The sequence below is a fragment of the Hibiscus syriacus genome, unplaced genomic scaffold (assembly GCF_006381635.1).
Source record: "Hibiscus syriacus cultivar Baekdansim isolate YM2019G1 unplaced genomic scaffold, ASM638163v2 tig00110160_pilon, whole genome shotgun sequence".
NCBI lineage: Eukaryota > Viridiplantae > Streptophyta > Magnoliopsida > Malvales > Malvaceae > Hibiscus > Hibiscus syriacus.
In genome coordinates, this window is record NW_024062608.1 from 3,394,418 (window position 1) to 3,466,506 (window position 72,089).

The 72,089-nt window shown below is 32.9% G+C and overlaps 2 protein-coding genes and 1 long non-coding RNA gene across 3 annotated transcripts; 1 reads left to right on the top strand and 2 right to left on the bottom strand.

The window, feature by feature from the left end:
• Positions 1-14,923: 14,923 nt before the first annotated feature.
• Positions 14,924-15,600, bottom strand: LOC120216474. The gene is made up of 4 exons (XR_005525059.1): positions 15,573-15,600; positions 15,457-15,476; positions 15,284-15,378; positions 14,924-14,960 (listed from the first exon to the last, which is right to left on the bottom strand). It is a non-coding gene; the product is annotated as an uncharacterized LOC120216474 (long non-coding RNA).
• Positions 15,601-42,610: 27,010 nt separating this feature from the next.
• On the top strand, positions 42,611-46,317 carry LOC120216529 (probable rhamnogalacturonate lyase B). The gene is made up of 14 exons (XM_039213919.1): positions 42,611-42,816; positions 43,127-43,187; positions 43,266-43,387; positions 43,484-43,522; positions 43,607-43,846; positions 43,964-44,276; positions 44,363-44,521; positions 44,675-44,781; positions 44,873-44,963; positions 45,061-45,202; positions 45,285-45,441; positions 45,527-45,643; positions 45,734-45,860; positions 45,943-46,317. Exons 1-14 carry the CDS (start codon positions 42,611-42,613, stop codon positions 46,177-46,179), a joined length of 2,118 nt encoding a protein of 705 aa, XP_039069850.1. The 3' UTR covers positions 46,180-46,317.
• Positions 46,221-47,822, bottom strand: LOC120216530 (probable mannitol dehydrogenase). Its single transcript, XM_039213920.1, has 3 exons — positions 47,318-47,822; positions 47,079-47,234; positions 46,221-46,631 (listed from the first exon to the last, which is right to left on the bottom strand). Exons 1-3 carry the CDS (start codon positions 47,820-47,822, stop codon positions 46,426-46,428), a joined length of 867 nt encoding a protein of 288 aa, XP_039069851.1. The 3' UTR covers positions 46,221-46,425.
• Between the last annotated feature and the right edge of the window lie 24,267 nt (positions 47,823-72,089).

A 72,089-nucleotide genomic window follows, 5' to 3' on the forward strand; every position in this document is an offset into this window, starting at 1 on the left:
ACTTCGAATCTACAAATTCTGGCTCTACATCATACAAGTACCATGACATTTCGATCCAAGCACCAACTGGAGCAAGTGCCACTTTCTCGTAGTAGAAATAAGGAGGCCCAATAGTATATTCTGGAAGTGTTCTTTGAGTTATCTGTTTCGGTAGGAATCCCAAAACCAATCATTGGATTTGGAAGATGAACCACATGATCATCTTCGTTAAGAAGCTTCTTTTCAAGCTTTATCTGCTTCTTCTTTTCTAAAAAATCATAGCCCGAGTTTCGCCTTTTCTTGTAATTGGGGGCATTGCATAATGGATTCCTATCTTCTACCAGAAGAAGTGTGTCAACAGCCTTAGCCATTTGAGCATCACATATGAAATCTGTCAACTCTGCAATTGATGAATCCGAACCACATATCTCCATGGTTATTGAAGTCTCAGCCTCTGAGTACCTCGTTTTTGTCAAGTATAACAGTTTTTCTCCTCATCAAAATCAGAATTCAGGATTTCCTTGGTATCAGAAAAGCTATCAATATCTGTGAAATCATCCTGAAAGGTCACTTCATAATCAGATGAGTAGTTATCAGAATTAACATGTTGCATGGGTGCGGACTTTTCAATAACCTGTACCACTGTAAATGGTTACCTCACTCAGAAGAGGCACATATCTCGGACGTTTCTGTCAGAATGATTGATTGCTTCTTAATTCTGTGACAACAAGAAGAGAATTCCTCCAGTTACTTGACAACACTGCTATTGAGTGACACTAGAATGAGAGTATTCAAGATCAACAGATTTGGGGCACGAATAAAGCTACAAGTACCTACAACAGTGCATTTTCAAAATTGAACCTCGTGGGGATCATGACACTTCAGTCAAACAGACATTGAGAGTGAATCATCAGTATGAATATTTGGGCATTCTTGGAGGCTCATCTCAGCAAAAAAATAATGTTGAGCACACTGTTAACATCTGTATCAGCAAATGTTGGGCCATTTTAAAGGTTCCTTCAGACAGATCTATGTGGGGTATTTTGAAGGCTCAGATTAACAAGAAGAAGATGTTGGGGCAGGCTGAAAGCCCATTTCAATCAGAATCAGGAATGTTGATGTATTCTGAACGTTTATATTAGCAAAATGTTGGGGCATGCTGAAAGCCTTTTTTATCAGAATCAGGAATGTTGACGCATTTTGCACGCTTGTATTAGCCAATGTTGGGACATGCTGAAGGCCCATATTATCCTGTGTCAAGATCATTGACTTGAACAAATATTTCCAATGAGACATAAAGATATGAAGAATAAAAATAGTGAAACACTGACAGTCGAGCTGACTATACATAATTGCTTCGTTCATCAGGCAGTTACATTATGATCATGTTGTTGAACAAATATATACTCAGCAAGTATGGTTTCCAATACCCAATCTTCTTAAACCATGTGTCACATGACAACGTGTTCTTTATTAAGCTACATCATAGTTGCATGAATAAAGATGGTCCCCAGGCAGACTACTCGATCCAGGGTTCAGTTCTTCAAGATCTCAACTTTGAATATTGTATTATGTGTGTCAGTGACAATTGAAAATATTTCTTTGAGATTCCTGGCAGTTAGTTTCAACCATACTGTTGGGGTTACGAAGTTGTTTTTCACATCAATTTTGTTTACTTGATGACATTGAATAAAAAGGCTCAACTTATGTATATTGCTCTTTCCCGATGTTACTGGGGTTATCATTGCCATCTAGACTGAACTGAGTTTTCATCTATTTTGGTTTTATCATGTGCTTTTCATCCCCAGCGGCAAGAATTCTACAGATATCGTTCTGTACATGGATCCTATATCTGAAGTGTTTTTACTTTCTACAAGGCTCATTACGGAAGAAAGATTGATCAGTATCACACTTGGCCTTACTCGAGATGATATCAAGATCAGTTGGTGTCTCTTATTCAATTCGACACCAGCATATTTTGTGAATTTGACCAAGTTTTGGTCACGAAGCACACCAACATCTCACTTGTATTCCCATTGAGTTTTGTTCTCAAGTGGTCTTGTGACGTCATACAAAAAATTTGAACACTATGCAAAGAGATTCATTGACCAGAAATCTGGGCAAAAGCCACAGGAAAGGATGAATGTGTTATCAAATGTTTTATGAACCAGTGATTATGGTGCTGAACCAATGTTGCGATCATATGGTTTACATTTATTGATCCAAGATGAAGTCTTTCTTCTTCAACCCCAAGATTAGAAGTGAGATATGATGAAGATTTCTTTCCACAGAAGGAAGCGGAAATTTTAACAACAAAAAACTAGTGGAGCCAACTATGGTTGAACGACAGGTTATTGTTAATCATCTCAATATGATATGGTTCAAGTTGCCTTATTCGAGATTTGATTAGATATGGAGACATGAAAGGAATTAGGATAAATCCTCCTTGTGATGTGTTTCAAGAGTCAAATCAGAACAGACATTGCTCTCTTAATTAATCTCTGCTGAGTCAGGCATATCTACAATTACCTTCTTCAAAGATGAGATACACTATTCAAAGATGATAGATTCTCTCTTCAAAGATAATAGATTCTCTTTTTAAAGATGATAGATTCTCTTTTCAAAGATGAATGCTTTATCTGATTTCTACACAAGTCCAAGCAAAGAAAGCTGGTGTTATCCAAGACAAAATGGGGCATCAAAGTCATAGTTCTGACTACGGCAAGAGTTCCATAAATGAAACATTTCTTCTAAGACTTTCATGAAGCAAAGAAGACACAAAGATACAAGCTGATCAGATGGTTCTTCAAAAATGCAAGCTTGATAGCATAAATTGCTACACTCCAGAGGTAACCCTGGAAATAAATAATGAAGTAAAGGAAGACCAAGTTCACAACTTTGAAGACAAATGAAGATTGCATCAACATTCATGCATTTATAAGAACATCATTTGCACAATAGACAATTCATTACATTGATACATTTGATTGCATTCAAACATAAGGTTTTTTCAGATTTTCGTAAGAACAAGAAGATTCATGATGAAAAGTACCTTACAAGAAGAAGGTGGAATTCAAAACCGCAAATGCAGGAATCACGCAAACATCCGAAGAATAGATGGACGTAATCCACAAGAATGAGCATTATCTTGAGATTGGGGCATGTTACCCAATCAACATGTTATTTTGAAAAATAATGAGAAAACGATTTCCATAGTTTCTCATTCAATCTTTTCTAAAAATGAAATTGTTGAACAATAAAGAAAACAATTTTCATAGTTTCTTACTTATTAAACTATTTCCCACATCCATAAGACCTGCAGTGTCGGATGTTCTCGAAACAAAAATTTATCTCACTTGAGATTATTTTTCTTAAAACAAAGATTTGTCTCTCTTGAGACAGTTATTTTGAGTTATTTTGAAATGGGGCATGTTACCAAATCAACAAGTTATTTTGAAGAATGAGAAAACGATTTTCAAAATTTTCTCATTCAATCTTTTCTGAAAATGAAATTGTTGAATAATAAGAAAACGATTTCCATAGTTTCTTACTTAGTAAACTATTTCCAACATCCGTAAGCCCTGCAGTGCAGGATGTTTTCAAAAAGCCTTCGGGAGCTTTTTCAGGGTCATCTGTAAGACCTACAGTGCATGATGTTTTCAAAAAGCCTTCGGGAGTTTTTTGATCTTAAAGCCTCAGGGTCATCTGTAAGACCTACAGTGCATGATGTTTTCAAAAAGCCTTCGGGAGCTTTTTGATCTTAAACTCTCAGGGTCATCTGTAAGACCTACAGTGCATGATTTTTTCAAAAAGCCTTCGGGAGCTTTTTGATCTTAAAGCCTCAGGGTCATCTGTAAGACCTATAGTGCATAATGTTTTCAAAAAGCCTTCGGGAGCTTTTTGATCTTAAAGCCTCAGGGTCATCCATAAGACCTCTGGGCAGAATGTTTTCAACATTTCCATCCTACTTAAAATAAGCCGAATGAAAAATTATTGTCTTTTTCGTCTTTGCTCTATTCTTGTTAACACAAGAATGAGCAAAGAGGGGCAGCTGTAGACACTAATTTTTCACTTTCTTTTAAAATTATTTTTAATTATTATTATTATCAATATTAATATAGTATTATTATTAAAATTATTATTATTAATAATATTATACATTATATCTTATTATTATTATTATTAAATAATTACATTACAAGACCCAACTCAGGCCCGATTTACAAGCCCAAACATGGAGGACCGATCAGCCAACTGGCCTAGCTAAACCCTAAACCTAATTTAGGGTTTATATAATCTCTAGCTGCCTCAGCATCACAGCCGTTGAATCTGAGAGATCCAACGGTCCACAGGAGGTCCAACATGATGCAGCTAGACGTCTCAGCCACCGCTCCAAAGTTCCAGCCGCCCCACTCCTCTAGCTGCTTCCAGAAGCCCAAGCCAGATGTCTCGTCCAGCCGTTGCCGACGCTTCAGTACTGCCACAACGCCTCTGACGAACACTCCAGAAGCTTTGTTTCCATGACACCGACCGTCCACGTCGCCTCTATGGTGAGTCACCATCAAAGCTTTGGTGACTCACCGAGCCTTTCATCCTTTAGACCGGTCCGACGAGAGCCACACCGAGGCTGTAAAGCCTCAGTTCCCCTGCAAACAAAAAAAAAGAAGGGGAGGAGACACCACGAGAGCAAGAACTACACCAACGATCCCAGACAACTATGTATCTAAAGAAAAGAGAAGAAGACGAGAAAACTTACCACCGAGGAAGCTACGTCGTCGTCAGAGCCTCCACACACCGCCAAAGAAACCGAAATATCGTGGGTATTTCTGTAGATCTAGGTAATTTTGGGGCTGTTTAAGGGAAAAAGAGGTCAGATTCGGCTAGGGGAGGTTTAGAGCTTTATTTTGAGTGTATTTTTAATTTTTCGGCCACCATGGGTGGTGGTCGGCGGCGGTGATTGGCGCCAGAGCGCGGAGGCAGACAGCTGCCAGAATTTCCTTCGGCGAGGGAAAACAAGAGAGAAGCGAGAGAGTTTCTAAACTCTCTCAATTAGAGAGAGAAGATAGAAAAAAGAAAATGAGAGAATGGCCCGAAGGGCCGGCCATTTGGGTTCAAATACCCTCCACCAAACGACGTCGTTTTGGTGGAGGGGTATTTGTGTAAATACTCACTTGGTCAAACCATACCCGCAGTCCATTAAGTTTGTATACTTCCATTTTGGTCACTAAAATCAAGTGTTATATGTTTTAATTATATCGTTTAATTTTGTTTTATTATAATTTAGCCACTGCAATAAATTTATATATACTTTAATTTAGTATTCTAATTTTATTTTATTTACAATTTAGTCACAATAATTATATATATTTAGGGTAAATACCAAACTTAGTCCTTTACAGTTTAGTAATTATTATTTTAATCCCAATTAATTAATTAAGGACAAATTACACTTTTAGCACTTAGATTTATGATATTTCAAATTAGACCATTTAATTTTAATAAGTTATATTTTAATCCCTAATTTTAATTAATTTATTTTATTATTTTTTACCCTAGTTTTAATTTTATTTATTTCAGTCATTGTTTATTTATATTTTAATTTTATATGTTTATTTTTAAATATATTTAATTATTATTATTATTATTATTATTATTATTTAGTCATATAAATATATATAATAAATATTTGTTTATTTTATTTGTTTTCTATTAAAATCCTATTTATAAAAAAAATTTATATAAATAATCATATTTTAATATTTATTTTTTTTATTAATATCGAAGAAAAGAGCTATCTTAAAGCACCTAGAAGCCCTTTTCTGATATTCTTAAATAAATAAATGTTCTATTTACAAAACTCTCTCTCTATATATATATATATTTAATATTCTTCCTTAAAATTATCCGATTAAAATACAAAATAACAGAATCATGAATTAAATTTATTTTTGAACTTTTAAATTTCCAATAATAGAGACAATTTATAATTAATGAGTACCAATTTTGGGCATTGTGGGGGCTGCTAATCCTTCCCTAAACGTAACCGACCACGAATCCCTTTTTATTTCTAAAAAATGAATTTTTGGTTAAACGCAGATCAGTTTATCTTTTAACTGATGTTTTCTTAAAAACTCTTTTAAAAGATAATTTTTAGGTATTCGACCTACCTAACCCAAAAGGTCGATGGCGACTCCCAAATCATTTTTTATCCATATTATTTTTCCCGCCAAGTAAAAATTCGTGCCCGGACGAAAACCGGTTACGACAATGTGAGCATAACATTAGTCCAAAGATTAGTCTTTTGTTCGACGTAGTTTATTGTCAATGTTTGATTACTACAACAAGAGTATCATTTTCTGTTAATATTATTGTCCAAAAATTTGATATCGATGTAGTACTTGGTATCTTGAGATGGGGATTATCCATAATTTTGAATTTATTTGTTTACTTAAGATGTGAGCTTCAATTTTATTTATGTTTTGTTCTGCATTAAGTTAATTATTTATTTATTGCTACCATAGTATCTGCTATTATACATTTTCTGCTCATGCTTAAGAAAACGAATCTCAATGAATGAGAAAATGCACTTACATAAGTTTTTGGTTGTATGAACATAAACTTTACACTAAGGAAATAACAATTTCCACCTCTCATGGGGGATAACGTCCTTGATTGGATTTTGAGAGGTGAAATTTGTTCAAATTGCATAAGTTTACTGGTTATGAAACACAACATTTTTAGAAGCCTTTATGGGAACATAATTTGAAAAGATTACTTAGGTCAATGGTTTTCCTCGACGAAATTGAGAAATATTTTCCCAAAACAATAAGGCTTAAATGACATCATTTTTTACTTATTTGATGCCGATAAAGTATAAGGGTCAATGAAATGTGAGAGAGTACATTATGGATATGCTTATATTTCTTCAAGACTTAAGACACTTAAGATCAAGTTTTTCTAAAGAATTACTAATTCATGTGATTTCTGTATCGCTTTTTATAAAGTTTAATCAACTCAAATGGATAAATGAACTCTAAATGAGCTAATTTTTCATTATGTGAAAGAGGAAGACGAATCTCAATGAATGAGAAAATGCACTTACATAAGTTTTTGGTTGTATGAACATAAACTTTACACTAAGGAAATAACAATTTCCACCTCTCATGGGGGATAACATCCTTGATTGGATTTTGAGAGGTGAAATTTGTTCAAATTGCATAAGTTTACTGGTTATGAAACACAACATTTAGAAGCCTTTATGGGAACATAATCTGAAAGATTACTTAGGTCATGGTTTTCTCGACGAAATTGAGAAATATTTTCCCAAAACAATAAGGCTAAATGACATATCTTATTTGATGTCATAAGAAGGGTCTTAGAGACATTATGGATATGCTTAAGATCACTTAAGTTTTTCTAAAGAATTACTAATTCATGTGATTTCTGTATCGCTTTTTATAAAGTTTAATCAACTCAAAGGGAGAAATGAACTCTAAATGAGTTAATTTTTCATTATGTGAAAGAGGAAGAAAAGTTGAAGCATAATAAGTTTAAAAGTACTCACTTGAAAAGTGCATACAAAGATAAGGGCAAAAATAAAACCAGAATGTAGTTGGTAAGAGTCCAACGCAAAAGAGGTAATAATATGTTACAAAGGGTTGTTCTCTTTTGAGATAAGTTAGGACAAATAAGGAGAAATTGAATTCTAAAACATTAAGAAACTACTTTGGATATTTTGAGCAATCCAAGGGTTATAAGTTTTATAATATCAAAATTAGGAATATCGTTAAGGTGAGATCTATAACATTATTTTTTAGGACGTTGAGTTTGGAGGGTGAAATAAGATTTGAGGAATTGATTTTAAGGAGGAATTGAATTATAACTCAATTCCTAGTATCACTTTTAATGATATCTATGTGTTTATACATATCGTTAATTAAAAAGTAAATCTAGAATCTCAATAAGGTTATTTTGAACAAGTCTCCATTTAAGATGAGAAATTATTTCGGAAGAACAAACTCAACAACCTCATAGAGCAAGTGTCATTAAGAAGATCCACGAGATAAGAGAAATAATATTTAGATTATTATGCTATATTTCTCCAAGAAATAAAGATGACAGTGAAATGATGGAGGATATTCTAATCAAATTTTGTCAAGTCATAAAAGTTATGACTCTCATAAGTGGATTAATGTCATGTAAGAATATTATAAGTTCTGTACAAGAAGTAAAGTTTGAGAACTTATCTCATTACCTGAAGGTCAAAGCTTATAGGCTGCAAATGGATATTTACAACTAATATGGATGCAAATGGTGATGTTGATATGTATAAGGTGTGTCTTGTATCTAAAGGATATACTTAGAAAGAAGACATTAATTTCATAGAGACTTTCTCTTTGGTTTCATTGAAAGACCTTTTCAGGATAATTATGATACTTTTTTGCTCATATTTGATTTTGAGTTACATAAGTTGGATTTCAAAATTGTATTTCTCGATGGTAACATTTATGAAATATTTTATACGGTACAATTAGAAAACTCTGTCAAATGATGCAAAACTAATGATATGCAAATTAAGGAAATCCATTTATAAGTTCAAGTATTACTCCCGTTAATTGTATAACAAATTTCACCAAGTGATTATCTCATTTGGTTTTGAGATGAATTTGGTTGACAATTGTATATACTATAAATTCAGTGGGAGTAAACCAAATAATACCCCTTATTGCTAAAGAAAACAAGTTTAGTCTTGGTCAGTGATCTAAGAATGATTTTGAAACTAATGGAATATTAAAAGTTCTCTGTGCTTCAAAATAAATAAGGAGTTTAATGTATACTCAGGTTTATACGCATTCGAAAATAGCGTATGACCTTAGGATACTAAGCATGTATTTAAGCAATTTGGGTATGGATCGTTGAATAGCAATCAAATTGATTCATAAAATGTATTTAAGAACAAAAATACATGTTCAGTTGTTAAAGAAAATTCAGAGTGGTTATGTGTTTATAGAGCATATTGGTACAAACTCATAATTGCACGCTTATTAAGGAACTGACAACCAAGGTCTTTCACGAGCACACTACTTATGTGGGTGTAGTATCATTTAAGGATATTCGGTTTTAGTGGGAGCTTGTATGTAATGCTTATTTATTCTAAACACAATTTCAGTTACTTCAGTTTAAGGACATTTATTCCATATATAATAGAAACATCTTAAGTCTAAGCAAATAGACATTAGGTTTTCTTGTGGTAGAAAATATTGGTTTTGTGTCTGAAAAGACAATGGCGTGACTTTGAATTCATATATTTAGGAAAAGGTAATGAAATTAACACTGTTTGAGAAGGTAAGAGTATGAACTTAGTGCCTCGTAAAAGATAATGGTATGATTTTGAGGTATCAGAGAGAGGCCATGTCCAGATTTGGCCCTTTGGTAGTGACCATAAATTATTTTGGGTAAAAAATCGAGTGATTGTACTTCTGGCTTTGGATGGGATACGAAAGGTCTAATCTTACCCCCATGCTAAAGATCTATAATTCTTGAAGAAATAAAAGAATCTTTAACTCGTTTGATTTTCGAAAAACTACAAGATTAAAAAATGGTTTATTGCTCATAACCTTAGAAGGGAGCATAAATTCAATAATTATAAAATTTTGCAAATATTTAAGTAAATAAAGAAAAAAGGAACAAAAACAAGTTCAAACAAAATGATATGCACTTTCACGAATGTACAATAAAGCTTGGTGATACAATAACTTTTTCTTGATTCTCATTAAAATGCCTCATTATTCATCAAAGATTCATACAATGAATTTATTAAATCCTGGACCTTGTACTTCAATGCACCACAATTCTTAATAGTATTCCCCGAGCTTTCTATGTGGTCGCTACATATGGTGTTACATCATATCCTTCAGGGGATAGTGGCACCTTTGGTTTGGATTGAATTTGAGTCACAAGATTTTTCTCAACAAGTGTTAAGAGCAATTCCTCACATTTCATTGGAACTAGATCAATAGGGGTCTTCTCTTGAATCAGGTTAGGTCCATGATTAACTAAATGAGAACCTGACATATGGATCTTAGCTTATTTCTCCATGTCAGCACTACTAGTGCCCCCTATATTGTCATTCTTAACAGTTATTTCAATCATCTCGTCACACATTATGATGTAATAGAAATTCTTAGTGGAAACCCATAGAATATGGTTAATATATGAGGACTTTTGCATGTCGATGAACATGGTAATAAATTCCCTTTCAGTCATTGGTGGGTACACTTGGGATGCGACATCCCTCCACCGTTGTGTATATTCTCGAAAGTTTTCATTACACTTCATGTCCATATTTTGTAATGTTGTTCGATCAGGGGCCGTATCAATCATGTGCTTGTATTGACTCAAAAAGGCATGAGCCAAATCTTTTCAAGAGTAGATTTCAGTATGACTCATCTGATTATACCACAGGGCAACGAGTCTAGTTAAGTTGTCTTGAAAGTAGTAGATTAACATTTTATCATTGTCGGTGTACCCAATCATCCTTTGAATGAACTTAGTGAGATAAGTGGTAGGGATATTGGATCCACAGTAATACCCCAAAAAAATTGATTAGCGCTAATTTGTAATTTTTTAAAATTAGTGGCTAAAGTAGAAACTTGGAAAAGTTTAAGAACAAAGAGGTAATTTTCTCATAAAAAATCATTCCATAAATAAATAGTTTGTATTTAATAACGAATTCTCTCTGGAATTTAGATTTCGATCCAGAATTTGTGTAAAGAGCTATTAAGTGATAAAGCTCTATAAAGTATTCAGATAATCGAATCAAATCGAAAGTTTAAAAAAAATAGAAGGATGTTAGTATGGAGTTAGAAATATTATATTTGTATTTTTAATCAATAAAATTTAACATGGAACAATAGAATTAAGTGGATTTTCCATGTCAAATTAAAATAGTAAATTTTACTGACTAAATTAAAATTTAGAAAATTGAAAAGGTAAAGATGGAAATTGATAAATAAGATTTTTTATATTATTTAACTGTATTAAAATGGAGATAAAACGACGTCATAGAGGTAAATATCAAGATTCATTTAGGGTATATTTGACTTTTGGGACTAAAATAAATTTAAAATTCATTTTAATTAGAATTTAAGCCATGTGTACATGAGATATTTCTCATTTAAAATACATAAAAAAAAATTGTCTTCTTCCCCCTTTTTCTATATATTGCCATGTGTTTCATGGAGAACAAGCCAAGGTAAGTTTTTTTCTTATTTCTTCATTTTAGTCCTTTTTTCCTTTGATTTTTTTATTAAGTCGTGAAATAGAAAAATTATCTACATCAAATTCTCTTTCATTTGATATGAATATTACATGTTTTCCATGCTTTAATCATTGGTTTAATCGTTAGATTAGATTATGAACAAGTTGAATTTTGATGATCTATGGATAGGTGTTTGTGCTATTAATATTATATAGAGTTGTTTTTAAGTATAAATAATAATCAAAATCATTTAGAAATGTTTAAATATCACTTGGCTATGGCTAATTTTCAAGAGAAATTGTTGAAATTGGATGGTTGTTGATATGGAAATGATTGAAATTATATGGAAATGTTGTTAATGAGATGAAATTATACTTGAATCAATTTGGAAATTAAGCTTAATACACTTTAATCAATTAGGCCTAAGAGAAGAAGATTAAGAAAAATTATGGAAAAATTATACAAGGTTTAATGATGAATGTACAATTCTATATGCTTAGAATGTGATTTAAACCAATTTGGAAAATTGTGAAAGTATAGGAAACTAATCGCATAAATTGAGAAATAAATGTTGGAGTGCTAAATTTGATGTTTGGATGATGATTTAGATCAAGTTGGAAACTTGTGAAATTATAAGGACTTATTCAAAAAAATGATGGAAAATTTAGGGATTGAAGTGTAATTATTCAATAGATGATGTGCTATGCTAGAACTTAAATGTTAAAATGTTGAATTGATGTTATAATTTGAAATTGGACTAATTTGGTAAAGTTTGGAGATTAAATTATAAATATGGAAAAGTTAGGACTTAAGTGAAAATTATGTAATTATTGAGTTTTATGTTTGAATTAAATGCTAGAATTTTTTGTTGTGTTAATTGAAGTTTGAATTACAGTCAAATTGTAAAGTTATTAAGATTGAGGATCTAAGCAGGGATTACGCTTATGTGACCTTCGCAAACGGCGATTAGAGAAGGGGGCCACCACCGGATCGTGGTGGCCAAGTTTGGTTTTGGTCGTGGTTGGCCAAGTTTGGTTTTGGTCTTGGCATTTGTCGCTGTTCGTTGGAGGAGTGAGAGAAAAAACAAACATGGCAACGATATTTTAGGGTTTCACGTTTAATATACTTAAACAGCAAAGAATTAGTCTTAATATCGAAGGTTTTGGGTTAATGTCAATTAGGTTCTCCAACTTTAAGCGGGCCAAGTTTGGTTTTGGTCGTGGTGGCCAAGTTTGGTTTTGGTCTTGGCATTTGTCGCTGTTCGTTGGAGGAGTGAGAGAAAAAACAAACATGGCAACGATATTTTAGGGTTTCACGTTTAATATACTTAAACAGCAAAGAATTAGTCTTAATATCGAAGGTTTTGGGTTAATGTCAATTAGGTTCTCCAACTTTAAGCGCAAATTTGCAGTTTGGTCACTATTCTTCTTCTTTTTCTTATGTCGAATTTGTTGGCCGTATTTTGTAATTTCTCCTTTTTATTCACTGTTTTTGTAGCACTAATATTCGATACGACTTTGTGATGACCTGTACCAGGTATGACCCTTTTATTCTGCTAATTAATGCTCTTAATTTTCTTATTCGAATCAATTTTACGACCTTACGAAGACTCATCCCGGGATACGACTCGTATTATTATGGTCCGAATAAAAGTTTAATTTTTAATCACTAACTACTAACCTTTAAAATTTACTCAAATTAATTTTATGATATTTTAATTTTGTTTGATTCTTTAAATTTCTGTTTTTACGTTTCCACCCTTTAATTTACATTATTTTAATTTATGCCTTTAAATTTTCTGCATTTACATTTCAGTCCTGTTAAATGTGTATGTGTTAATTGCATTTCCAGTACTTATTTTTTTATGTTATTTGTTCTTTAGTCCTTTTACTTTGTTATGTTTGCTGTTGTGGTCTTAAAATTGTTACTTTTATTATTTAATTGTATATTTATTAAGCATGTTTTAGTTTCTGTTATTTGCTTTCCTGCCTACTATGTTTGCATTAATTACATTTTAGCCCTTTATAATTTATATACACGTATATATACTATGTTACATAATTGTTTGTTGGGGCCTTAAAATAGTCTTAGTACTTTATCTTTGTTCATCTACATACTATATTATATATATACATAGTCATATTTTTATATATTATATATTTATTTATGTTGTTTATATGTTTATAAATATTAAGTATTATTTTGTTGTGTTTGATTATATATTTAATATAAAAATGAGGTAATATTATTTTGCAAGAGGTATCTATAGAAACACGTCTTAATTGAGGAATGTGTTTTCGATGATTGTTTAAACAAAATAACGCTCTTTTTGGTATTTGAGTGAGTTTTTAAATATATTAAATATACGTATATTATTACTAAAAATCAGGACAATATGATTTTGTGTGAGAAATCTATGAAAAAATACCTTGACTGGCAAGGAAGGTATTTTCAAGGATTATGTGTATAAAATTATACCACTTAATTGTTTTTTAAAAGGATCATGATTTAAATAAATAATTGAATTTGTAAGTTTTGATATTTGGATGACGTATAATAGCATAGGTACTGATTTGGACGCTATAGGGATGCTCATCCTTCCCCATATGTAACTGACTCTCGAACCTTAAAAAAGAATTTATGGTTAAACATAGACTATTTTTATTTTAACTTATTTTTTCTTAAAAATTATTTAAAAATGTAATTTTAGGTATTCGACCTACCTAACTCAAAGGTCGATGTCGACTTTAAACAAATTTATTTTCCAAAATCTCGATCTATTTTTTTAAGTTAAGTTGTATTACAGCAAAAATAGGTTTTTAGTGGCATTTTTAAGCGGCGCTAAGGACACTATCAGCGCTAATAAGAAGCATTGCTAAAACGAACGCCGCAAAAGTTAGCGGCGTTTGTGAACCTAAAATGCCGCAAAAGGTCGAGTAACATAGCGACATTTTTTCTTTCAATCGTTGTTATGTGTTGTGATTTATAGTGGCATTTTTGTCCACAAACGCCGCTAATTATCCTATCTTTAGTGATGTTTTTTTTGCTACAAACGCTGCTAATTCTCTTGTCTTTAGTGGCGTCTGTAGTACTAAACGCCATTATATATTATGATTTGTAGTGGCATTTTTACCACAAACGCCGCTACTTTCAAAAGGTTGGTATAGGAAGGTTTGATTGGGTTGCTCTTCGTTGAACCCGTAAATTGTTGATCATCACTATCTTAATCCTTAAACTTCCATTAATGCTATTATAATATTATTAAAGAATATGAAGTAAGTAATTTATTAAAGAAAAAACAATTTATCATCATTCATCGTACATGATCTCTTTAAAGAATATTAAGTTCAAAGCTAACAAACTAAACTTTCATAGCTTTAAAGAATATCTTTGCACTCCTAGCGTTTTTCTTTTTCAATTACTTTCAGGACGGCTAAACCTCCAGTGATAGAGACAACACTCCAAGTTTTAAAGACTGAGGAAAGCATGATGAAAGAATACCATGGTTAGTGATTAAAAAATTATAATGCTAAGAAGCTTCATAAAGAAACCAAAAGATGCAAATGCAATACTTACTTGTAAACATCTAATCCGGCATACTTAAAGAGATTCTAGGAGTTAAGGTTTAAAGGTATACAAATAATAGCTTGTAATTTATAGTATCAAACGTGGAATATAAATAGCAAGGATATTAGAGTAGAAACAAATCCAACTCCTACACCTGCAAAGCAACAAGGAAAGTATCTTAGTGCTTGTGATTAAGAGGGAATACATGTATGGAACTGATAGAATATCAATCAATAAGTTATTAAAAATAAAAGCATTAAGAGTAGATCTCCTATTTGTATAGTTCGGTTTCAAACAAAATTTAGAAGACAAAAAAGACAAAAAAGGTGGCAAAAAACAAATATTTACCATCTATTCACTTGAATGATGAAGAATACAAAAACTTGTTTCCTTTATTCTTCCATTAAAAAGATTAATTTGCAAGTAGAATATAATGCAAGAGAAATAGACTCAGTAAGTCCAAAATTTAAGGCAAACCTGCAGACATAGAACCGACAAAGGTCTCAAGAAACCTGACAATCACCATAAAGAAGTTCTGTCCAGATGCATGATTTCTTACAAGGAATGTTGTCCTGCATAGAGAAACAAGACTTTAATTTAAACCGAACTAAAAAATCAAATCAGAGGACAAGTGCAAGTACATTACATACCTGTACAAAGATATTGCCATCTACATAAAGAATCATTCCACCCAGTAAATATTGTGCATGCACGCATAAGATGACAAATACAGGAAACAAGGGACCAACATGCAACAAAAACTTACAACGTCATTTAAGACGGATTCTTCAAAGATTAAAGCATAAAGGTTCCCATCAGTACCAAGTTCCTGCAATTAAGATCATCATACATGGATACAACGTCTAAACTGCAGAAGTGGGATGATTTGTCATGCTAAGATACTACTATATAAATATCCAAAGGAAAAAACCCTTAGATATCTCTATGCCATTATAACTACAAACTGATATCTCGTTAAAACCTTGGATACTGCTGCTATATAAATATTAAAAAGAAAGAAAAAAAACCTTGGATACTACTTTTATTTGTTATGTTGATTGTTTGGATACTACTGCAATTAAGATAATAAATTACAGAACAAGGGCTGTAGGGAATGAAAGTATATATATGCCTTTTCTTTTTTAAGGTAAAAGTCGACGAATTAGCAACTGAAAGAAAGGTTGTGATGCATGAGCATCCAAGGTTAGTTTAATTAGAATTTTCCTCTCAATCAAGTTGGTTCACCACTATATTATTATTAGAATCCAGTTCCATATTTAAGTTTGGAATCAAAAAAGAAAAAAAGCTTAATCCAACAATATAGACAATCTAATATTCTTAATATTTGAAGAATAAGTTTTCAATATTTTTGGAAGAATATAATTCATAATTATTCTTTTACAAGATAATTATTTAGATTTGGTGTTGCATTCACTAATATGCATAATTTACTTTGCTTTCTCTATTCATTTTTTCTTTTTACCAACTTTCTGGGGAGCAAATTCAAATGGCAGAAGAAGAAACCAAATTCCAACAAGCACTCTAGTTCGCTCCTTATCGATCAACAACAAATACAAGAGCTGAAATTTTAAAGCAAAGCTAAAGAACTGAAGTAAATTAAAGATCGTGTAGATAAACTATATCACTTGATGAGAGAAATAATGAGAACAATCAATCCAGTATAAAAAAATAACAAATTAAAAATCGAAAGAATGAAATTAGGGTTTAGAAAAATATGGGAATTTACCATAAGTATGAGCATGAACGATGACAGAGAGTCAAGCGTTGATGGAGTGACGTTGGAGGCCTCGACAGCTTTGAGTGGCGACGAGCAATAGTAGTTTCATGGATATTTCGGTATGTCCCGCAAAGATGGGAAAGGGGATCATGGGAACGTATGGAAATGGGAAAGGGAAAGGGTTTTATTAAAGTTTGCGGCATTTGTAGACACAAATGCCACCATTTATCATTTTATAACGGCGTTTTCTAAAAAAACACCACTAAGGTACAAGTCTGTTTCGACGTTTATTTAAAAAGCCACTATATATGAAACTTATTGCGGTGTTTTCTAAAAAACACCACTAAAGTACAAGTCTGTAGTGGCGTTTGTTCAAAAATACCACTATATATGAAACCTATTGTGGCGTTTGTGTAAAAAACGCCACTAAAGTACCAATTTGTTGTGGCAGTTGTCTAAAAACACCACGATATATGTACCCTATTGCAGCATTTGTAAAATAATGCCTCTAAAGTACTAGGTTTTAGCGGCATTTGTCTAAAAATGCCACGATAAACGCCACTAAAGTACGAGTTTTAGCGGCGTTTGTTGAAAAACGCCATTAATGTTACCATTTAGTGGCGTTTTGGATATAAACGCCGTGATATGTATAAATTTAGTGGCATTTGCTTTGAAAACGCCGCAACAAACGCTGCTATATACCTATTTTGCTGCAGTGTTGGATCGCTCCCTTCCAAGCACTTAAAAACCTTAAGGATCGTTCTGACAGTTATATTACTGATGTGATAATTAAAGGCAATAACTTAATGATCCACATGTAAATAATGATATGTAGATGGTCTAAATCCTATAAAATATTAATTAAATATTTGATATAAATATCATATTTTAATAATTTTCATCTTTTTTATAAAAAATAACATCTTTTTATATTTTTAATAGTTTTTATAATTTATTTCTATTTATAATTTATTTTCATTTTTATGAGTTTATTGATTTTTATCATTTGTAGATGTGAACATTTTAGAGTATGCCATATATATTCATATATTGGTTCATTTATTAATTAACTATTAATATGGATCAATTGACATAAATTGTTAATTGATGGGATCAAATGATTTTTTTTAATAATGGAATGTTTTAATAAGATACATCTTGATTTATGATTACTTAGTTAAGGGTGAATTTTTATAAAACTTAAATTATTTTTAGTTTTGTATTGAGATTTTTTCTCTAATTATTTAATTCAAATTTGGTTAAATTTATAATAGGCTTAATTCTTACTGCTGACTCAAATACATCATTTGTTAGCCCAATATCGTTTTAAAACAACGGTTTGCAGCTTTAATCAGAATACTCCTAAGGTTGAACAAGAAAAACCAATTAATCAAGAATAGATTAGAATTATGGTGTTTGAATAGTTTACAGCCTATAAATTTACAATCTTAATTATTTAAATTAAATTGATCATAGACCCGAATATTAATCATTCTATATTGATTCAACTCCATTTATCTTAGATTAAAACAAAATTTGAATCATTTTTTTATTAAGCTAAAGTGATTACAAAATAGTATCTGTCAAATTTAATCTTACTAAAATTGAACTTAAATCCCAAGCTAAAATATAATCTAACTCGACCATAATCTAAACAAACCGATTACCACGTCCACTTCCTCTCCCACCTTTCGTCCTTGCATAGAATGTTATAATATAAAAGAGTTTAGCCGTTGATATCCCCTAATTAACCACTCAATTGAGAAAATTACTTTCAATTTTTAAAGGAGTTTTTGTATGGTACAGATTAGTGGTGTTTAATGATGAGTTGTTCGAATTCGATTCAGTTAAAACTCTGTAAATATTTGACTCGGGTTGATTCGATTTAAACTCGAACTTGACTCGAGACCTTAACGAATTGAGTCGAGCAAAGTCCGTCGTTAATATGTTAGTTTGACGTATTTCTGGATTGTTACTTTAGTTTTAATATGTTAGTTTGGTGTATTTGTGGATTGTTATCTTGAAATTTTGACTTTGAAATTGCTTCATATTCTCTTTCGATAATTTTTTTTGGTTAATTTTGTTATTTTATGTTTATATTAAGCTCTATATAATATTAGTAGATTTTATCTATATTTTAAAACTAGGTAAAATTTCTATTGAACTTAACGGATAACGAGTTGAGCAACAAATTTTTTTAACGAGTACAAGTCGATCATTACCAAACTCAAGATCGACTCACTCAAGAAGCACCCCTAGTATAAATGCTTCAATACATATAAAACAAAGACATGGGTTTCATTAAAAACCTTCCGTAAATCTAAATGAAGGGGAAAAAGTACACCTTATTTTATAAACATCTTTTGTGAAAAAATAGATAACTAACATTTTAGACCAATAAATCACATTGCAAATGTAAGTATTAAAAAATCTAAAATGTACTTTTTATATAATATACACAAAGATTAATTTCTCAGACTGTCTAATTATATTTAATACATAAATTTAATGAATATATCAAATAGATTTTATAATTTTATTTTATTTTATCAAATAATACTTACATGTAAAAGTTTGTTAAATATAGGAAGAGCTAGCCCAATAAACGATGTTAGACTGATAAAGCATATAGTAATGAAAACGTATGTACAATTAATAAAAGATTAACAAGTTTTTATGACATAATTAAGTTTAAAAAAAAAGGTCCTAGACATGAAAATTAAGAAAGAAATTCTGCATTAAATATATATATTCAATCGAATTTCCAAATGACTGACTTGGAAGACAATACTAATTAACCAAATAGAAAGATCGGCACACTTGATCACTTTGTCAGATACTTTGAATTCAAAAAGTTAATATAACCCAATTTCTTAATGTATATGAATATATTATAGAAGAAAAAGAATTTTCAAGATTTGGTTCAACCATTGAAACAAACCACCACTTTTATCAATTTTTTTTGGAGTATCAACCACTAAATTAACGACTTTTGAAGTCTTTATCAAAAAAACAAAAAAAATCAACCACTTTAACTAACCCTCTTTGACATTGGCACGTACACATAATAGTTTTAAATTTTCATCACATAATTTAACAAAAGTATTTGACAATTTTAACATAAAATATGTGGGTATTGTAGAAACCTAAACCACAATTCATCACTTAACCATCGACTATTACTTGTGAAATTGTATTTCCTGATATTTCAATTTATGTGATTCGATTTTCTTGTTTTTTAAATTTATGTGATTTTATTTCCTTTTCTTTTACAAGATGTGGCTTTCTTCTATATTTTTTTTAATGTTTAGGATTCGTTATTTCCGGTTTACGATTTTGTTCTCGTGCTTAATATGTTAAATTTTAATCTAACCCTAAACCATTTTAACATACCTAAAATCCCTAAACCACCTTCAACCTAAACCATTTTCTTTCATTGTTACAAAAACCCTAAATCGCCTCATCAACGAGCGATATTCAAAAAACAAAGGCGCCTCCTCTGACACACGCCTTCCATTGTGGCACCAAATCATCAAAAACCCAAGTTTCCATCCACCTCAGCAAGGCGAATTTCACACAATGTGTTTTCCCCTTTTCTATCAGAAATGGTGCTACTTTTGTATATATTCGAGAAATAGTACTAAATAGGTGTTTTTTGGGTGATTTTTAGATAAAATTAGGCATGTAAATGAACTGAACGTTCAGCGAACTGTTCATGAATCGTGCGGCGGGAAGTTCGTTTATGTGCGTTTATTTATTAAATGAACGAACATGAACAAGATTTTGTGTTCGTTTAATTAAATGAACGAACATGAACATATGTCTCGTTCGTTCATTTACGTTCGTGAACGTTCGATTATGTTCGTTTATATGCGTTTAGTTATGTTCGTTTATGTGCGTTCATTTATGTTTAACCTAATATTCTTAAATCAATTTTGGTGACCAATTTGTATGTATCTTAAAAATATTAATTAATATGATATTTTGATGACCAACTTCATAATTAACCCAATTTTACAACCTGATTAAGCGGTAATACAAAAAACCCTAAATCTAAAAACAATATTTTCTCAACTCTTCTCCAACCCGTCATTCAGCTGTTCTTGATTCTCAACTCTCCCCACCCTCCACAATTTTCATTTCTGCAATGATTCGACGGAGCTTCAAGTCTTCAACTGCAACGATTCGACAGAGCTTCATCTCTTTCCCTTCTTGAACGTGATTTCATAAGGTAAATAATTTGAATTTTTTTTTGGTCTGTTAATTTTGGGGTGTGAATTTAGGGATTTTTTGTGGCATCTTGAATGATGTGGAACCCCTTGTACGCCGCTATGAATGGTGCATTCGACCAGTCGGTCTTCCCCAGCCCACCCCTCGTTGCCCAGTCATCCGCGTTAGAGTTGCCCTTAGGGAGTCCCAGTCAGATTTGCGCTTATATCCTCTAGTGGGGGAAGAAAGTGGCGAGGTCAGTGGAGCGCTGCTAGATATGGCTGCAATGTTGCGGAGGAATGGAAGGAGGTGAGTCGAGGTATTTGAATTGAAACGAGTCAGACTCAGGCATAAAGAAGATGAGGGACTCGCATGGTAGGAAGGTTCGGGGCTTGGGAAAGATGAAGACTGTGGACTGGGATGGTGGAAGGAGAACAATATTAAATTTAACATTTTTTTCAAAAATGGCTGCTGACATATTGGCAATTCCGGTCACTACTGTTGCTTCTAAATCTGCTTTCAGTGCTGGTGGGAGGGTTATTGATCCGCATCGATCCTCTTTAGGAACTAAGATGGTAGATATGCTTGTTTGTGGAGCTGATTGGTATCGTCAATACTATGGGTTGGAGAAAAATAAAACAAAGTATTTTTATGTTTTAAGTTTTATTGAATTTGGTTTTACAATGACTAATATATTTTTTGTTTTTTGATTTGTTGTAGCAAAACGAAGATATCATACATGTTGAGATTCCTTGAAAATGAGGATGAATGAATTGGTATAACTTTGCTAATTTAGTATATTTTTCATCTTTTGTTATAACTCCTTTAATATAATTTTATTTGTTTGATTTTGATCAGGATGGATGATGAATTAACGACTGATCATGAATGCAAGTTGAATATGTTACGAATATTATTGAAGTTGTTTGGATTTCAAGAAGATTGTTTTGTTGAACAAATTAACTTTAAGACTTTATTATATTCATATAGCTTACTTATGATTTATGTATTTTTTTGTCGTGTTCGAACAAATTAACTCTAAAGTTATGTGAATCATTTAATATCTTTAAAAGATTGATCGAAATATCTGATATCTTCAAACATTTCATCACTGCTAATCAACTCTTACGCTATTATCACTGTAGATTTGGTTGATTTGCATTGTCGACTATTTTTCATGAAAGAACAATGGAAGGTAGGGTCTCCAACGTTTATGTTCGTTTATGTTCGTGTTCATTTATGTTCGTGTTCGTTTATGTTTGTGTTCGTTTATGTTCGTTTATTTATTAAATGAACGAACATGAACAAGCTATATTCCTTAATGAACGAACATGAACAAAAAAAAATTTGTTCGTTTATGTTCGTGTTCGTTTATGTTCGCTTATTTATTAAATGAACGAACATGAACATACATCCGTTCGTGTGCGTTCGGTTCGTTTACAGGCCTAGATAAAATTGTCGAGATTTTCAGAAAGTGATTGTTGTTACTGTGGTCAAGTGGGAAAGGCATAAAACTGTCATGGGAGAAAGACCATAGAGATTGAGGCGGCCCAAACACAGTACCGATATATTCATATTATTTTGAGCGTGTGGGTCACAACCACCTCAACCCATCATAAAGCGTCACACACTACAAGAAATTTCTACTATTATGACAAATTTAATTTTCTCAAAATTAATTTTGTCATTATTAATAGCGTTTTGGTGATAAAATAAATAATCGTCGCATTAGATTAAAAATATATATACAATTATGACAAAAGCCAAAATTGTCATAATAATTTGTCACAATTAACAAACATGTGTAACATATGGTGACAAAATAAATTTTATTACTAATTTTTGTCACAAATGTTTCCCTCCAATTTTTTGGCACCAAATTTAATGCATATAGTGACAACTTTTGTAACTAAAATTTTAGCAACTATAACAAAAAAAAATTGTCACAACAAATAATGAGATTTAGATTTGTTGTGACAAATTTTGTTTGTAATTATATATTTTAATTATAGTGACAAAATGTATAGTCACAAATGATTATCTCCGATTTTTGGTAAAAAAACAAAATCATATAGTGACATGTTTTGTAACTATAAACTATAATTATTGTTACAAAAAAATTGTCACAACAAATAATGAGATTCAAGTTTTTAGTAAAAAACAATGGTTGTCGTTATATGTTTTAATTATAGTGACAAAATATATTGTCACAAAGATTTCCCTCCAAATTTTTTTACGCAAAAAAAAGTCATATAGTGACAAATTTTGTAACTATAAGTGTTGATAATTATTACAAAAACAATTGTCACAAAAAATAGTGATATTCGCGTTTTTGTGACAAATTATATTTGTAGTTATAAATTTTAACTATAGTGATAGCATATATTAATTGTCATAACTATTTTTCTCCACTTATTTTGTTTCAAAAGTTATATTGACAATTTTTATAATTATAATTTATAGTTATTGTTATAGAAAAAAATTATCACATCAAATAATAAAATTCAAGTTTTTTGTAGTAAATTATTTTTGTACTTATATATTTTAATCATTATAAAAAATTATACTATCAAAATCATTTCTCCCTATTTTTAAATGTCAAAAATGTTATATAGTAACAAAATATATTGTGATAAAGATTTTCCTCCATAATTTTTTGCACCAGAAAAATGATATATTAACAATTTTTGTAACTATAGGTGTTTATAATTATTACAAAAAACATTGTCACAAAAAATAATGGTATTCATATTTTTGTGAGAAATTATACTTGTAGTTATAAATTTTAATTATAGTGATAACATATATTGTGATAAATATTTTTCTCTCTTTTTTTGTTTCAAAAAGCTGTATTGATAAGTTTTGTAATTATAATTTATAGTTATTGGTATAGAAAGAATTATCACATCAGATAATAAAATTCAATTTTTTGTAATCAATTATTTTTGTAGTTATATATTTTAATCATTATGAAAATTTATACTATAAAATATTTATTCTTATTTTTTGGTTCTAAAAATGTTATATAGTAAAAGTTTTATAGTTATTGTTATAGAAAAATTATAACAACAAAAAATTTATTTTTTAATTAATAAATGATTTTAGTTTTTTATGAAAAAAAATATGTTTGTAGTTGTACATTTTGATTATAATGAGAAAATATAATAATAATAATTATTATTTATTATAAAAACAAAATGTTCATAAAAATCAAATTTTTGTGATATATATAATTCAATGGCATTTTCAAATAAAAGATAATAACAAAATATATTATCAAAATTGTTTTCATTTAGTTTTTACGAAGCTAGTTTCAAATAAAAGATAATAACAAAATATATTATCAAAATAGTGAAAATGAAAATTAAATTTCTAAAAAAATTGAACAATATATATTAACCAAAGTAGGACAAATTTCCTATTATTTTTTTACATTAAGTTTAGGTGAAGTTTACTTTCGTCAATCATGTTATATTCACTACAAAGCTCTTCTTAGTTGTATAACTATTTTTTAATATTTTTTATTACACAGTTTCATAATGGTTAACGATAGAAACCATTGATTAAAGGGTTACGTTAATTTTTTTTAAATTCGAGGGTCACATTGAATGCAACAATAATTTAATGGCCAAATTGATCTTTTCACAAAAGTACAAGAGCATTATGTATCTTTTTGTTGAAAATTAAACTAAATTAAAGAAATAAAATAAATATTAATCGGGTATCGATGACCTGAAAATAATGGTACCAGGTTTAATGGTTACTCGACTTACGAGTACCCGCATATTACTAGGTAAGACATGGACCAAGTTTTTGGCACTCGAAAATCTCAAATACTTGAAAAAACGAGTACTTAAATATAAACACCCCTAACTAATACAGATGATAAAAATCATGTATTTGATAAAATTATGGAGTTGTTTTTATTAATGAGAAACAAATGTATTTTTATATAAATTTACTTAAATGTTACATTAATTGACTACTAATAGTTAAATTGAAATCAAATTAAATCCTAGTATTTTATTAGACAATTTTATATTTAAAATAGAATTCATCCTAATAATTTAATCACCTAATGTAGTTCACCCTTGATAAAAATAGCTATCCCTATAATCATATTATGATATATAAATTTAGGGATGAGAAAAAATGATTAATTTAAATTTTAAATTAAATCAACTTGATTTATTTAATTATAAAAGTTTGTCGATTAAAGAGTTCTATTTAAATAAACTGGACGATTTTCAATTAATGAGAAATAAATTAAACTCAATTTTCTTTTAAAGAAAATTGAGTTTTAGAGGGAAACTAGTTTTTAGAGAAATTTATTTGTATTTATTATATAAATAATTTTTAAAACCCTCAGTTTAACCGTTTCAGCCATTATCTCAACTTTATTTCTCATCTCTTTCATCGTGAAGGCAAAAAAAAAACAATAAGTTTTTTTTTATTTGATCTAATCTAATATGATGTATAGTTTATGGTTTATACTTGTTGTAAACATCCATTTTGTCTGAATTTTTTTATCATTTTTTATTTTTATTATTATATTTATTAAATATTAAATATTAATATAATTTTATTATTTTGCAGGTCATTACAAAGACCCAACCTGCGTCCAAACCCCATACAATTTCAAGACTCAAATATTGGCCCATACGAACCCTCATCAACCCCGTCCTCATAAACCCTATTTTTTTAATTCTCATTCTCTCTCACGCAGCAGCCATACCAATACCTAAAACTAACAACGCCGATCATCAAAGCTAATAGACATCGTCGATGAAGCTCCAAATGACGACCAAGAAGACTCTGACTCCTCCGTTTTTTCTCCTGTGCCTACTCGCTCCTTCGACTGAACCCCTAGAAACCCAAATCAACCATTAGTCGGTTGTATTTCAAAGCTTCGACCACCCTCTCTTGTCCCCTCCCGATTTTTTTTCATCAACAACGACAGCTTCCTGGACAATGGGGAGATTCATCTCATCAGCCTCGGCCATTTTCATTTTCATTCGACCGGACAAATGGGTCAAAAGGTATTCGATCTTTTCCATTTTAATGGAATAACAAAATCAGTTTTGAATGGCAGCCAGTCGAGTTCTGGGGGTGAGACTCCAATACAAAGACCAAGGCTTACAAAATTGAGGGTTTCAGTACCCCCAAGGCTTACACCGGAGGAATTCATGGCAGAAGTAGTAGTTCCATCTGGTTCTGCTGGGACTGAAGTGGCTAAACCCGTGCCTTCTCAACATGCTCCGTTGGTGGACTGCATTAGAACGCGATGGCCTTGTGCTGTTTGTAACTGGGTGAGGGACACCCTAGTATAGTCTGATATTCTGAATGTCTATTAAATCATATCTGGGATCCTTTGAGGTCCCCTCCGAACTCGGGGTCATCGTTGGCGAAAAGCAAAACTGAGAAGGAAAAGGCCATAAACGATAAACCTGGTTTGTTTTCTCATAACATTTGTTCAAGTTAGAGAAGAGGCTATTTTCTGGGGCTTTTTAGCGGACCAGTGTTCACCATTTCTATGGTGTATTGAGTTGCTGTAGCATTGAAATTCTTATTCAATTTTCATATTTCAAATACCAAAGGTGAAGGATTATATAATAAAAAAACAAATCTGTCCACGCTCTTCTCCAAGGGAAGTCAGAATGGATCACGTCCAACCCCTAACTGTCATGCAGAAAGTAGCAGGCCAGTTCCTTTCTAAGTTTCTTCTAGCCTTTCCGGAGACGGTCAGGGTCAAGGGTGTTATTAGGGATGAAAAAAAAAAACAGAACCCGTCGGTAGAATCGAAAATCGAATTAAACGGGTCGAGTATTCGGGACGGGGATTACCCGAAAAAAATAAAAATTTATTTGATATTTAACAAATTTGATTAATTAATTAACAAATTTGTTTGATATTTAAAAAAATAAAAAATATTATCAAACTAATCATTATTATTAGTAATCATTACTGAATGATTAATATCAAATCTAAATCATTAAATATTTATAATAAATAATTATTAGTAATCATTACTAAATCATATTATTATTAAATCATTAAATATCAAATCACTAAATTAATAATAATTATTAAATCATTATTAGTAATATTAGTAATCAATCAAGTTAAATAACAAATTTTATTTTATCGTTAATATAATATAATATTATATTTATTTATTTATTTATTTATGAAATTATCTTATCTAATTTTTTTAATCTAAATTTATATTTTTTTATTTGTAGAGAAAATGAACAACAATTTTTTCATGATTGTCCATTATAATGGACAGATTATGGAAAATGAGGTCAGAGTTGTTTTTCAGTCTGAAAAACCAATAAATATGATGTTAAACAAAGACACCACATTTATAGAAATGAAACATAAGATAGAAAGAAAAATTCGAGCTGCAATTGATGGTTTGAGGTTGTTGAGTTAATCGATCAACGAATCGACCAAGAGTGGGTAAATTGGTAATAAAAATTTCGGTGGAAGCTTTTGCAGAAAATGGAAAATAATTGCACAACGATTTAGAGTGGTTCGACTTTCTCAACCAAAGTCTACGTCTACTACCTTAGTTGTCCATAATAAGGATTTTCCACAAATTCACTAATTTGTATTTCTTTTGAGGACAAAGAGTAACCTTACAAATCCCTCAAGAATTATATCCCAAATTCTTGAGAACACTCTCTCCCAAAGAGAACAATACAAATTTTGCAAACTTAAAAGAAAATCCTCACAAGGCAAGATGTTTGCACAATTCTAGAACAAAGAAAGAACACTCAAGAATAATACAATTGAGCATAATAAGTGCTCTCGAAAGCAAAAATGAATATTGAATGAAATAGGCTTGAAAATGCTCAAACTTGAGGTTTGATGCTTTCTCTTTGATTCTCTCTTGATTCTTGTTGATTGTTGTTTCTTGTTGTTGATCAATGACTTCTAAGCTTGTTTAAATACTCCTTCAATTGATTCTGAACGTTGGGGAATGATTAGTGGAGTCAATGGAGCCGTTTAAGTGTGAAAACAATTAATAAAACTTCTTGGAGCATGGGGGGAATCGGTACCCCCTCATAGGGAATCGATTCCCTTAGTGTAAAATTCAAATATTTCGACCGTTGAACAGGGGGAATCGGTACCCCCTTGGGGGGAAATCGGTTCCCTCCAAGCATTCTGTTATTTCTCGGAGCCAAACCATTCAGGGGGAATCGGTACCCCCTTGGGGGGAATCGGTTCCCTTTGGGCAATCTGCCCATTTTGGTTTGATTTTAATTAAGAAATGATTTTTGACTCGATTAAGGCTCGAAATACTTTGTAAATTTGTTTAACATATTTTTTTACACTTTAGTAAGAATTAAAAAGAATTTTGAAAGACTTGGAGTAATATTTTGATATTCGAATAATTATATCGAATATACTTTAGAAAACCTTTTGTAAAATCTTAAAATTCATTTAACTTAATTTTCTATATCGAAACATCAAAATGTTTTCAACAATCTCCCCCCTTTTTGATATAACAAACATTTTAGTAATTTTAAGATTTTCTAATAAATTTTGAAATCAGGTTTTGAAATTACTCCCCCTTACTATAACACTTCCAAAACATTTTAGTAATTTTAAGATTTTCTAATAAATTTTGAAATCAGGTTTTGAAATTACTCCCTCTTACTATAACACTTCTCCCCCTTTTTTGTTAAATCAAAAAGACTTTGAACCATTTTTAAACAAGGTTTTGAAAAATTAGCCATTTGATATTTAGAAATTTAAAGCTTAAGCTGTTAAGAACACAATCAAAAGATATATTAGCCATTAGCTTCATAATCAATATTCATAAACGAAAGTGAAATTGTAAAATTGGTCATATATCTAAAATGATGCACAGAATTAAAATTTAAGCAAATCCACATATAAGTTCAAATCATCCATAACATCCAAAACATAAATCCAAGCATATAAGCATCGAAATTGAAACAATCCACAAATTAAAACATCCAAAATGTTAAAACAATAAGGTCGAAGCTAAGTAAGAAAATAGGGCCTAATCGTCCATCGGTGGATCAGGAGGAGATAAGTGTGTCCAAATATTGGCCACATCACGTGAAAGTGTATCGACCCTCTCGTCCAAAGTGTCAAAATGACGGTTCATCATTTTGTTGGTAGCAGTTAGATGTGATTCGATGGATGTAAACCTCATATCAAGATTATCCATAAATGATCAGAAGTATGGAGGCACTTGATCTTCTTGATGTGCTTGCTCCTCGTGCTGCTCCGGCTCATCGTCGACTGCTTCAGCTTCTGGAGGTTGCTCATTAGTACGAACCCATAGACCCGTTTCTTCATTGATCTTCCATCCCGATTTAGTTAAAGAAAAGAGATTGATTTGGTTTTTGAGTGGAAAAGCGGCATCAAGGCCAACCCTAACCTCAGCTTTAGAGAACAGATTACTCAGAATACAAGCGTAAACTAGAGATGAACAGAGTTTCTTGTTAGGAACAAGGTTTACGGTTTCGACAATTTCGGCAAAGATGATCTGAGGTAGGTTTATTTTAATATTATTTTGGATGCAATGTAGCCAAAAGAGATCCAAAGCTCGAAGAGTGGAGTATCTGCCTCCTGATGGTCGAAACCACCAAGAGATCATAAGATGAAGGAAACAGTTATGAAGATCTAAAACACTCGCAATATCCCTTTGTTTATACTGAGAACCTACCATTTGTTTTTCATTGTCTAAGCTTGCATTATCTAATCCTAATGCGTTGGCTATACAATCTGGGTCAATGTAAAAGAATTTTCCTAGAACATAGGATCGTATTCCTATGGTTGCGGTTTTAGCCCGATTTTGAATGCAAACGACATTAGAATAAATGATACAAATGAGTTGATGATAAACTATTGGTTCAAGTTCGAAGAGTTTATCAAATTTCCACTCTTGTAGGGTAGGAAGATATTGAAAATTTATGTCTATCATGGCTTGAAGAGATGAGATTCGTTCTTCTCAGATTTTGTAAGACTCAAAGTATTGAGAATACCGAAAGAGAAGATTTTGTCTACGACCTGGTTAATTGAAGCACGGATTAAGAATGGTCATATTAGTATCATCGGGATTGAGATTAGGAATTTGTTGGATAGGAGGTGGATTTTGAGGTTGGTTTGGTGGTTGGCTAGATCGACTAGAAGAAGGTCTAGAACGTTTGTGAGACATGACGTAAGATAATCGGAATGGAAAGAGTAACCTGCAATTTTAAAACACATGTATACAACAAATATCAATCCCAAAACTCATATAAGTCCTCAATATTTCAAGGTTCTCTAAATCAATTCTAATGGGCAAAGTTTTGAAAACTATTGAAAAATAATGTTCGAAAGTCTTAATATGTATAGTTTTCATGAAAGACAACATAATTGAATAAAAAACATCATTAATTTTTGAAAATAGTAATTTTTTTATTTCGAAATTCTCAGAAAATTTTGAAAAATTGTTCGTTATTGATGAAATTTGTTGTAAAATCTAGTTTCTAAACACTAAATTATCAATGTCCGATATAATGTTCAACCTAGAACTAATTAAAACTAGTCCTAAAATCAAAAATTGATAAAATAGAAGTTTTAGAAAAAATACCTTGAATATTTTTGGATTTGAGTGAGATTGGATGAAGTTTGCACGATTTTAATGATTCTAGCAGGTTTGGGAGATGAAATATGAAGTGATTCCGACTAGAAATCGATGTTTTGAAGCAAATTGGAGATTTGGGGAGATAGAGAGGTTGAAACGATGTGAAGAGAGAAGAGAGGGTTTGAGAGAATTGGATTTTATGGTGTTTAAAAACCAGAACCCGTGGGGGGTATCGATTCCCTCCAAAGGGGGAATCGGTTCCCCTTCAAAGAGGGAATCGGTTCCCCTTCAAGGGGGTATCGATTCCTACTACACCAAAATGCTAAAAATCTATTTTTAAACACTTGAAATGCTAAATTAATTTGCTCTAGTGGTATTGGCAACTTATATATTGAAAATTAATCATGTTCAATCAATCAATTTTATCATTAACTACATTTGAACATAAAATTAATTTTCACTAAGAATCATAAACTCCCCCTAACTAATAGCAAAGAATGCAATCAAAATTATTATTATTATAAGCATTTTTCATTTATTCTTAAAAATACTAATATTAATTTAAACACTAAGTGAAGATAGGTCAGTTAAACCTAATTCTCTCCTAAGTGTCCAAAATCTTTCTTTGTCTAAAGGTTTTGTAAAGATATTCGCTAATTGATGCAAAGTATCAACAAATTCTAGAACTACATCTTCCTTAGTGACATGGTCTCTAATGAAGTGATGTCTAATTTCAATATGCTTAGTTCTAGAGTGTTGGATGGGATTTTTAGTGAGACAAATAGCACTAGTATTGTCACACTTGATAGAAATGGTACCTACTTCAATTCCATAATCAAAAAGTTGTTGTTTCATCCATAAAACTTGTGCACAACAACTATCGGCTGATATGTATTCCACTTCAGTGGTAGATAATGCAACACAATTTTGTTTCTTTGAAAATCAAGAAATCAACATATTTCCAAGGAATTGACAAGTACCAGAGGTGTTTTTCCTATCTAATTTGCATCCTCCATAATCCGCATAAAAAAAGGCATGCAAGCTAAAGCTATAGTCTCTAGGATACCAAAGTCCTAAACTAGGAGTGTCCTTAAGGTATCTAAAGATTCTCTTAACAGCTAGTAAATATGATTCCTTAAGACATGATTGAAATCTTGCACATAAGCAAAAACTAAACATAATGTCCGGTCTACTTGCGGTTAAATAAAGCAAAGAGCCAATCATTGACCTATATAATTTAACATCCACACATTTACCTCCTTCATCTTTGTCAAGCTTTGTAGATGAGCTCATTGGAGTGTCATGAGGTTTCCCATTTTCTAGTCCAAACTTTTTGAGCAAATCCTTGACGTACTTAGCTTGATTGATGAAGATGCCATCTTTTCTTTTCTTGATTTAGAGTCCCAATAAAAATGAGAGCTCCCCCATCATGCTCATCTTGAATTCACTTTGCATTAGCTTAGAAAATTCTTGGCAAAGAACATCATTAGTAGAACCAAATATTATATCATCAACATAAATTTGAACTACTAATAAATATTTACCTTTATGATTTAAAAACAATGCAATGTCAACCTTCCCTTTTGAAAAAACCTTTTTCAATTAAAAAATTTGACAATCTTTCATACCAAGCTCTAGGAGCTTGTTTTAAACCATAAAGAGCTTTTGTCAATTTAAAAACATGATCTGTAAATTTTGAATCTTCAAAACTAGGAGGTTGTTCCACATACACTTATTCTTTTATAAAACCATTTAAAATGCACTTTTAACATCCATTTGATATAATTTAAATTCATTGAAACATGCAAATGCTAATAACATTCTAATTGCTTCCATCCTAGCTACGAGAGCGTATGTTTCATCATTGTCTATGCCCACTTCTTGAGTATACCCTTGAGCAACAAGTCTAGCCTTGTTTCTCACTATATTACCACTTTCATCAAGCTTATTCCTAAAAATTCATTGAAACATGCAAATGCTAATAACATTCTAATTGCCATCTAGTACCTACTGTAGATTTATTACTAGGCCTTTCAACTAATGTCCATACTTTACTTCTCTCAAATTGATTTAACTCTTCTTGCATAGCCATAATCCAATGTTCATCATTTAATGCTTCTTTAATATTCTTAGGCTCTATGCATGAGATAAATGCAACAATTACAATATTTCTAAGAGAATATCGAGTTGTTACCCCTTTGGATGGATCACCTATTATTTCACCATCCTTGACATAGTTGTATTCCCTTGGGTAAGAGACTTCCCTTTCTTCAATGGTTGGATTCTTGAGAGGATCTTGAGTTTCCTCATCTTTCGTTTCTTCCTTTGATGATGGTTCTCCAACGTCATGTCCAACATCATTTATGTTTATAATACCTACATCATCATTCACACAAGAATCCTTCCTCGGAAGGGGATTATCATCGAAAACAACATGTATAGACTCTTCTACAACTAAAGTTCTTTTATAAATACTCGATAAGCTTTAGAATTTAAGAAATACCCAGAAAAATTCCTTCATCACTTTTAGCATCAAATTTGCCAAGATTGTCTTTACCGTTGTTTAAAACAAAACATTTACATCCAAAAGGATAAAAATAGCTAATGTTAGGCTTTTTATTTTTAAAAAGTTCTTCAAAATAGGCCTAATCATTACTCGATTAATAACATAACAGGCGGTATTTGTGGCTTCGGCCCAAAAATATTTTGGTAAATTGTTTTCACAAAGCATGGTTCTAGCCATTTCTTCTAAAGTTTGATTTTTCCTCTAAACAACTCCATTTTGTTGAGGGGTTCTAGTTGCTGAAAAATTATGGCTAATACCTTTAGAATTACAAAATTCAGTAAATCCAAGATTTTCAAATTCAGTTCCATGATCACTCCTAACACTAGTTATAGAGTAACCTTTTTTTTGTTTTGGATTACTTTTGAAAACGTGATGAATTTTTCTAATGCTTCATCTTTAGTATTTAAGAATATAACCCAAGTATATCTAGAATAGTCATCTACCAATACAAATGCATATTGTTTTCCACCCAAGCTAGTAGTTCTAGATGGCCCAAAGAGATCTAAATGGATCAATTGTAATACTCTACTAGTGGATACGTCATTAATGGATTTAAAAGAAACTCGCTTTTGTTTTCCTTTAGCACAAGCATCACAGATTTATCATTATCAAATTTTAGCTTTGACAACCTTCTAACTAAGTCTCCTTGAATTAGTCGTTGCAAAACACTCATACTAGCATGTCCTAGTCTCATTTGCCATAACCAACTATCATGCTCATCTTTAGCAACTAGGCATAAATTAGTCATATCTATAGAATCTAAATGCACCATGTAAATGTTTCCTATTCTATGACCAACAAGCATAATCTGATTAGATGCAATGTCAATGACTTTACAACCATTAATATCAAACATGACATTGAATCCCTTATCACACAATTGACTAATACTCAATAGATTATGCTTTAATCCATTCACATATAAAACATTCTTAATTTGTATGGAAGAGGTATTACCTATAATGCCTATACCTTCAATGTGACCTTTTGAGTTATCACCAAAAGTCACCTCTCCTCCATTTTTGGCGTTGAGCTCTATGAACTGTCTTTTATCTCCGGTCATGTGTCTTGAGCATCCACTATCAAGGTACCATGAGTTTGAATTTGTTTCCCGTACCTTTTAGCAATGCTCCTTTTCCTACAAACATATATTAATTTTTTATTTTTGGTACCCAAATTCTTTTGGGTCCATATTCATTAGTTTCCAAAATCTTAGTCCCCTTAGGTATCCATTTGTGTAGGATATCCTTATCTTTAGTAGTAATGAGTTCTTTAGGAACCTATATACTTCTAACTATTTTTCCATTAGAGGTTCTTCTGGGATCTCTATGATTGTAGTTTTTAAAACTTTTTCTAACAAAGTTGGATTTTGAATTTTCTCAATTTTCAAAACGTTTTGTTCCAACTTTATCAAAAGAAGCTTTAAGATCATCAATTTTCTTTTGATGATCATCATTGACCTTTGAAAGTAAATTTTGCAAATCAATATTTTTCTTTTCAAACTCTTCTAGTTTGATTCGCAAATTTTTTATTTTACTTTCAAAATTATTGTTGGTTTTTGACATAAGACTATTTTCATTTTTTTAATTTTGAAATATCATTTTTGTATTTTGAAAATAAAGTCTTATAATCCGAAGCCAACCCATTATAATCCTCTAATAACTCATCATAATTCATCCAAATCGATGAGTTAGAAGTTACCTTAGAATATTCCCTGAATGCCATCAAGCACAAGTTTGCTACTTCTTGTTCCTCTTCATCAGAACCTTCTTCATCGCTCCATGTAGCTACATGAGCCTTGTGCTTCTTCTTTGATTGACCATTTTTCTTCAATTGAGGGCAATTGTATTTGACATGCCCCGACTTTTTGCATTCGTAGCAAATGATTGGGTCTTTCTTCCTCGGTTTGGCCTCATCAATTTTCTGAACCATTTGGCAAATAATGTCATTTCCTCATCATTGTCATCTTCATCCGAATCACTCTCATCTTTTTTGGATTTGATAGCAACTCCAACGTTCTTCTTCTTCTCCTTCTCCTTTGGTGTCTCATCAATCTTATCGAGGTCTAACTCATCTTGAAGCATCATTTCATGAGTGAGGAGTGAGCCGATTAGTTCTTCAAGGGTTAAGGATTTTAAGTTATTAGCCTCGATAATTGCCTTCTTCTTTGATTGTCATGATTTTGGAAGTAAATAAACTAAACTTCCTCACAAGCTTTTCATTTGGAATGATCTCTCCATATGATTTGAGACCATTGATAATCGTTGAAAATCTATCCGTCATAGCTTTGATATCTTCATCCTGTTTCATCCACAAAATTTCATAGCTATGAGTTAGAAGACTAATTTTATATTCTTTTACCTCGTCGGTGCATTCATGAGTGACTTGTAGTTTGTCATATATATCCTTGGCGGTTGTACAAGATGAAACTCTCCCATATTCATCTGGTCTAAGAGCACAAAAGATAATATGGATGGCTTTGGAGTTGAGCTGGAACATTCTTCTATCTCCTTTACTCCACAATCTTGGATGAATAGAAGGTTTGATGTATCATTCTTCTATAATATTCCATGCTCCCATGTCACTTGCTTGAATGAAATACATCATCCTATTCTTGTAATAAGCATAATTAGCTCCATTGAAGAAATGAGGCTTGTTGACGGGCAATGAATCAAGACTGAAGTCGGAGTTTGAAGTGGAGGCCATTGATGACTTAATTATCGATGTAACTCTTCCCAGATCTACTCAAGAGGCGATTAAACCTTCAAATGAGTCAAGCTCTGATGCCAATTGTTGAGTTAATCGATCGATGGGCCAAGAGGGGGTGAATTGGCAATAAAAATTTCGGTGAAAGCTTTTGCAGAAAATTGAAAGTAATTGCACAACGATTTAGAGTGGTTCGACTTTCTCAACCAAAGTCTACGTCCACTACCTTAGCTATCCAAACTAAGGATTTTCCACAAATTCACTAATTTGTCTTTCTTTTGAGGACAAAGAGTAACCTTCAAGAATTATACCCAAATTCTTGAAAACACTCTCTCACAAATAGAACAATACAAATTTTGCAAACTTACAAGAAAATCCTCACAAGTCAAGATGTTTGCACAATTCTAGAACAAATAAAGAACACTCAAGAATAATACAATTGAGCACAATAAGTGTTCTCGAAAGGAAAAATGAATATTGAATGAAATAGGCTTGAAAATGCTCAAACTTGAGGTTTTGATGCTTTCTCTTTGATTCTTTCTTAATTCTTGTTGATTGTTGTTTCTTGTTGTTGATCAATGGCTTCTAAGCTTGTTTAAATACTCCTTCAATTGATTCTGAACGTTGGGGATGATTAGTGGAGTCAATGGAGCCGTTTAAGTGTGAAAACAATTAATAAAACTGCTTGGAGCGTGGGGGAATCGGTACCCCCTCATAGGGAATCGATTCCCTTAGTGTAAAATTCAAATATTTCGACCGTTGAACAGGGGGGAATCGACACCCCCTTGGGGGGAATCGATTCCCTCCGAGCATTCTATTATTTCTCGGAGCCAAACCATTCAGGGGGAATCAGTACCCCCTTGGGGGGGAATCGGTTCCATCTGGGCAATCTGCCCATTTTGGTTTGATTTTAATTAAGAAATGATTTTTGACTTGATTAAGAAATGAAATACTTTGTAAATATGTTTAACATATTTTTTTACACTTTAGTAAGGATTAAAAAGGATTTTGAAAGACTTGAAGTAATATTTTGATATTCGAATAATTATATCGAATATACTTTAGAAAACCTTTTGTAAAATCTTAAAATTCATTTAACTTAATTTGTTATATTGAAACATCAAAATCTTTTAAACAATACCTTTGAAGGATATGCCATGTTCATGCAAAAATGCAATAAGACCAAACAAAAGGAAAACAATGTTAGTAGGAAAAAAAGTCAGTTGAAATGATTAGTTAAAGAAATGTAATCTTAGCAACAATAATTAAAATCAAATCAAAGTTGAGACTGAAAAATAAAGCATACAAAGAAAATTAATAGTCATAACTATATGCGTTCTAGTTCTCCTAGGTTATCCACATATCTCTAGCGGGGTAGGTTTACTAAATTCTCTACATGAGGTTGGGTTCTAGCAAAGGGTTCTCAAGTCATCTTCACAACATGCTAAGGTTGACTCCGATTTTGGCTCATTACAGACTTGCAAATCGGATTCTACACAGGGGATCACACCGCTAAAAGCATACATCGGATTTGATATCCGGATAAGCAACTTAGGATGCTTTCCAAAGATACTTTATCATACCCATACAAGGAAGCCCAATGCTCCTCATGAGGTGTGATGTTTCTCCCTACTTAGGTAAATCGAGTTAGAGGTTGGGTTTAGAGCTATGATATGCAAGTCTTAAATAATTTCACGAAAGTGTAAGCATTAACCAGAGAGAAAATCTTTTTTATTTGAAATAACATAACGAACCGTAAATTAAAATAAGATCGAACTCATAATTTCCCAAAATCCTAAATATGGGGTAAACAACTCGTGGCTCGACTCTCAATTTGTTTTAAAACAAAATGTCCCCAGCGAAGTCGCAAAGCTATCGACACCGTTTTTCGTCCATGCAGTAATAGACTGATACAGACTCGGGGGTTTTCTCTTTGAAAAGTGTTTCGAAATGTGAGAAGTCGCCACCAATCATTTAAGGTGCGATTGGGACACCATAAAAACCGGGTGATTTTAATAAAAAAAATATTTTTATCAAAATACCAAGTTTTAAGGTATGCGAAAATCCAGAAATCAGGTTCAGCAGTCAGTTACACGTGGGGAAGGATTAGCACCCCCATAAGCACCCAAAAATTGGTACCTAGTTGATTACCCAATATTTAAAATCAGAAATTTTGAGTTCGATCTTTATTTAATTTTAAAATCATTATGGATGCAAAGTTGAAAAGGGTATTCGTTTATTGAGACTGATAACATTCGATCCCAAGCGTAAATGCAGGAGATCAGCTATTGTGTCTAATAACCAAATATTGCCTCGTTTTTAGAAAACCATGATGCATTCTTTAAAAATGATGTCGACCTATTTCGGGAATCACCAGTAGTCACCCCCTAAGCATACTTGCGGGAGATATACCATTAATTCACTAATAAGTGAACATTGCCTTAGGTTTTAAAAGAGACAATGCAATCAAACAAATTTTTATTTACCCTAATTAAACTAAGGATATATTAAGGCTTTTTCTATCTTAAAGTGTCAAATTATGAAAATTAAGGAACCTAGAGGCTCAAACCTAAAAACGTAGCCTCTAATATTAATCCTATTTGATTTTAATCAATTATCGAATCGAATAACCGATATAGTCCCTCGAGTATTTACACAAGTAAGAGGATTATATTGAAATCTAGTTAAAAATGGAGGCTCTATTTAACCTATTTAATTATGCCAACATTAAAGTTCTCATCGAAGTTCGGGGACTAAAACGTCAAAGGACTAAAATATCGATTTATAAAAGACTTAAAAGTTTAAGGACCTAAATTGATAAATTCTAAAGTTGAGGATTAATTTAAAAGCTAATTATTATCTAAATTATTAAACTTAGAGTATTTTAGAAAATACTAATTATTAATAAATTTTAAAAGTCGAACAATCGATTCGTGTAATCAGGCATCTTATGCAAAAACTCGACTCGAATTTCTCCCTAATTAAGCTAGAGTGTCATCCTAAATTCTAAGTTTGATTCGAGTGTTAATCTAATTTAAAATTAAATCTAATGATTAAATTATGTAATAATAAACTATTTAAACAATTTAATTTAAAAAATTTAAATATAAAAAAACAGTAAAATAAAAACAACTTAAAATAAAAATAAAATAAGCATAAAATATGAAGACATAATTGCATAAAATAAAATAATAGTGACCTAAAATGCAAGAAAATAAAAGTTAGTAGCCAAATAAGAAATAAATAGTGACCAAAATGCAAAAATTTAAATAATAGTAGAAAAATCAGAAATTAACAGTGATTAAATTAAAATAAAACAAAACATAATGATAAAATTGCAATAAATTAGAAACGAAAAAGTCTAGTGACCAAAATGTAAAAACACGAAAAGTTTGGGGGACTTAAAACGTGATTATACCAAAAATTATAAAGCATAATTAAAAAAAGAAAATTATAAAAATGGTCCCTTCAAGTGACCATTTTATAAAAACACGGTAAAGTTTGGGGGACTTAAAACATTATTTAGCCTGAAATTCTTCTATAAATACAAACATTTTTATAATTTCATTTTTTGGTTTTTTTTTAAAAAGTGGAGAGATCTCCCTCTCTCTAGAATTTCGGCCACTCACCGGTCGTTAGGTTATCGCCATCGCCGGTGGCCGTTGGCCACCAAAATTTTTGGGAGGCTCGTCTCAGGGTCCTCATCACCGATATGAGCTTGGTTTGGTGAAAAACAACCTCCAATGCCATGAAATAAGTCGAGAACCCTTCGATTTCCACCGCCTGGATCTCCACCGTCCGCCGTTGATCGGGCCCAAATTCCATTATGTTGCTCGTCGGCTACCCCTCTCTCTTTTGACAGTTCGAATCTGTGAACCGACTCCCCGAATGCCAACGAGGCTCTGTCCGAACGGTAAAATGCACTCATCCTCTCCCTTTTTTCGATTATACTTGTGTTATACTTTTTGCTTTGTTTCGAAATAGAAAAAAAGATAAAAAAAAATTGCTTGAATCCTTTTTCTCCGAATAGCTAATATATATATATATATATATATATATATATATATATATATATATATATATATATTTGCTGCTGGTATTCGAACTAACACAGAAGAAACGGAAATAACACTACTTGAAAAATATAAAAAAAAAAGTGAGTGCTTTTGAAAAGAACAAAGTTACAGTGTTCTTTTTTCCTTTTTTGAATCGAGAGGAAAGTTTCCTTTGTTTTTTGCATGCGTTCTTTTTATACCCGTTTACATAGCATTTAAATGATTGATTTTTATTTTCTTCTTTGTTGCTTTTGCAGGGGTAGCGTGGAGTGTTGGAGATGATTTTTGCAGGGCATGGAGTATGGCAAGGGAATGGTGAGCTATTGATTGGGGGTGTTCGGGTGGCTACCTAGCTAGGCTAGACTGGGTCGGCTTTTGTTCTTTTGGGTTCCGGGTCGGTTGTAAAATGGGTTTGGGTAGTTAGGCTTAAGGTTTGGGTTTGAAGGGGTTTGCTGGTTTTGGGGTTTGGGCTTGGCCGGTTTTGGTTTATGTAATGGGGTATGTTATGAGAAAAATGGCGATTACACCCTGCAATAACCCATTTTTCGCTACAATCGTCGCTTGAAACATGAGAATTCGATTGTTAGGTGTTCTGGAGGATGCGAGCCGTCGAGTTTTCAGTCGATTAAAGGTGGTTGTGATGGCCGATGACAATGAGGAGATTGAAATTAGGATTTTTCGGGATTTTGAATTTTTTTTTGTAATTTAAAAAAAACTGGGGGTTTTAAATAAAAATTTTAAGTGGTTTTAAAAAATAAAAATAAATAAATTTTTATATGGCTGACACATGTCACTTAACGACCTAATTTAACGTTGGTTACGGTCCAATGACGTAAAAGTGTAACGTTGGAAATATCAGTCACCTGTTTTTATCGAAAAATTCTTTATGTACCTAAAATTAATTTTAGATATAACTTGAGCACTTATTTTTACATTAATCCTTTTGATTTTAAGTTCATAGATTATATTTTGGTTAAGATAAATTTTAAAGTATTATATATAATTATTATAATTTTTTTTTGTTAGAATTATTTTGGCTAATGAAATGTCACATAAAATTATATATTTGTTTTGAAAAAATATAATTTAGAGATTTAAAGTAAAAAACCGTGGTTTAAGAACTTATTTCGACTAAAAATAGTTTAAATATTCAAAATGTGGTTTTATATAATAGTTTACATACTTATTTTGATAAAAAAAAAACTAGTTTAAGAGTTTAAAGAAAAATATGACTTGATTTAAGTTTTTTGTGTTGAATAAAAATATAATATGTAAAATAAACTTTTTGGTCTTCTAACTTTATTAGTGTAATCATTTTAGTCCTTAAACTTTTATCTTTTTCCCCTTTAACCCTGAAACTTTTATTTTATTTTATCAAATTGATCTGAATCTAAGTGTAATGAAACAGTGATTACACCATTAAGTTGACATTAATTATTTTATACATATTTTCAGTCTCTACAGAACACATCTCTTATATAAATATTTATATTTATTATAGATCTTTATAATTTTAGAGGTTAATAACTATCCTATATCTATAGAGTAAATTATTTGATCATCAAGGATTTATATATATATTAACGCTCCAAATCACATTATTGTTATTGCTACTAGTGTGTCATTGAAAAAGTAAACTAAAATTGAAAATCTCAAAAATTTCCAAAATCATCATTGATTAGAAAGATAATCAATTTTTGGGGAAAATGCATGGCCGTAATTAAGAGCAATTTTGGACTCCAGAAGCAAGTAATTCCATACCCAATTATGGCTAATAAAAAGCTGAACGACTAAGAAGGCAATGAAGAGGAAACACAAGTAGTTGTTTTAAGTAATTAGGCCCCTAAATTTAGGTAGCGACCAAGAAAAACTTGGTTAGAAGAAATTGCCTGAAAGCTCACCAAATCAAACTATAGATCATTTAATTGGATTTGAATACTCAAAGTTAGGGTCTGATAATTAAAATTTAAGCGCCTCCTAGTTTCTCGTAGGCGAATTAATGGAGTTATATAGGAATTTGTATATTACAAATTATATAAAAATATAACATGGTACAATATACTTTATAATACATAAAAAAAGACACAAGTGTAATATTGACATTAGATAACAATGATCATCCTACAATCGGTATTGAATTCTTTTCAGCAATGCTTGTTTGATATATGGGCGGACAAGTTTATGGTTCGATAATTGACTTCTTTTCTCTTGGTTTTCCTACTTTCACATCCGGTCCATTCAATTATCTCATTGGTGCAAAACTCCTTCCAAATTTTCAAAGTGATATAGTAGGACTTCAATTCATTTATTATTATTTGCTAGAATTTCGGTGAACAAAAAATGCCACCCGTCAAAGCCGAGAACAGACAACATTGAATTTTCTGGTTTTATACATGTGACGCTTAATTTCCCTAATATACAGTTCTTCATATGACTCATTCTACATTAACGACCCATAATTAAAGGATAAACATATATAATTTGACATTTATTCTTTTTAATAAAAAAAAGTAGTAATATAAAGCTATTGTAGACCAACTCGGTTTTCTACCTGGTTTAGTCCGAAGTTATCCAATCCAGGTCAAACAGCCTAACTAAAGAGAAAAATCATTCATATACAATTTAAAAACGTAGTCATTAGGACTCTTTCTGTTGTTATCATGTATATGTGTATATAAAGGCCGTTTGGCAGTAGCATTAAGCATTGCCTGCTATAGTTTGATTTCTTCTTTCTTTCTCTCTTTTGGCCTCGAAGATTATCAACTTCATTGGTTTGTTCTTTCATTTTCTGGTGAGACTGGTAACTCTTCCTATTTCCTTAACCCTTTTTCAAACAATAAATTATTTTATTATGAGTTACGTTCGTCTCAAGGGTTACCGAATTGCATGTTTTTTGTGTGTCGATTCACAGTTGGATATAATGGAGAGCAGGAGGCTGCTTGTTTTATGGGTGACAATGATGATTGAGTTGTCGCTTTTTGTCTCTGTTCTCTGTGCCGAAATCCCACCCAGGTTCTCTTCCTATTATCACTTACTTCATCTTAATTTCTCAGCCTCAACAGTTCATGGGAAACGGAAAGAGAGAGACAGAGAGAAAGAGATTGCTTTTATGGCTGTTGCTTTAGGGTAGACCTAACATAATCTAAGGCTTAATTGTCTTTGACTTCTTTTTCACCCGTCTCGATTGATCTTGCCTAACATCATAGCTTTTTCACACTTTGGTTAAATTTTGACCTGTAACGGTGACACCATTACTTCTTATTGGACTTGCTATCTCAACAATTCCTCTACCTCTTTTTTACATTTGTTATTCCCAGGTTAAAGGATTGGAATAAGCGTTAGATTTCTGTCAAAAATAACGTTAGATATACATAAATACCCATATGGTTTTATTTTAATATATTCTTTTTTACCATACTGAATGTTTGTAATGCAGAAAACTCCTAAGGGATCATGACAGTGACACTCATGTTCGGTTACAAATAAATCACCGCGAGGTTAATATCACATTCCCCTTCTTGTATTTCTTCTGTATCATTGTATTATTAATTACCTAATCAACTTTTTTTTTTCAGGTGATTATTGACAATGGACTCGTTAGAGTCACCATCGAGAATCCATCTGGTTATTTGGAAGGAATTAAATATAAGGATATACGGAATGTGTTCGAAAGGAGAAACAACAACGACAATAGAGGGTATACGAACTGTCAAAAAAATTCCGGGGTTTTCATTAACTATCGTAACGTAAAAACATTATTTTTAATGGTGATATTTTTCGTAATTAATCATAGGTACTGGGACATTGTGTGGGATGGGGGTGCCTATGACAGGTAAGTTGTTCAACCGTTCAACATCAATGGTTTCATGAAAATGTGTCTTGCATTTGTTTTTGACTGTTTAATGTTCCAAGGCAGACTGGAAACCAAACATGTCGAGGTCATAACACAAACTGATGACCTAGTAGAGATTTCCTTTACTAAAAAATGGCACTCTAGGGACCATGGCAGGACACTTCCCTTAAATATACAGAAAAGGTACATAGTCCAACGCGGCATTCCGGGGGTCTACATGTACGGTGTTTTCGAGCGCGAGGCGGATTTTCCGGAGGCTAACATGTACCAAATAAGGATTGTGTTCAAGCTCAGGGAAGACAAGTAATTTCGAAGATGAACCCTTGATAAGAAAACTATACCTATATGATCTGTATGTTTATTGTTTCCGTTAGAAAAACTAATCGATATGCTAATGTTGCAAGTGATGTTCCGAATCAGGTTTCGGTTCATGGTGGTATCGGACACGATACAAAGGATCATGCCTCGTCCCGAAGATCGGGATGAACATCGAAGCCAGGCTCTTGCCTTCAAAGAAGCTGTTCTACTGACCAATCCATCCAATCCAAGCCTTAAGGGAGAGGTTGATGACAAGTACCAATATTCTACCGAGAACAAAGACAACAAGCTTCACGGTTGGATATCCGATGACGATGCTGTCGGTTTCTGGGTAATAACTCCAAGCAATGAGTTCCGAAACGGTGGCCCGCACAAACAGGACCTCACTTCTCATGTTGGTCCGACTGCTCTTTCGGTAAGTCCTTTTCAAAAGGCAACACAAATATTTTTACAATGTTTATCTTGAAATTTGATTTGATTCAATTTATTTTCATGATTTAGATGTTTGTTAGTACACATTATACCGGAACCGAAATGGATACATTTTATAAGCAAGGAGAGGCCTGGAAAAAGGTTTTTGGTCCGGTTTTAATCTACCTTAATTCCGCGTCTTCAAAAGATGATCACAGCAAGATCCTCTGGAATGATGCTAAGAGACAGGTTTTTAATCTTATCTCAGCGACTCGCCCATGTTTTTTTTTATTATTGACATTTTAAAATGACAAATTATAATTTTAGTCCCTCTGTTATGTTTAAATTTGAGATGTAATCCTTATATTTAAACTAATTTAAAAAAATATTTGGTGCAATTAGTTGAGTGAAGAAATTGGAAGGTGGCCTCATAATTTCACTCGATCAGAAGATTTTCCTCACTCTGAACAACGGGGACAAGTTAATGGGCAATTGCTAGTGCGAGACCGGTATTTGTTTAGCTCTTCTATTTTGGTCATACTTCGTCTAATTCAATTGAGTGTTGCATAAAACTTATCTTTTAATTTTCTGGGCGTTTAGGTACATGGCTAAGGAATTAATGCAGGCGAAATCCGCCTTTGTGGGGCTGGCTGCCCCTGGAGCTGCAGGTTCATGGCAAACAGAAGGAAAGGTTAATATCATGAACAAATTTGCATATAGAATAAAGTTAAAACCATACATCCTCAAACTTATGATCTAAGTTTCATATTGGTCTGCTTTGTCTTCAGGGCTACCAGTTCTGGACTCAAACTGACAATAGTGGCCATTTCAGTATAAAAAATGTCCGACCAGGGGAGTATAATTTGTACGCTTGGGTCCGTGGTTTCATTGGGAACTACAAATTAGACCTGAACATCACTATCCAAACAGGTAAAATCTAGATTATTAGTCTCATTGTTTTGTTTTTCTTTTCCCGTTTGAAATTCTTCCCTTAAAGAATGTCTAAATGCAGGAAGCAAGATCGAATTGGGTACACTTATCTATGATCCTCCAAGAAATGGCCCCACATTGTGGGAAATCGGAGTTCCCGACAGGTCGGCGGCCGAGTTCTTCATTCCCGAACCATCCCCACAATTCATGAACTCAATTACCAAAGATTACACTGACAAGTAACCATGATCAAACACCCTCTTTTGTCTAAGATATCATCACAAACTCCATCAACTTACTGTTAGTGTTGTTTACAATTAACAGGTTCAGACAATACGGATTGTGGGATCGGTACTCAGATATTTATCGTGATGGTGATCTTGTCTACACTGTGGGCACAAGCAGCTACTCGAGGGATTGGTTCTTTGCTCATGTTCCAAGGTATCATTTTCAACATGCCAATCCTTCGACATCCTTGTATGTTTTCCATGGTGTTTCGTTGTTTTAATTGTCTGGTTTTTTCAATTATAGGCAAACAGGGAACAATACTAGCAGGGCAACGACATGGCAAATCAAATACAATCTCCAAGATGTAAACGAGAGAGGAACTTACACTCTCCGATTGGCATTGGCAGCGGCTTCTTATGCTGAAGTACAGGTATGAGTCTCGGATCATTTTTCATCATTTTATCAGAGGAGTCTTTAACTTACTGATGAATTCTTTATGAATGCAATCATAGGTTCGATTCAACAATCCGAATGCCCGCCGACCTTATTTTACTACCAGAAGAATCGGTTACGATAATGTCGTACCAAGGCATGGAATTCATGGACTCTACAGATTGTACAGCATTAATGTACCTGGATACAGATTTCGTGAAGGGGACAATACCATCTATCTAACTCAGACGAGAAGCAGAAACTCTTTTGAAGCGGTTATGTACGACTACATTCGATTAGAAGGGCCTAGCAGTTAGTCAATTAGCTATGATATTCATGTGCAGTTAGGAAGTTCTTTTTATTCTTTTTTAGGTCATAGGCGGTGCTTAGGGAAATGCTGTAATTGAAGCCTGATTCAGGCTAAAATTCATACAATTAAATTAGTTCATTTATTCAATGACTAATTCATTTATTTTATCTGTAATCCATTACATGAAGTCTAAAATGAAATATATGGGGACTGGTGTTTCCAGTTTTTATGTCTAAAAAGAGGGTACGAAGCATTACCAGGTGGCCTTCAATGTGTTACCGATGTCAATGACAAATCGGTACTTGACATCGGCTTTGAGAAGGCGATCCATGGCAGTGTTCACATAATCCATAGATATAACTTCAATGTCTGCTTTTATGTCATGTTTTGCTTTGAAATCAATCATTTCCTGAGTTTCCTTCATCCCTCCGATCATGCTTCCTCCTATTAACTTCCTCCCTGTCGGTTTTCATGTCAAATTATACCGCTTTTCATGTCATCGAGTTATGAATTTATCTAGTTTGGTTTCAAAGCCAGATCTCAAGCCTAATTGGATTGGATTGTCAGATCTTTCGGTTCTAAAAGGGTTGGTTTGACATGAGTCATTTATACCTTGGTGGTAAGTGGTCTTAAGCGCAGGTGCGGTGTGTAGTTGTGATATGTTGAATGTCTGTCTGTTTTAATTCTTTAGTTGGTTTAGAATATGTTTGTTCGTGTATTCAGTTGTGTTGTAGCTTTACCTAGTTGTGTTTTATTCTTTTCCTTCAATTAAGTTTACGGAGGTTTTTAACGAGGCATGCAACTTAGGTTTCGGGATTGATTTTTAATCCTTAATAAAATGATATTGCCTAGAAGAAGAAAAAACACGGGAAGATGATTACAACTCAGAACTTAAAGATATATTACCTTGGATCAAATGAGATGCAGGCAACTTGAAGGGTTTCTCTGCAGCTCCAAGAACCACAAGCTTCCCGTGAGACTTCAACAGCCCAAGCAAAGGCAACAATGGGCGTTGACCGGATACAGTATCGACGAATCCATCAAATGTGCCATTGGCAGCCTAAAACATACATGTAGTGGATTTAAAAACTACTTCACACTAACAAAGAAAATGAGAAAAAGATTGTGATTTAAAGACTTATCCCGAAGCTGATCTTGGTCTCGGCTAACCAAAACTGAATCTGCACCAAGATTCTCCAAAGCTTCCTTTTGCTTACCAGGAGACGTGCTGATGACTACTTTGGTCCCCATTGCCTTAACAAATTTCACAGCTAAATGGCCTAGCCCTCCCAGTCCAACAACACCTACATGCAGGCCAGGCATATCCAGTCCATAAAAGCTCAATGGACTATACACTGTGATTCCGGCACAAAGAAGAGGGGCGGCGGCATCGAGAGGCAGGTTCTTCGGAATTCCGAAGGCAAAGTGTTCATCGACAACCATAGTGTCGGAGAAACCTCCATATGTAACACTCCCGTCATAGTACTTTCCACCATAGGTAAATATCATTTTGGGACAGTAATTCTCAATATCGTCGGCGCAATTATCGCAAGAATTGCATGAACCGACCATGCTGCCGACTCCAACTCTATCTCCAACTTTGAAATTTTGAACTTCACCAACAATCTCATGCCTGCATTTTGAGACCATCTAGCTAAAATATTTGCAACCAAGTAACGAAAATGTGCATGAGATTGAGGGGCAAAATGAGTTAACGGGGACAATTAGAGATACCCAGGGACAAGAGGGTAAATGGAAATGCCCCAATCGTTTTTGATCATATGAAGATCAGAATGACATATTCCACAATATGGCACCTTGAAAGCAATATTTTTTTACAAAATGGGTAATTAGTGAGCGGATGAATACAAGATAGATAAAGTCTTAAACTACCCACTACCTACTATGATTTTTAACATTCACACTCACCCGCTGCCTACTAAATTATACTCATCCTCATCTCAATTGAAACGAATACGGTGTACAATCCATGAAATTATACCCATATGTCATCCTACAATGGCTGCCCATCCAAAGGCCTGTTGGGGTTCGCTTCTTCTGGTACTCTTGTCATTGTTGGACACTTCTGTTAAAGTAAAAAATGCTCACTACATTTTTTTTATTATATACAGTTTTATTAAGGGTAAAGTATAAAAATAGTCTCTGAATTTTTAAGGTGATTGCATTTTAGTTACCCAATTTTTAAAACTTATAATACAGTTACCAAACTTTTTTAATTCATTTTCAGTAAAATCCTTACATTATCTTCAGTTAATTTTATCTGGTGACGTGGAAACTTCTTCTTCTTCTTACTAAGCCACCAACTCATGCTCCTCCACCCAAAATACCACCCAAGTCACCAACTTATCCTCCTCGACCCAACCCAGATAACATCCCTCATCTCCTCTAAAAAAACCTGCAGTTTTCCACATCTAAAGTAAGCACTGAATACAAATAGGAGCTAGAAACCAGAACCCTGAGCCTTAAATTTCATTGAGCCTCAACACAAAAATTGAAAACTACAGCAACATCAAAAACAAAAAAGTCAAAAAGTTAACAATTTTGCAATGCGAAATTACAACTCAAAAGCAACTAAATCAAGCAAACCTCAAGAAGAAATCAGTATCTTTAACTACTCCTCAAGCCTTGATAATACAATAAACTCGATAACAATATAATCAATAGCTAGCAGAGCATTCAAAAAGGAAATCAAAGACCGTAATTTTGCTGGAAAAATCAATAAAAACATGACGATATTTTTTTTGAAACAACAAAACCCGTCAGAGGTCGCATCTTTTTACTAACGTAGTTGGTCGGCCATGGGTTGGGATATCCAGAATGTCTAAAGTTTCACATTTGAGAACTTTAAACAACCATGTTTCAGATATCGCTTAAACCCCATTAATCGTCATAATTCAACTCATGATTCCCACTTTAAAAGTTATAAATTAATAAGAAAAAAAAAAGCTCACCTTCTAAAACAAATTGACCACTTCGGTTTATACTTTGAAAGGAGGATCTGAATCCAGAAAAGGAAAAGGCTTCATGCGAGGTTTAAAACCAGAACCAATAGATCTATGGATCAATCACAACAAAAGAGAGGGGAAAACCAAAAATCTACTTTAGGTTTTGGGTTTTGGTTTCAACTAGTGATGAGATAATTGAAATAGAAGAACAGACGATATAGAAAAATTGAAATGGACGAGTTTTTTGTTTCCCTTTTGTTTTCTTCATTATTCTTCAAAAAGATGGTCTTTTACTCATTTTATATTGTAAGATTTGAGGTTTGGCTCCAAACAACTTATTAAAAAAATCTTTCTTTTTCCCTCTCTATTTGTTTCTATCCCTTCTAATTCTCAACAGACAAGACTCATTAAAAAATGGCAAAGCAGAGGTCCATTTTTGGACTCCACACTCTTATTTATTTATTTATTGAAAATGGTGATTTTCCCCGAAAAACATCCTGACCAATTTATTTACCTATCAAATATCCTTTCATTTTTATTTCTGGATCTAACATTATTTACAAGAAGGGTGACTCATGTACCGCGTCTTAGGCTGATGTGGCGCCACGTGAGGTAAGGCACGATACATGCACCATGCCTTGTGAAACGTGTAAAAAACTCGAGTGTTAATTTTGTGAATATTTTTAAAATGGTGTCTAATATGTAATTAATTTCCATTAGAGTGATATTTGTGTAAAAATATTAACTTTATTAATTATTTTTTTGTGTGAAAAAAAAAATTCTACATTAAAATCTTCAAATATTCTTTTGCAAATTATTTTATACTCGACAAATTTTAATTTTTACATGAAATTACACAATACGTATAATTTAGTATATGAAAAATTTGAGGGTAAGTATTTTAAAATATGAATAATTTTATAAAAGTTTTATAATTAGTATTTCATTTACAAAATAATGATAATAATAAATATTTTATAATTTAAAAAATTATAAATTTCATCTATTTTTAAAAAATTTATTGAATTTTAAAATTAATTGTTTAAAAATATTAAATAAAATTTTAATTAGAATTGAGGGATTAAATAAATTATTATTCACTAATTATTATTTTTTAACAACAGTTGATAATGTTTTTTTATTTTTAATAAAATTATTTTGATTTTTGCTTGAAATTACACAATATGTATAATCTAGTATACGAAAACTTTGAGGGTAAGTATTTTAAAATATGAATAATTTTATAAACGTTTTATAACTAGTAATTTTTTACAAAATGATGATGATGATGATAAATATTTTATAATTTAAAAAATTATAAATTTCATATATTTTTAAAAAAATTATTGACTTTTAAAATTAAATGTTTAAAAATATAAAAAAATATTAAAATAAACTTTTAATTACAATTGAAAGATTAAATGAATTATTATTCATTAATTATTATTTTCTAACAACAGTTAATAATGTTTATTCATTTTTAATAAAATCATAATTTAATATTTATTTTATATTTTAAAGAATATTTTAAATAAATATGTGATATTTTTTATTTTTATATTCTTTTTTTACTGAATTTTATTCACTTTTAATTCTTTTTTATTGTATTTTTATTGATTTTTTAAAAAAAATGAATAATAATTCATTTGATCTCTCAATTGTAATTAAAAGTTTATTTTAGTATTTTTATATTTTTAAACAATTAATTTTAAAAGTAAATAAACATTATTAATTGTATCACACACAAAATAATAAATAAAGTTGGTATTGTTACACAAATATCACTATAATAGAAATTAATTACATATTAGAGACCATTTGAAAATTATTTACAAAACTAGCACCTAATTTTTTACACTTTTTAACGGTCGCGGTGTATAGGCCACGACTCCTGCCTAGGGTTGTAAATAAGACGAGACAGATCGTGAGCTATTTGAGATCGACTCGATCAAAGCTCGATAAATACTCGGATCGAATGGACTCGACTCGAGCTCGAGCTCAACTCGAGTTCTTAACGAGTTGAAACGAGCTACTCAATATTCGACTCGAAAAGCTCGTGAACAGCTCAAAAATATAATATATTAAGATTTTATTTAAAAAAATAAATTAATATTAATATTATGTATTTATTTATTTTTTTAAAAATACAGTAAGATTTCATGTATTTAGGGTTTATGTTCGAGTTCGAGTTTGAGTTTGAGTTTGAGTTTGAGGTTTCAATCGAGTTAAGTTTAAGAAATTTTTTTTCATTTCGAGCCTTTTAGAGCTACTCACGAGCTTCAGTTCAGGATTTCGAGTTCGAGTCGAGCTTGAAAATTTTTAGCTCGCGAGTTTTTCGAGTCGAGTCGAGTCGAGCTCCATTTCAGAGTTTTCGACTCAAGTCGAGCTCAGCAATACTCGAGTTCGACTCGGCTCGTTTACACCCCTACTCCTGCCACGTGTAAGACGCATTGCATGAGCCGAGTCTTTCTGTAAAGGGTGTTAGATCAAAAAATAAAGACGAAAGGATGTCTGACAGAAAAATAAAGTTAATCGTGATTTTTGGGGAAAATTGCCATTGAAAATAGGGCCCTTAATCCGGAAACAGAGAGTGTGGTGCTTGGGTGGAGGAGGATAAGATGGTGACTTGAGTGGTGCTTTGGATGGAGGAGCATAAGTTGACGGTTTAGTAAGAAGGAGAAGGAGAAGGAGTTGCCACGTGAGAGAGTGATCGGAGATAACTATCAGATAAAATAAATATGAGATAATAGTAGAGACTTTTTATTATATTTAATATCCTCATTCTCAATCACTTTCATCACACCAAATCCTCTCAACTTCTCTCAAATACTCTTATATTCTATTTTAACTATTTAAGGTATATTTTATTATATTTAATATTTTGTTTTTAATTTATTTAAGTATTTAAATTTTTAAATATTTTATTTAATTAATTTTTTTGCAGATATAAAATGGAAGGAGATCCACTTCGCTTGGATGAAAATCATATATCGCGACATTTTGCTGATACGGTAATATTTTAATGTTTTAATATAATTTAAATTATTAGTAATAATTTATTTATTTATTTAATGCATGATTATTAGTTTAAAAATTAATTTTTGTAATTATTTAATTTTAGGAGAGAGACCGTGTATTAGATCCTTTTATTAGGAACCTTAAGTTAGTGATATATAGTCTTGTCTTGTCGTATTTAGTAGAGGCTGGATTCAGTCACATAGGTAGATATGAGGTTCACTGTAAGATAGAATCAGACCTTATTGTTACCTTAGTGGAGCGGTAGAGGCCGGAGACCCACACATTCAATCTTCCGTGCGGAGAGTGCACGATTACACTTGAGGATGTTTCTATGCACCTGGGGCTTCCGGTGGATGGAGATGTGATATCGGGGATGGCGCACGGTTCATGGACTGCTTTGTGACGGGACTATCTAGGACGTGTCACAGAAAGTTTTAACGGTGGTCGGATACTGTTAAATTGGTTAGATGTAAATTTTCGGGAGTTGAGCGAGGACGCCTCTGATGATGAAGTTAAAATGTATGCACGGGCATGCATACTGCAGCTGATAGGAGGGTTGCTGATGCCAGACAAATCACGCAACCAAGTTCACTGTATGTGGTTGCAACATCTTGGCGACTTTTGTCTGGCCAGATCACTCAGTTGGGGCTCGGCAGTTTTGGCTTTCCAGTACAGAGAGATGTGTCGAGCCACTGACTGCAGGAAAAATGCTATCGACGGATGTCTCATGCTACTGCAGTCTTGGGCATGGTATCGATTGCCCTTTTTATGTCCCGTTGTCAAGAATCTATTCGTATTTTCGCTACTATTGAGGTAATTATAAAACTGATTTCGTATATTAATCATTTTATACATTGTATAATAAATTTTGTTTTCCTTGAATAGGTGGTCTACTGATAGGAAAAATCATCAGGAGCTACCTGATGATTTAGAAAAAATTAGGGTGCTAATCGATCAGAAGGCTGGCACACATGTATGCATTTTAATGTTTAAAAATTGATTTTAGATTATATTGTATAATTAGATTATTATTTTGATAAAAATTATATATATTTGTTTTAGTTTGAATGGGTGTCATATTCTAATGATTATGTGAGGATGGTGATCCCACCTGAGTTGAGGGGCCCATTAGATGTTTGGATGGCGATGATCCATTTGATTTGTTATGCGATCGTCGAGTGGCACTCCATTGATCGCGTTCTCCGGCAATTTGGTTATTTTCAACCAATTCCGAAAGCACCTCGCTAGCACAGATAGACACGGCAAGACCAATACAGATTGGCTGGTGAGATATCATGAGTGGGTCGTGCTGTAGGAGGATCGACATCGGCGTCTTCCCCGTAGAGAGCCCATTTTTACTGACCTATTGATGGTTGCTGACGGTTATTATGAGTGGTTCAACAGTAACGGGAAACCATTTCTGCTTTCCGAGGATGCACGAGGGCGGACCTTTCAGCGACGTCGACAGAGACGTTCACCGACACAACACCATCGTCCCCCGACTCGTGGACGGATAGCAGGTGCTTCCGGTTCATCCTCAGCTGCACCTACTCAGAGCCCCAGTCAGTCATAAATAATTAATTCTATCTTCATAGGGTCTTCAATCAAAAAATAATTTTACTAGTATAATATAATTAATATTTTTTATCTTGAAAAGTGATTTAGCCACTCCTATTAAAATCAAACAAAAGGTAATGATTAGAAACATCTCATCAATTGAGTGAGACCCTCTAAAAAATAAAATTAAATGAAAAATTAAATCAAATCTAAATACATCTAATTTAAAAATAAATAGTTGTTGTAATATAATTGTTATTTTATGCAAAGAATAATTATTCGTAATTATTTTTCTTAGATTTCATATACACATTTTTAGTATAATGATGTATTCTCAACAGCTATTTTTTTTTCTTTTTGGTCTTTGTACTTGTATATATATGGTGACTAGTGAACATTATGTTAAAAAATCATTCTTGCATTTGGATTATATTTTTTAAAGCTTATATTTCTCTTTTGATATTTCTCGAGATACAAAGGTTATTCATCCATTCATATACAAAGATCATAGGTTACCCTAAACTAAGGTGAAATATATTTTATGAATTTATGATTGTGCTTTGATTTTATTTATGTAGATTATGAATTTTTGTATATTTGTAATTTGTGGTTGTTAATTATGTTTTTATTTTTTTATTTTCATAATTATGATAATGTAGATGAGAGTATATTACACTGTCGATTAATTTATCTAAAAGTAAGTCAAAACTTCAACGAAAAAGACTCAGGTGTTATCATACTATATTTTTTCTTCATATTCTCATAATATAATGTTGTCACGAAAATGTGCTTCTGGTAGTGAAAAAGAGGGAGAAAACGAACACAAGAATTAGTAGAATAAAAAAAGGGAGCTTTAGATAATTTTTTTTTCAAAATGAGTAGAAGAGTTTTTGAAAGATGATGAGTCGGATGTATATGAAGATAATATTGAACATTTTAATGAAAATTTGAATGATGATAATTCTCTCCATGACGATATTAGGAATTTAAATAATTTACTTGATGGGTCAAATATTGATATTGACATTGATGAGCATATAATCGTGGGAATTTATTAGATAATTTGTTGGGTGTAATAACAGTATAGTTTATAAATAAAATAATTTATTTTTGTAGACTCTTAAAAAAATTTAATATTTATTATTAGAGACTTAATTTTTAAATTCGCTCCGGGCCACTAAATCTCAAAAAGGGCCTGATCAGAAACGGGCCTGATGAAGGATCGACAGTGCTGAATCAAAGAACAAAACCTTAGAAACATTTGGAACAGTCAGCTTGGCATACTTGTCGGCAACCATGTTAAATTTACGTTGAAGATACTAATTTTTTTTACCCATTTTGATTTATTTATTATTATTATTATTATTATTATTATTATTACTATAAATATTATTATTATTATTACTATAAATATTATTATTATTATTACTATAAATATTATTATTATAATTATTATTATTATTATAAATATTATTATTATTATTATTATTAAATATATATATATATACATAAATAATATTAAAAAATTACAAGCCCAGTTAACCGGCCCAAACCAAACCGAAACCCTAAATATTTAGGGTTTCAGTTAGGGTTCTCTAACCCTAGCCGCCTCTGCCTCCAGCCGCCTCAGCCTCCAGCCGCCTCAGCCAACAGTCCAGCTTCCAGTCGCCTCTGCTGCCAGTGCCACGCCTCCATCGAAGCCTCCAGAAGACCCAGATGGCCACCCACGTTGCTACTCTAGCAGTGAGTCACCACTGGGAGTCCGGTGACTCACCGAACTCTATTCTTCGGACCGGTCCGAGATGAGCACCGGTGATGGCTATAAAGCCATCACCCAACCTGCAAAGAAAAGAGACCAGAAGAGAGACAGAGAATAACAGACCCCAGAGAGACAAAACCGAGAGCAAAAGATACAAAAATAGATACCAAATCACAACAACCAGCAACCAAAAATAGAAGAAAAGGGAGGAGAGAAGCTTACCGAGGAAGCCACGACCACCGGAACCCTCCAAACGTCACCAACAACCTTCGAAAACCGAAGGTATTTTCCTAGATTTGCTCCGATTGGGAGCTTTTTAGGAGAAAAGAGCACCAGAACCGTCCTTAGGACGGTCCGATCTATTTAATGGTGGAAAAATAAAATTTTCCGGCCACCAGATGCGGTGGCCGGCGGTGACGGTCACGGCGGCAGACGGCTGCCGCCCGGTGACCGGCTTCCCTCCGATGAGGGAAACTAGAGAGAGGCGAGAGAGTTTTAAAACTCTCTCAGTTTAGAGAGAGAGAGTAAACTGAGAAATGAGGAAGACGGCCCGAAGGGCCAGCTGTTTTGGGCATTAAATAGCCTTCCCGAACGACGTCGTTTATGGAAGGATTATGCGTGTAATTAAATAATAGTTAAACCCCGTCAGAAGCCATTCCAACTTGTAAACTTTACATTTTAGTCATTAAATTAAGTTTATAATCTTTTTGATTCAGATCTTTAATTTTAATTTCATTTATTTTAGTCCTTTATATTAAAATAATATATTTAGGATAAATAACAGATTTAATCCCTTAATTTTAATAAATAATATTTTAATCCCTAGTTTATATTTTTAATTTATTTTAATTTTATATTCGAATTTTAAATAAGTTTATTTTAGTCACTAAATTATTAAATAAGAAAATAGCATGTTTAATCCCTGTAATTCTGATTAATTATGAATTAGGTTTTTAATTTTAATTTCACTATAATTTAGTCATTTATTTTAAGTATTTTTTTTATTGCTTTTAAATATATAATTATAATTGTATTTTTTTTAATTTTACTTGTTTATATATTTAAATGTTTTTATAAATATATAATAAATAAATATTTATTTTAAATAAATTATTTTAATATTTATTTTTCAATATCGAAGAAAAGGACAGTCTTAATACAACTGGATGTCCTATTCTGATATTTTAAAATTAAAAATTATAAAAAATATTATTTAATTTAAATTAATATTTATCAATATCAAAGAAAAGAGCTGTCTTAAGGCACCTAGAAGTCCTTTTCCGATATTTTTAAATATTTTTTATAATTTTGAAATAATAGGATTATAAATTAAATATATTTTGAATTTTTAATAATAGAGACAATTTATAATTAAAAAGTACCAATTTTGGGCGTTGTAGGGGTGCTAATCCTTCCCTAAACGTAACCGACCACGAATCTCTTTTTATTATTAAAAAGAAAGAATTTTTGGTTATAAACGCAGATCAGTTCATTTTTTTTAATTGATGTTTTCTTAAAACTCTTTTAAAAAAATAATAATTTTTAGGTATTCGACCTACCTGATCCAAAAGGCCGATGGCGACTCCCAAATTATTTTCAAAACCATTTATTCACATCAATTTTCTTGCCAAATAAAAAATTCGTGCCCGGACGAAAACCGGTTACGACAGCTTGGCGACTCTGCTGGGGACGGGTCAAACTTTTAAAAATCAATTATAAATTGTCTCTATTAATTAAAAATTAAAAGTTCATATATTTAATTTTTAATTCTTTCTTTTCAAAATTTTTATATTTACTTATTATTTTCATAATATTTATATGTTTTATTTGCAAGTATTTTATTTCATTATTTATTTTTCTGTCAAAGGTTTGAACATTTCTCCTCACACACAACACTTGCATTGCATAACATAAAGCTCTATAATTGAGTTGTCCCTTTTAAGTGGAAGTGAAAGCGACGTCTTCGTGAGAATTTATTCTCCGTGTCAGACCTAGCAAGTAACTTTCGGGGTTCATATGCTCTATGTCTTTGTGAGAATTTATTCTCCGTGTCAGGCATAGAGAAATGTATCCCCTCGAATTGAACTCGATCCACTTTAGTCTGTAATGGACTAGGATTGAGGGTTAGCAACCCAAGGGGGCACTAACAAGGACAATTCGGGTACCTTTATTCTTAGATCTGAAACCCTGCATATAATAAACCCTAGAAACTCTTCCGATCTGAAGTCATGCCAAAATTTTGTCCAAAATAGGTACACACAGGAGAAATGAATTCTAACTTTCTTGTTTATTTATTTTCTTTACTGATTAAATTACATGTATATTTAATTTTTTTTAATTTTGAAAAGCATGTTTAAATAAAAATATTTAGATAAATGTTATTATTAAATTTCTTTATTATGTGAACTAATTCATTTCTTTTTGTGTGTTCTTTATTTTTTTTGTTTGCATAGCATCATACAGGATAAAAGGCATTGATCCTTGTGTTAATTGTCTCATTGGAAAGCCTTCATCCATGGATAAAAAGTGTTCAAACCAAGTAATTCTAAACTCAGAAGTAAGACAGTGCAGGATGATTATGTATCTGACTTAGCCAGTTATGCTCCAGTTTCGCTAAAAAGAAATGATATGCAAGATTTGCGAAGTATTTGGGAAAGTTGGGATTCAAACAAAAAATTGCAGTTTTATCAGACTTACGGAGACATCCCATATTTGCTCTATGTCGAAGTTGATGATGAATTACTCAGAGCCCTAGTTCAATTCTGGAATCCAGGGTACAATTGCTTCACTCTCAATAAAGAGGATTTGGTCCCTACTATTGAAGAGTACACAACTTTGCTACATATAGATGGGGCTTTGGAGAATCGAATCTATTCAAAGTCAATTAAAACTCAACCATTTCGAGTTAAATTAGCAAAGATTGCCGGGGTACGAGAAGAATGGGTGGCATCCCGTACAAAACAAAAAGGCGAAAGCGAAGGCATTGCTTGGACCAACATTAAAGAACTTATTCAGAGTCATCCAGATATTAAAGTACGATTCAATTTATTTGCTCTGGGTATGTATGGTATGGTCATCTTCCCAAAAGTATTGGGATATGTTGAAGCTGCAGTGGTAGATTTGTTTGAACAGCTACCGAAAAAGATTAATCCTGCTTCTGCAATTCTAGCAGAGACCTTCAGATCGTTAAATGCTTGTAGAAAAGCTAGGAGGTGGACGATTCTCAGGGTGTACCCAGTTGTTATATGTGTGGATCCGTAGTCATTTCTGGAGGACAGAAAAGGTTTCATACCGACACTTTAATACGGATTACTCACCATTAAAAGAATTTCTGGAGCAGGAATGGCCGAAAGAAATTAAGAAAGATATGTGGATTAATGCCTTTCGAAATCTGCAAAGCAATGACATTGTTTGGCGAGTCCCGTGGCAAATACAAAGGGAATTCATTTACAAATGTGGAGATTACAATTGGATAATGCTGCTCGGATTATGGGGAGGAATTGGATATGCACCACTTCTGGTCATAAGACAGTATGAAAGTCGTCAATTTGTACCTGTCACTGCTGGATTACAGTCATCTGAGTTCGCATTCCACAGCAAAAATTATAAAAGAAATATCATGGAAGCCGTTACAGCTTGGAAAACAACTTTTTTGTATCCGAGCTAAAGCAGCAAAAGAAATGCTAACTCCTGATTATGAAGAATGGAGATCTGCCAGGAAAAATGAAAATATTCCCCTACCAGATCAAAAAGAGGATATCTCTATGGAAGATCGCATTAAGGTGGTTCCATCAGAGATTGAAATCCTGAGAGCTGAGTTTGAAGCAGAAAGAGAAGGCTGGTCGAAAGAATTAGAGCAAATGAGACAAGATAAAGCTATGTTGGGGGTTGATGTTGACTTTCATTCATCACAATGTGCAATGTTGAGAAAAGATAAAGAAAAAGTTGATGATGAATTCAGAGCATTACAGAAAAATTACCAGGAGTTATATAAATCCCGGAAAACATCAGGATCAAGCCAAGCAACAATACAGATGACCAGAGAATTGAACATCGAGAAAAGTCGAGTTGAAGATCTGAAAGGAAAGAATAGCCGTCTACTCAAAAGCCTTGAGAAAGGAAAGCAAAAAATGGAAGATTTTGAGGTCGACAGAAGAGAGCGAATTATAAAACACAAGGTTGAACACCGCGAGATCATGAATGAAATGCAAAGAGAAAGAGATCGAGCCAAAGATTTAGAAGAGATGAAGAATGACATCTTTGATAAATTTGAAGGTGAGAAAAATATCATGTTCAAGGGATTTGAATCTGAAATGAATCAGTTGATTACTGAACTTGAAGTCAGAGGCCGAAAGATGGAAGAATCCAATGTGGAAAAAGAAAAATGGGAGCTGGAAAGAAAAAATTTCAACACCAGACTTGAGGTAGAGCATGAAGTGGCTAGCAATTGGATGTAAAGATGCAGAAACAAGAATGTTCAAATCCAGAAGCTTAATCAAAGAACGCAAGAAGCACGAACAAAACTTGAAGAAGATCTGGATCAGTCTAGAAATAAAAACTCAGAGTTTAATGCTTACATTTTGCAACTTGAAGAATCATTGTTTCAAGAAAAGGTTCGTCTAGGACCTAATGATCTCAAAGAAAGTAATGAGGAAAATGCTTCACTGCGAAGACGCATTAGAGATCTTGAAAAAATTCTGCACAATTGTCAAGTCAGAATCACTGAGTTAGAGCAAACTCTTGAAGGAACAAATGAACAATGGCAAAAGTCAACTGATTTCTATGTGGAAAGAAGTGAAGAAAGAAGTAATATGGTGTTTGAGGCCATGGTACAAATGAGCGAAGTTGCTAGATATGTTGGGGAACTAGCTGTTGAAGCCAAAATAATTGAGCATCACGTTGATCCAGTTTCTAAGTGTGGAAAGAAGGTGTCATGGTTAATGAAAGAAATTATAGAGCTTAATAGGAAAGCTATGCCTTATCTGTAGTTATGGATTATTATAAAGAAACTTTTGTATGCCGATGAAAGTTGTTCTATGACAGTTAACTTTTTGGGATCAATACCTTTTTGCATACATTCATCATTCATTTCATAATTTTCTTTATGAATAAATTTATTATTTAAGATAAAATTCATTAATTAAAATTTGGAAAAAATAATATTAAAAGATTTTTCAATCGCAGTTATTCTGGCCAAAAGAGAAATACAACATCACTACGGTACTAGACAAGCTACTAAGAGAATTATGGAGGATAAAATACAGCGTATTGAGGAACAGCATAATAAAGAACAAGCAGAAATGAGAATGAAGCTGGAGAAAATTGAAGCCAATATTGCAAATTCACAAGACAGTATGATGCAGAAAATAGAGGACATGTTTAAAAGACAGGCTATCATTGGAAAAATGCCTGAAAATCTTGTATCTTTCGACCAAGAACCTATGTATCCTATAGGTTTTCCACCAGAACCAATTTATCATTCTGGTACTACACCTATACAAATCAATGCTCGTACATCTGCATTACAAGAAGCCAAACCACATGAAAATCAACAAGTGGATCCTGCATCTTCAAGCAAAAATCCGCTTATATCAGATGTGAAAATAGGGGATTTTAATACTGAGCATTTAATCCCAGATTTGAATGAGCTGAATGAGAAACAAAAAGTAAATGAAGAATTGACCAGACAGATCAAGAGCTTAGAAGAACGAATGAAATCCGTGGAAATAACTGAATCATTCTATGGATTTGACGCTAGTGAGTTGAGTTTGGTTCCAGACTTAATCCTCCCCATCAAGTTCAAAGCTCCTGAATTTGATAAATATGATGGTACTACATGCCCTTCGTCCCATATTACTATGTTTTGTAGAAGAATGGCAGGATATGTGAAGGACGAGAAATTGTTAATTCACTGCTTTCAGGATAGTTTGACAGGACCGGCTTTAAAATGGTATACTCAATTGACCAAAGCCAACATTAGATCCTGGAAAGATTTGGCTAAAGCATTCTTAGAGCAGTACCACCACGTAACAGACATGGTTCCTGATAGATGGACTCTCCAAAATTTGGAGAAAAAGAATAATGAAACATTCAGACAGTATGCCCAGAGATGGCGTGACACGGCAGCCCAAGTTCAACCACCTTTGTCAGAAAAAGAGGCCACAGTAATGTTTGTTCATACATTTAAGGCTCCTTATTTAAATCATCTAATGAGAAATGCAACCAGAAATTTTGCAGATTTGGTCATTTCTGGAGAACTCATTGAAAATGTCTTGAAAAGTGGCAAAATTGAATCAAATGAGGGGTCTAGTTCCAAAAGACCTATGTACCGGAAAAAAGAGAATGAAATTAACAATGCAAACTCTTACAACAAGGATTCATCGAAAAGTGTTACAATAACCCATCCAAGGGTTAAGAAAGAGGAAATAAACACTAATCGAGCAGATTCCAGAGGATCTCGAAAGGAAAATGAAAGGTTGTCTTTTACACCTTTACCAGTACCATATGCGGAGATCTATGATTCGCTGTTAAAAGCAGATGTCATACGGCCCTATCCTTTGGTTCCCATGCAACCATCATTCCCTCCTTGGTATGATACAAAGGCACACTGTGTTTACCATGAAGGAATCACGGGTCATTCTATTGAAAACTGTTTGGCATTCAAAAGGGTGGTCCAAAATTTAATCAACACTGGAAAGTTGGAATTCAATACACCATCTGCATCAAATCATCCATTGCCAAATCATGGAGATAAAAACGTGAATGCAATTCAGGAAAAGAACAGAAAGAAAGCAAAAACTGACATTTCTGAAATTAAATCTCCTTTTGTTTGGGTATTCCAACAACTCTCTTTAGCCGGTATAATTCCACAACAATTCAGGTCAAAGCAGAATGAAGGCAAGAATTATTGTGAATATCATCAGGAGAAAGGGCATAAAATTCAACTATGTCCTGAGTTTAGGGATTTAGTGCAAAAATTGATGAACAACAGAGAAATAGAATTCTTTGAAGAAAAACCAGGGAAAAAAGAGGATGATGTTTGCTCATCAGAAGATTCTAAACCTAATCAAAGAATAAATGATCATGTGATCATTAATGTGAAATCATCTACGGCGATTCCTGCACCAATAAAGCCGAAAGTAGTTATCACCACTCCTCTACCATTTCCATACAAAGATACCCGCAGGGTACCTTGGAATTATACTACCAATATTTCAATGGTAGGAGGATCTGTTTCTCTAGAAAAAACAGAAGAGAAAAAACAGAGTTTGGGTACAACATCGAAGTCTGAAGCAGTGAGCGAAGTTGGTTTCTTTACGAGAAGTGGGAGATGTTACTCTCCCGAAACATCCAATGCTTCAGAACAAGTGAAAGCAAAAGGAAAAACCATGGCAATACCTCAGAAGGTATTTGAGGATGAATCCCTTCCAGCATTTAATGAGCCTGTGACAGAAAAACAAGCTCAAGAATTTTTGAAATTCTTGAAACATAGTGAGTACAGTGTGGTTGAACAACTACACAAACAACAAGCGAGAATTTCTATTCTTGATCTATTGATGAATTCAGAAGCACATAGAAATGCTTTGATGAAAATTCTCAATCAAACATTCATCCCTGAAGATATATCCCTCAATAAACTTGACAGAATTGTGGGACATATAGCCGCTGACAATTACATAACTTTCACGGATGATGAAATACCGGAAGGCGGAATGGGGTCAGTAAAAGCTTTGAACATCACGACACATTGTCATGGTCATGTGTTGCCAGGAGTATTGATTGACAATGGATCCGCTCTCAACTTGATGCCTCTAGTCACACTTCAAAGAATGCATGTGGATCAATCACACATGAAGAGTTATCAGAATGTAGTGCGAGCATTTGATGGTACTCAAAAAGAAGTGCTTGGGAAAATGGAAATACCGTTGTTAATTGGACCAGTCGTGTACAATATTGACTTTGTGGTGATGGACATCCACCCTACATATAATTGTCTATTAGGGAGGCCATGGATTCATTCAGCAGGAGCCGTTCCTTCTTCATTACATCAGAAATTGAAATTTGTTGTTGAGGGACAACTAATATGCGTAGGAGTTGAAGAAGAAATCATTGCGTCGGTAACAAGTGATGTTCCATATATCGAAACCAATGAGGATGCTCTTGAATGCTCTTTCCGAGCTCTTGAATTTATAAATGAAACCTTTATTGCAGAAGGAAGCAAAATTCCATATCCCAGATTGTCTGATTGCACTAAGATGACGGTACAACAAACTTTAGGCATCGGAGCTAAAGCTGGGAAAGGTTTAGGAAAGAATCTTCAAGGGATTTCGGTTCCTGTAAATATACAGATGAAGAAAGATCGTTTTGGGCTTGGATTTAAGCCCAATTTTCAACAAAGGAACAAAGAGATGAAAAGAAGATATGAAGACAGAAAGGCAAAATTGAAAGGGGGACAAATCCTTTGGGAACACATGTTTTTCCCACAGTTGAAGACCACATTCAGATTAGGGGGAACAATTAATGTAGAACAGCAGCTTGTTGAAGCCTTTAAAGAAGAAAAGTTGACGAAAGATCAAAACATAGTTGAAGAAGCTATGAATGGATTATTTATCAACATGATCATGAATGACAACAAGACTGGCAAATACTTGAATAGGATTCGCCCATGTTTTCCTGGAAAAACACTCAACAATTGGACCACTGAAGATCTTCCTATAGTTTTTAATATAAACGCAGAGTAATATTCAGAACTAATCTTTATGTTTAGTTTAAAAATATGAAAACTTTTTGTTATCTTGTAAAAGAAATTATGTTAAATATAAGAAATTTTATTTAAAATTTTCAGATGGCAATCATTCTTTACATTTTCTTACATTTTTACATTTATTTATTTCATAAATTTACTATATTCTTTCAGAAATATGTCCGACTTAAATTTGCAGGTGTCACCATGTTAATAGCATGTTTATTCCTAAATTTAATCAAGAGATAAATTTAGAGCAACCTATATGTCTGGAAGAAATCAATGGATGTGAGGATGAACCAGAATGTGATGTTCCTACTGAACTATTAAGATTGGTAGAAAAAGAAGACAAACAAATTCTACCCCACAAAGAAGAGGTTGAGACTGTGAATTTGGGAACAGATGAAGAAATAAAAGAGGTGAAAATTGGTACTACTCTGACAATCCAGATAAAACAAGAATTGATAAATCTCCTTCAAGAGTTCAAAGATATCTTTGCCTGGTCTTATCAAGATATGCCTAGTTTAAGCACAGATATAGTGATACACAAGCTTCCAATCAATCCAGAGTATAAACCAGTCCAACAAAAGCTCAGACGAATGAGGCCATAAATGTTGTTGCAGATCAAAGAGGAAGTGATGAAACAGATCAATGCAGGTTTCCTACAGGCAGCTAAATACCCATAATGGGTAGCCAACATTGTTCCCGTGCCAAATAAAAATGGAAAAGTTCGAATGTGTGTGGATTACAGAGATCTCAACAAAGCTAGTCCGAAAGATAGTTTTCCATTACCCCACATAGACACATTGGTGGACAATACTGCAGGGCACGCATGGTTTTCATTTATGGATGGCTTTTCAGGATATAATCAGATAAAAATGAATCCTGAAGACATGGAAAAAACAACATTTGTAACCATGTGGGGCACATTCTGTTATAAAGTGATGCCATTTGGATTGAAAAATGCAGGGGCAACGTATCAAAGAGCTATGGTAACTTTGTTTCATGACATGATGCACAAAGAGATTGAAGTATATGTAGATGACATGATTGCCAAATCCCGAACTGAAGAAGAACATGTTCAAAATCTGAGAAAGCTTTTCCAGAGATTGAGGAAATATCAATTAAAGCTTAACCCCACAAAATGCACTTTTGGGGTAACTTCTGGGAAACTTTTGGGATTTGTGGTCAGCAAAAAAGGAATCGAGATTGATCCAGATAAAGTAAAAGCAATTCAAGATCTTCCACCACCTAATACAAAAAAAGAAGTTCGAGGCTTTTTGGGAAGATTAAATTATATATCTCGGTTCATTTCTCAATTAACTGACAAATGTGATCCAGTGTTCAAATTACTTCGAAAGAACAATCCTGAAGTCTGGAATGAAGAATGTCAAGAAACTTTGGATATTATTAAGAAATATTTATCCAATGCCCCAATTTTAGTATCACCAATGCCTGATAGACCATTAATTCTCTACTTGACGGTCTTCGAAAATTCGATGGGATGTGTACTAGGACAGCATGATGAATCTGGAAGAAAAGAAAAAAACTATTTATTATCTGAGCAAGAAATTTACTGATTGTGAAATTCGATATCCACCAATACAAAAATTATGTTGTGCTTTGGTGTGGGCTACTCGAAGACTCAGACAATATATGTTATACCATACTACTTGGCTGATATCAAAACTTGATCCTTTGAAATTCTTAATGGAATCACCAGCTTTGACAGGCAGAATGGCTAGATGGCAGATGTTATTATCTGAGTTTGATATTGTATATGTCAACCAAAAAGCAATAAAAGGAAGTGTAATAGCTGATTTTCTGGCCAGTAGTGTATCAAATGATTATCAGCCTTTGAGTTTCAATTTTCCTGATGAAGATTTGTTATGTATATCCATGAATGAAGAAGTCAGAACAAATGACACATCTGCATCTTGGAAGCTTTACTTTGACGGAGCATCTAATGCTTTGGGACGAGGAATCGGGGCCGTGTTAATTTCTCCAGAAAATATTTATTATCCCTTTACAAGTAGACTGGAGTTCTTTTGCACCAATAACATGACAGAATATGAAGCTTGTGTCATGGGATTGAAAGCAGCTATAGAAAGAAAAATCAAATGTCTCAAAATATATGGAGATTCATCGTTAGTGGTGTATCAATTGAGAGGAGAATGGGAAACAAAAGATCCCAAATTGTTGGAATACCGAAATTTTACCCTCGAATTGGTGAAAGAATTTGAGAAAGTTACCTTCAATTATCTCCCTCGAGAAGAAAATCAAATGGCAGATGCTTTAGCTACATTAGCTGCTATGTTTCAAGCAACTAAGAAAGTTGATATGATGCCAATCAAAATGCAAGTTTTATGAAATTCCTGCACATTGTTATAGTGTGGAAGAAGAGGTAGATGGTAAACCATGGTATCATGATATTCTGCAATATATCAAAAATCAAAGTTATCCACCAAATGCATCGGAAATTGATAAAAGAACCTTGAGAAGAATGGCTGCTGGATATTTTCTTGATGGCGAGATTATGTATAGAAGAAGCAATGATCAAATGCTATTGAGATGTTTAAATACCAGCGAAGCTCGAAGCATCATTGAAGAAGTACACAGTGGAATATGTGGAACACATGCAAATGGTCTTTCCATGGCCAGAAAAATAATGAGATATGGATACTATTGGGCTACCATGCACACAGATTGCATTGATTATGCAAGGAAATGTCATAAATGCCAGATATATGCAGACAAGATTCATGTACCCCCATCTCCTTTACATGTAATGACAGCACCCTGGCCATTTTCTATATGGGGAATAGATGTCATTGGAGCAATTACACCAAAAGCATCGAATGGACATTGCTTCATCCTTGTGGCAATTGATTATTTTACCAAATGGGTTGAAGCTGCTTGCCAATATTAAGAGGTCCACAGTCTGCAAATTCATAAAGAAAGAGATAGTTTGCCGGTATGGTCTACCAGAAAGGATCATTACAGATAATGCTCTGAACCTGAACAACAAAATGATGACTGAACTTTGTGCACAGTTTAAGATCAAACATGCAAACTCAGTAGCATATCGTCCAAAGATGAATGGGGCAGTTGAAGCAGCAAATAAGAACATCAAGAGAATCATTACAAAGACCACTGAAACTTACAAAGATTGGCACGAAAAGTTACCTTTTGCTCTATATGCATACCGAACTACTGTTCGAACATCTATTGGGGCAACACCGTTTTCTTTAGTCTACGGGATGGAAGCAGTCTTACCAATTGAAGTTGAGATTCCATCGCTTCGAATATTGAGAGAAACAAAATTGGATGAATTTGAATAGATCCAAGCTAGAGTTGATCAATTGAACCTTGTTGAGGAGAAAAGATTGAAAGCTATTTGCCATGGACAGATGTATCAAAAACGGATGATGAAGTCTCATGACAAAAAAGTACATCCAAGAGAATTCCAAGAGGGTGATCTAGTACTAAAAAAGATCTTGCCTATACATAAAGATTTCCGTGGGAAATGGATGCCTAATTGGGAAGGGCCATACGTTGTGAAAAAGGCCTTTTCCGGAGGAGCATTGATCTTGGCAGAAATGGATGGAAAAATTCTGAGAAATCCAATAAATTCGGATTCTGTCAAGAAATATTATGCTTGAAGAAAAGAGAAAAAAGAAAAAAAGAGAAAAAGAAAAAAGAAAAAGGGGAGGTCAAGGTGAAAACCCGCAAAGGGCATCTTGTAACCAAAGGAAGGATTTGAGTTGAAAACCTAAAAAGGCAGCTCAAATGCAAGTTGATATTAGGCATCTGGCAATTGAACTCTCTTAAGATTTTGACAGTTTGGGAGAAACTTCACATCTACAAGCATTTCGACAACGTTTGAGATCTTCCAGACAAAAGCTTACATCATTTCTCTAAATTGTGTCAACTTGATTAATTTAGAAATACTTATGCTAATAATGTTGAGACATTTGAAATCTATGTTTGTATAAATTTGAATACAATTCTATCTATTTCAAGTTCAATTTATTTGAGATTCAATTTATTTTCGAAAATTTAATTTATTCTTCTATGAATTAACATAATTTTGAAATAAGTTGAAGATTTCTGAATATCACTTTATATTAATACCTTTTAAAAGCATGGAATATAAAGTAAGCAAATCATCACCATCTTAAAGCCATGAACATCAAGATTGTTGCACGGGATGCTACCGACAACAAGGTCGAATCCGCCAAATTTACTCATCATTGCTCCAACCATTTTCAGCACTCATTAAGAACATACTTCTGGACACTCGAAGGAAGGCCATCATTTCTTTGTCAATGGAAAAGCATCAGCACATGGAGGAAGCAAAATAAGAGAAAATTTGTTCTCAATTGGAAGAATTATGAATATAGCCCTTTTCAGTGTAGTAGCATGAAAATGCTTCGAATCTACAAATTCTAGCTCTACATCTAATAAGTACTGTGATATCCCAGTCCAAACCTTAACTGGAATAAATGCAATGTGCTCATAGCATCTTCTGGAAGTGTTCTTTGAGTTATCTGATCTAGTTTGGTAAACCAATCATTGAATTTAGAAGATGAATTTGCCAATAGCATCTTCTGGAAGTGTTCTTTGAGTTATTTGATCTGGTTGGACAGAACCAATCATTGAATTTGGAAGATGAATGTACTCATAGCATCTTCTGGAAGTGTTCTTTGAGTTATCTAATCTGGTTGGACAGAATCAATCATTGAATTTAGAAGATGAATTTGACAATAGCATCTTCTGGAAGTGTTCTTTGAGTTATCTGATCTGGTTTGGCAGAACCAATCATTGAATTTAGAAGATGAATTTGCCAATAGCATCTTCTGGATGTGTTCTTTGAGTTATCTGATCTGGTTTGGCAGAACCAATCATTGAATTTGGAAGATGAATTTGCTCATAGTAGAAATAAGGAGACTCAATAGCATCTTCTGGAAATGTTCTTTGAGTTATCTGATCTGGTTTGGTAGGAAATACAGAACCAATCATTGGAATTAAAAGATGAACTGCATGATCGTCTTCATTAAGAAGCTTCTTTTCAAGCTTCTTCTGTTTATTATTTTCCCAAAAATCATAGCACAAGTTTCGTCTTTGCTTGTAATTGGGATCATTGCATAATGGCTTTCCATCTTTTACCGGAAGAAATGCGTCAGCAGCCTTAGTCATTTGAGCAGCATATATAAAATTTGTCAATTCTGCAATTGATGAATCTGAACTACATCTCTCCATAGCTATGGAAGCTTCAGCCTCTGAGAATCCCATTTTTGTCAAGTATAACAGTTTATTCTCCTCATCAGAATCAGAATTCAAAATTTCTTGGTATTAAAAGAACTATCGATATCTGTGAAATCATCTTGAAGAACATTTCATAATCATGAGTTGTTATCAGAATCAACATGTCACATGAAGGCAAGCTTTTCAAGAGCCTATACTATTGAGTTTTATTCTCAAGAGGTTTTGTGACATTATATCTACATCTACATTTGTCAAAGATGATAGATTCTCTGATTTGAATAAGAAAGATTTATTGGGTTTCTACAACTGAAGAAATACTCAATTCACCAATCTGAAATCAAATAACTTAACATTCATGCATCATATTTAGGTGTTTGCAAAAATAGGTGCATTTTCATTCATTTTCATCTATGTTGAATTTTTAACAGGAATTTCAAAGATTTTAGCAAAGATTCAAATCCATAATTTGATGGATCATCTTTTCCAGTTAGAGTTCATAATGAGAAGAACTCATCTGAAGAATGATGAAGAAGTTCATAATGAGAAGAATTTGTTCAACCTTTTGCTCAAATCTATCACTTGATGGATTATCTTTTCCAGTTAGAGTTCATAATGAGAAGAACTCATCTGAAGAAGGATGAAGAAGTTCATAATGAGAAGAATTTGTTCAACCTTTTGCTCAAATCCATCACTTGATGGATTAGCTTTGCCAGAGAAAGTTCATAATGAGAAGAACTCATCTGAAGAAGGAAGAAGAAATTCATAATGAGAAGAATTTGTTCAACCTTTTGTTCAAATCCATCACTTGATGGATTAGCTTCGCCAGAGAGAGTTCATAATGAGAAGAACTCATCTGAAGAAGGATGAAGAAGTTCATAATGAGAAGAATTTGTTCAACCTTTTGCTCAAATCTATCACTTGATGGATTATCTTTTCCATTTAGAGTTCATAATGAGAAGAACTCATCTGAAGAAGGATGAAGAAGTTCATAATGAGAAGAATTTGTTCAACCTTTTGCTCAAATCTATCACTTGATGGATTATCTTTTCCAGTTAGAGTTCATAATGAGAAGAACTCATCTGAAGAAGGATGAAGAAGTTCATAATGAGAAGAATTTGTTCAACCTTTTGTTCAAATCCATCACTTGATGGATTAGCTTTGCCAGAGAAAGTTCATAATGAGAAGAACTCATCTGAAGAAGGAAGAAGAAATTCATAATGAGAAGAATTTGTTCAACCTTTTGTTCAAATCCATCACTTGATGGATTAGCTTCGCCAGAGAAAGTTCATAATGAGAAGAACTCATCTGAAGAAGAAAGAAGAAGTTCATAATAAGACGAATTTGTTCAACCTTTTGCCTGAATTCATCACTTGATGGATCAGCCTTTCCAGAGAAAGTTCATAATGAGAAGAACTCATCTGAAGAAGGAAGAAGAAGTTCATAATGAGAAGAATTTGTTCAACCTTTTGCTCAAATCCATCACTTGATGGAGCAGCTTTTCCAGAGAAGTTCATAATGAGAAGAACTCATCTGAAGAAGGAAGAAGAAGTTCATAATAAGAAGAACTTGTTCAACTTTTTGCATAATTCTATCACAGAAGGAGATAGATTAGCATCAGCCTTTCTAGAGAAAGTTCATAATGAGAAGAACTCATCAAGAGCTTATTCAACCTTTTGAATGACTCTATCACAGAAAGAAAGAGGTCAACATCATCCCCAGCGGAAAGTTCATAATGAGAAGAACTCATTTGAAAGAAAGAGAAGAATTTATTCAACATCTCCATTATGATCAAGTGAAGCCAAATGGATAAAAAAAATTATTATCTTTTCGTCTTTGCCCTATTCTTGTTAACACACGAATGAGCAAAGAGGGGCAGCTGAAGATACTAATTTTTTTTACCCATTTTGATTTATTTATTATTATTATAATTATTATTATTATTACTATAAATATTATTATTATTATTACTATAAATATTATTATTATAATTATTATTATTATTATTATAAATATTATTATTATTATTATTATTAAATATATATATATACATAAATAATATTAAAAAATTACAAGCCCAGTTAACCGGCCCAAACCAAACCGAAACCCTAAACATTTAGGGTTTCAGTTAGGGTTCTCTAACCCTAGCCGCCTCTGCCTCCAGCCGCCTCTGCCTCCAGCCGCCTCAGCCAACGGTCCAGCTTCCAGCCGCCTCTGCTGCCAGTGCCATGCGTCCATCGAAGCCTCTAGAAGACCCAGATGGCCACCCACGTTGCTACTCTAGCAGTGAGTCACCACTGGGAGTCCGGTGACTCACCGAACTCTATTCTTCGGACCGGTCCGAGATGAGCACCGGTGATGGCTATAAAGCCATCACCCAACCTGCAAAGAAAAGAGACCAGAAGAGAGACAGAGAACAACAGACCCCAGAGAGACAAAACCGAGAGCAAAAGATACAAAAATAGATACTAAATCACAACAACCAGTAACTAAAAATAGAAGAAAAAGGGAGGAGAGAAGCTTACCGAGGAAGCCACGACCACCGGAACCCTCCAAACGTCACCAACAACCTTCGAAAACCGAAGGTATTTTCCTAGATTTGCTCCGAT

Bases quoted from the DNA above. Each gene is read 5' to 3' on its own strand.
- LOC120216529 (XM_039213919.1), top strand. From the start codon at position 42,611: ATGGAGAGCAGGAGGCTGCTTGTTTTATGGGTGACAATGATGATTGAG. The intron at 42,817-43,126 runs GTAGACCTAACA...TTTGTAATGCAG, and splicing joins TTTATGGCTGTTGCTTTAGG to AAAACTCCTAAGGGATCATG. The intron at 45,644-45,733 runs GTATCATTTTCA...TTTCAATTATAG, and splicing joins TTCTTTGCTCATGTTCCAAG to GCAAACAGGGAACAATACTA.
- LOC120216530 (XM_039213920.1), bottom strand. From the start codon at position 47,822: ATGGTCTCAAAATGCAGGCATGAGATTGTTGGTGAAGTTCAAAATTTC. The intron at 47,235-47,317 runs GGGATAAGTCTT...CATGTATGTTTT, and splicing joins CCGAGACCAAGATCAGCTTC to AGGCTGCCAATGGCACATTT. The intron at 46,632-47,078 runs GTAATATATCTT...GAAAACCGACAG, and splicing joins TGCATCTCATTTGATCCAAG to GGAGGAAGTTAATAGGAGGA.